The 60,005-nt window shown below is 43.3% G+C and overlaps 1 protein-coding gene across 3 annotated transcripts, besides 6 other annotated features; it reads left to right on the forward strand.

Moving 5' to 3' along the window:
* Positions 6,179-6,238: an enhancer, noted in NCBI's record as "active region_5401". NCBI's record gives its function as "activates an Ori minimal core promoter by ATAC-STARR-seq in GM12878 lymphoblastoid cells {active_cell/tissue: GM12878}" and the evidence as "EXISTENCE:reporter gene assay evidence [ECO:0000049][PMID:35858748]".
* On the forward strand, positions 6,246-59,373 carry PANX1 (pannexin 1). Of its 3 annotated transcripts, XM_011542734.3 has the most exons (6): positions 30,968-31,035; positions 51,719-51,822; positions 53,152-53,293; positions 55,774-55,997; positions 57,007-57,662; positions 58,195-59,373. In XM_011542734.3, exons 4-6 carry the CDS (start codon positions 55,879-55,881, stop codon positions 58,272-58,274), a joined length of 855 nt encoding a protein of 284 aa, XP_011541036.1. In that variant the 5' UTR covers positions 30,968-31,035; positions 51,719-51,822; positions 53,152-53,293; positions 55,774-55,878; the 3' UTR covers positions 58,275-59,373. The 3 variants fall into 3 exon arrangements, with proteins under 3 accessions (NP_056183.2, XP_047282658.1, XP_011541036.1); NM_015368.4 differs by lacking the exons at positions 51,719-51,822; positions 53,152-53,293 and adding an exon at positions 6,246-6,898 and having other exon boundaries at positions 30,896-31,035; XM_047426702.1 differs by lacking the exon at positions 51,719-51,822 and having other exon boundaries at positions 30,954-31,035.
* Positions 6,469-6,538: a silencer, noted in NCBI's record as "silent region_3841". NCBI's record gives its function as "represses an Ori minimal core promoter by ATAC-STARR-seq in GM12878 lymphoblastoid cells {active_cell/tissue: GM12878}" and the evidence as "EXISTENCE:reporter gene assay evidence [ECO:0000049][PMID:35858748]".
* Positions 6,559-6,818: an enhancer, noted in NCBI's record as "active region_5402". NCBI's record gives its function as "activates an Ori minimal core promoter by ATAC-STARR-seq in GM12878 lymphoblastoid cells {active_cell/tissue: GM12878}" and the evidence as "EXISTENCE:reporter gene assay evidence [ECO:0000049][PMID:35858748]".
* Positions 10,638-11,137: an enhancer, noted in NCBI's record as "H3K4me1 hESC enhancer chr11:93866399-93866898 (GRCh37/hg19 assembly coordinates)". NCBI's record gives its function as "activates a minimal SCP1, AML or CMV promoter by ChIP-STARR-seq in naive H9 embryonic stem cells {active_cell/tissue: H9 hESC(naive)}" and the evidence as "EXISTENCE:reporter gene assay evidence [ECO:0000049][PMID:30033119]".
* Positions 13,688-13,982: an enhancer, noted in NCBI's record as "tiled region #4215; K562 Activating DNase matched - State 5:Enh". NCBI's record gives its function as "activates a minimal TATA promoter and a strong SV40 promoter by Sharpr-MPRA in K562 cells {active_cell/tissue: K562}" and the evidence as "EXISTENCE:reporter gene assay evidence [ECO:0000049][PMID:27701403]".
* Positions 29,325-30,524: an enhancer, noted in NCBI's record as "MED14-independent group 3 enhancer chr11:93885086-93886285 (GRCh37/hg19 assembly coordinates)". NCBI's record gives its function as "activates an origin of replication core promoter dependent on BRD2, BRD4, P300/CBP and CDK7 cofactors, and independent of MED14, by STARR-seq in HCT116 cells {active_cell/tissue: HCT116}" and the evidence as "EXISTENCE:reporter gene assay evidence [ECO:0000049][PMID:35650434]".

A 60,005-nucleotide genomic window follows, 5' to 3' on the forward strand; every position in this document is an offset into this window, starting at 1 on the left:
TAGCCAGGCCCCTCTATACTCTAATCAAGGAGACCCAGAGGACAAATACTCATCTAGTAGAATGGGAAGCAGGGGCAGAAACAGGCTTCAAAACCTTAAGGCTGGCCCTAGTACAAGCTCCAGCTTTAAGCCTTGCCACAGGACAAAACTTCTCTTTATACGTCATGGAGAGAGCAGGGATAGCTCTTGGAGTCCTTACTCAGACTCGTGGGACAACCCCACAACCAGTGGCATACCTAAGTAAGGAAATTGATGTAGTAGCAAAAGGCTGGCCTCACCATTTACAGGTAGTTGTGGCAGTGGCCGTCTCAGTGTCAGAGGCTATCAAAATAATACAAGGAAAAGATCTCACTGTCTGGACTACTCATGATGTAAATGGCATACTAGGTGCCAAAGGAAGTTTATGGCTATCAGACAACCGTCTACTTAGATACCACCTGCTACTCCTTGAGGGACTGGTGCTTCAAATATGTACGTGCATGGCCCTCAACCCTGCCACTTTTCTCCCAGATGATGGGGAACCAATTGAGCATGATTGCCAACAAATTATAGTCCAGACTTATGCTGCCCGAGATGATCTCTTAGAAGTCCCCTTAGCTAATCCTGACCTTAACCTATATACTGATAGAAGTTCATTTGTAGAAAATGGGATATGAAGGGCACGTTATGCCATAGTTAGTGATGTAACCAGAGTTGAAAGTAAGCCTCTTCCCCCAAGGACCAGCGCCCAGTTAGCAGAACTAGTAGCACTTACCTGAGCCTTAGAACTGGGAAAGGGAAAAAGAATAAATGTGTATACAAATAGCAAGTATGCTTATCTAATCCTACATGCTCATGCTGCAATATGGAAAGAAAGGGAGTTCCTAACCTCTGGGGGAACCCCCATTAAATACCACCAGGAAATTATGGAGTTATTACACGCAGTGCAAAACCCCAAGGAAGTGGCAGTCTTACACTGCCAAAGCCATCAGAAAGATGAGGGAGAAGAGGCAGAAGGAAACCGTCGGGCAGATGCTAAGGCCAAAATTGCTGCCAGGCAGAACCTCCCATTCCTGCAAAAAACTGGGTCTTTACCAACTTAACATACCACCCTCGTTTTGAAGGAAAAGACCCTTTCCGACTTCTAAATATGCAATCATTAGCCAACTTCCCCATCTCTGATAGGACCAAGAATACCCTAACAGGACATGCGATACAACTTTTGCGTTCTTACATTTCCAACCTCACCTATTACACAAGCAATGAAAAGCCCATACACAGCCCTGTAACTACAAATACCATCTTAACTTTCCAAGCCCCTTTATGCATCCAATGCAACCTGTTATCAGGTCTGCTCCTGGGGCACCTACTACCACATCAGTGTAATTACACCATACAACTTCAAGCCCCAACTGATCATAGTAACTTCCAAGTCACTCAAACAGCTCCATTCAGACGGCTTGTCCACGTCTCAGGGGCCCCCAAAATCATCACCTCCTCCCTGCTTAACAAACAGTCCAGGTTTTGTAATGGCAAACATACTCTCTGCATGACCATTCACCCCTGGACCCCCTGCAGCAGTATCCCCACCACTAGTGAATGCCATCTCATCCCCTCTTTCAATCGCTCTCTCGAATGGTTCCTAGTAGATACAAAATGGTTTTTTCTCCAATGGGAAAATAGAACACAGGGAGCCACTCAGTTTGCTCCCAACACCCCTTTCCAGCCACTCATAGCAGCTATCTTGGCAAGTATTCTAGGAGTATAGGAAAATGAAAACAATAAACTCACACACCTTTATAACATACACAACCAGTTCTGTCTACCCAGCCAAGGTATATTCTTCTTATGTGGAATGTTGAACTATATCTGCCACCCCACTAACTGGAAGGCACCTGCACCTTAGTATTTCTAAGTCCCGACATTAACATTTCCCCAGGAAATCAGACCCTATCAGTACCCCTCAAAGCTCAAGTCTGTTAGTGCAGAGCCATACAACTAATACCCCTACTTATGGGGTTAGGAATGGCTACTGCTACAGGAACCGGAATAGTCAGTTTATCTACTTCATTATCCTACTACCACACACTCTCAAAGGATTTCTCAGACAGTTTGCAAGAGATAACGAAATCTATCCTTATTCTACAATCCCAAATAGACTCTTTGGCAGCAGCGACTCTCCAAAACGGCCGAGGCCTAGACCTCCTCACTGCTGAGAAAGGAGGACTGTGCACCTTCTTAGGGGAAGAGTGTTGTTTTCACACTAACCATTCAGGGATAGTATGATATGCCACCTGGCGTTTACAGGAAAAGGCTTCCAAAATCAGACAATGCCTTTCAAACTCTTATACCAACCTCTGGAGTTGGGCAACATGGCTTCTCCCCTTTCTAGGTCCCATGGCAGCCATCTTACTATTACTTGCCTTCGGGCCCTGTATTTTTAAACTCCTTGTTAAATTTGTTTCCTCTAGGATCGAGGCCATCAAGCTACAGATGGTCTTACCAATGGAACCCCAAATGAGCTCAACTAACAACTTCTACCGAGGACCCCTGGACCGACCCGCTGGTCCTTTCACTGGCCTAAAGAGTTCCCCTCTGGAGGATACTACAACTGCAGGGCCCCTTCTTTGCTCCTATCCAGCAGGAAGTAGCTAGAGCAGTCATCACCCAATTCCCAACAGCAGTTGGGGTGTCCTGTTTAGAGGGGGGATTGAGAGGTGAAGCCAGCTGGGCTTCTGGGTCAGATGGGGACTTGGAGAAATTTTCTGTCTAGCTAGAGGATTGTAAACACACCAATCAGTGCTCTGTGTCTAGCTAAAGGTTTGTAAACGCACCAATCAGTACTCTGTAAAAACACAGCAACCAGCGCTCTGTGTCTACCTAAAGGTTTGTAAATGCACCAATCAGCACTCTGTAAAAATGCACCAATCGGTGCTCTGTGTGTAGCTAAAGTTTTGTAAATGCACCAATTATCACTCTGTGAAATGGACCAATCAGCGCTCTGTAAAATGGACCAATCAGCAAGATGTGGGCGGGGCCAAATAAGTGAATACAAGCTGGCCACCAGAGCGGCAAGCTGCTCAGCTTCCCTTCCATGCTGTGGAAGCTTTGTTCTTTTGTTCTTCACAATAAATCTTGCTGCTGCTCACTCTTTGGGTCCACACTACCTTTAAGAACAGTAACACTCAACACGAGGGCCCGTGGCTTCATTCTTGAAGTCAGTGAGACCAAGAACCCACCAGAAGGAATCAATTCCGGACACACTATTTTCCAACAAGTTCTCCATCTGGCTTCTATTTTAAATTCATTAAAAGTAGGATAACATCATATGGAATGTAAAAAATTGCCAAAACTGAGGGCAATTTATGCAACTGCTGAGATTCACTCCAGATCCTCAGAGGAACTTGCTATGTAATGAAAAAAGAGATACACAATCCATCATCCCATCACAGGAGGCAAAATGAACTAACTTCTAGGCCAGAGGAGAGAGTAACAAGGGAGGGAAGGATTCATTACAACTGGAGGATCCTGGAAGGCTTCCTAAAAAGGGGGCATTTGAGCCTAAAAAGGGGCCATTTGAGCCTATCGGATGATTAGCTTTTGGCAAGGAAAGAAGGGAAATGGCACCCATGATTTCCTGACTCCCAGAAAGCCCCTGTCCCAGCTCTGAATGTCCCAACTGACACATTCTCCCAGGCCCTACTTATTCTCTGCACCTCCCTTGGTATACCCCACTTTTCACAATAATCACTCTTTCTACCTTGCATTATAGTTAATTGTGTGCATGCCTTATTTCTCTTGCTAAGCCATAAGGTCTTTGAGGAAATGGAATCCATTCACTTCATTTCTGCTTCCCCATCCACTGAGCCCAGAACTGGCCCATCACCAGCCTCTAATATATGCCTGGAATGTATGGATAAATGAGTGTGAACTGGGCCAGTTTTAAAAAGTGTTCAGATTCCTTCAGACATTTATTTAATAATATGAATTAAAACATCAACTCTGTGTGAGGCATTTGTGCTAAGTGTTGAGGATAAAAGTGGTACACATGGGCATGGGCCTACCCTCAAGAAGCCGATCACATAAAGTGGTGGCAAACACTAAATAAATGAATAAATATTTGTTGAGTTGCAATGGTGACTATTTTTAAGAAGGAAAAATAGAGAACAATGACAGATGAAATGTACCTAGATTCACAAGGTGCCAGGCACTGGGCACTACCCACGTGTTAACTCATTTGGTCCTTATCACAGTCCTAAGAGGTACAACCTTTTTACAGATGAGAAAACTGAGACACAGGAGAGTCAAAGAACTCCCCAAGACTAATAGCTAGTAACTAGTGTGGCTAGTATTATGGGAGAATTTCACAAAGGGACCTAATCTAGTCTGTCTACTTAGGGAAGGCTTTCCCAGGGAAGTGACATCAAGCTGAGGCCAGAAGGGTGAATAAAGGTGGGCCAGGCAAAGAGGCCACTGTGGGGAGTGTTTTGGGTGGGAAGGCCTGGAGGAGGCCAAGGGCTTAGCTAACTTGAAGAACTGAAAGGAAAGCAGTGAAGCTGGTGGTGAGGTAGGCAGAGGCCATGCTAAGAAATTTGTATTTTATGCTAAAAACAATGTACACTTTAAGTAGAAAAGATGATCCGACTGGAGTTTTGAAAAGCTCATCCTGGCAGCTGTAGAGGAGAATGGAGGGGGACCCTGTCTCACATATTTCCTATATGTGGTTAGGAGACAGGATGGTGAGTTGAATTGGGTATTGGCAGTGCAGGTGGAGGGGTGTCAGATTTGCTATATTTAGGAGAGAGAAGCAAGAGAATTTGAAAATTGGTTATGGCAGCTGTGAGAAATGGAGTGTTGAAGATGGTGCTCCAGGATTCCGACTTGGGTGCACAGGTGGCTGGTGGTACATTTAGTAAGATGGGGAAGATGGAGTTCAGGTTTAAGGGGAAGATGAAGACTGAAGTCCTGGCCGTTATGAGTTTGAAGCCCTATGAGCCATCTACGCGGAGAGAGCTGTATACGCTCTTGGATGTGTGTTTAGCGGCCAGGCTGGGGTGGAGAGGTACATGTGGGAGTTGAGGCTTGTATCTGTGGACCCACAGAGAAGGGAGCCAAGCCCTGCCCCAAGGAGCCCTCATGTTTGCAGGTCCTGCCTGCTTCAAATGTTACTGGTGATAACCTACATGTCACATTTGACAGGGCTTCCAAACTAAGCCATCTAAGAAAGGTCTTATGATTCATGGCTTAGATCCTGTCCCTGAGTAAAAAATCTTACTGTGAGTCCTTCAAATCCTTTTGTCAGTTCCTCAAACTGCTGATGTACTGATTAGTATGTAAAATACTGACATTGAAAAGAACACTGACTTGTTTCTGAATCATATAAACTTTGATTTTCTTGTGCACAAAACATTTTAGCCTGTATGTTGTCATCTGCAGCCAGTGACTGTAACCTGTGTACCATACCCTCCGATGAAAAAAATCCCACCTCTGATATAAGGGGTCCTCCTCCCTTTTCCTAAACTTTCTTCTAAAACCCTTCCAACGTGTAACAAATTTTGAAACATGCCCAACTTTGCTGGTAAGTCTTCTTGGGTGGATCCTCACATTTAGCTTCCAATAAATCAAATTATTTCTACTTCAACAGCCTTAATTTCCGTGGACACTGGTCAGAGTATTTCCTCCTGTCTTTCCATCATCCACTTCCTATGAGCTGTTCAGAAGCAGCTCTCTGCAGCCCCAACACCCACCTACCTGCAGGCCCCCCTCTCTCTGCTGGCTCCCGGAACAAGGCTCTGATTGGGATGGCAGAGGAAAGAGAAACGGGACCAGCAGCGCTACTCAGGCCTCGAAACTCCACACTCACTACCGTTTCCGCGCCACCCTCTCACGCGGAGCTCCTGGAAGGGTCCAGCGCTCCCTCTGCAAGGCACCGTCGGTCTACACCGCTCGATTGGCCTTTTATGGCACTGACTGTTCTTTGAAGCTTTTGCAGCTCCTTCTAACCCGATTTCACCGTGTTGGAAATGTTGGGGGTGGGGCGTAAAGGGGGCCATCCCATCCACAGAAAGAGTCGCTTGCAGAAATGATTTTAAAACTCCCGGGTGCCAGGACGTGAGGAGAATCCGGCAGGGAGGGACGGGAGAATTTCCAAAGGTGCCGCTCAGTGGGAAAATCCCTTTGTCAGAGAGTGGCCCGAGGGGCGCGGAATGCAGCCGCGCCCACCCCGCCCCGCGTCACCGCGTCTTCCGGAAGCTCCACGCCCCTGGGTACTTGGTTTCCCCGCATGGTTCCGGAAGAGCGCGGCGCAGCTGGCTGTGAGCGCAGGGCTATCCCGGCGGCCGCTTCGGCAGCCAGGGCGGCGCGGAGGGGCAGGGCCAGAGGGAAGCGCTTTGTTCCGCGCGTGGTTCCCGCGCCTGGGGGTGCGCGGGAGAGGCGCGAATCCGAGTGCCGCGCGCGGCCCGGGGACTTGCACGGGCGTGCGGGGTGGAACCGCAGGAAGCGGAGCTCTCGGGTTCCCGCCCCGCCCCGCCCCGCCGGCGGCGGAGGCAGCGAGCGCGAGAGCCCAGCGGAGTCGCTGGGAGCCTGAGGCACCGAGACACAAAGGCAGGCGGGATGCGGGAGCAGGCAAAGGGAAAGCGAAAGCCGCGCGCCCGGCCGGTGACTGGGTGAAGGCGCCGCGCAGCTTTCCCGACGCCGGCTGTACCCGGACCTCCTGGTCGAGCCTGGCGCGCCGCAGCCATGGCCATCGCTCAACTGGCCACGGAGTACGTGTTCTCGGATTTCTTGCTGAAGGAGCCCACGGAGCCCAAGTTCAAGGGGCTGCGACTGGAGCTGGCTGTGGACAAGATGGTCACGTGCATTGCGGTGGGGCTGCCCCTGCTGCTCATCTCGCTGGCCTTCGCGCAGGAGATCTCGATTGGTAAGCCTCGCCCAGGACGGAGGGGAGTGGCCGCCCCGGTCTGGCCCGGTGAGCTGCGATTTTACGGCTCACAGGCCCGAGTCTGGGTACGCCCAGCTGTGATGGTCGTGAGCGTCAGGAAGGGCAGTGGCCCCAGTTTTATGGTCCAAAGCGTTCTTTGCCCAGGTGTTTCATTGGTACCCTGGTCTACTCTGCTCGCATCCCTACTCCTCAGTTCTTTTGTTCCTCATGCCCCTCTGATCGGACTGTGGCTTATAGTTTATGTTCCACCCTTAGAACTGGCACCTTGCCACCAGATTTGCCAAGAATAGCTGTGTCCCCGTTTTTCACCCCTGTCTCCTACATATTTGTCCAGCCGCCTAAAATTTTACACCAGAGAAGTTCCTGAGTGGCTACATGGAGGATGTGAAGACCGGTGCTCCATGAGAAGTGTGTTCTTTCAGTGTCTTACATATAATTGGTATTTGCTGAGATCTTAGCTCTCTAGGGTTGTGAATGATAGGAAATATCTGCACTTGGCAGGCATTAGAGGGATCCTCAACTTGGACGGTCTTACAAATGTGAGATGAACAAGTCCCCTTCCTGTAAATTATCATTTGAGCTTCATAACAGTTGTGTGAGATTGGAAAGTCTGGTGGTTTGGGCAGGATCACGTGGCTACGTGCCTTACCTTCCTCATCAGCTGTTCTGACTCTCCACACAGGAGAGAGTGTTTATGAACCAACAGGAAGGTAGCGCAGGAGGGTTAAATACAGTTCTGTGGCAGGGGAAGAGAGAGGACCCAGTGCGGCTGGACTTTGGGAAAACTTTTGTCAGAGGGTGGGTGGGATTTGGACAAGAAGGAGTAAGACCTTTGTTAAGGTTTTGAGATGGCAGAGAATGTTATATGTTCCTGGAAAGAGAGACACAGTGACTCTCCTAGCCAAGGCAGGAGGATAAGTCAGAGTTCCTGGAGTCTGAGAGTGAATATGGGCCTGGGTCAGCCTGGAACAGAAGAGTGTAGGCTGATGGTTTCAGAACTGTGAAGTTATTGTTTGAGCAGAGGACAGACTGGTTGAATGATGGTGGCATTTAGGGTCTGGGAAGAAGGTGAGAGGATGGGGCCTGGAGGGCTGGGTGCCAGAGAGCAAGGCATCGGCTGAGGTCTTGTGCACAGAGGGTGTGAAGAGTGGAAGAAAATGGGTGGGTGATTGCTGTGCGATCAAGGAGTAAATAAGCAGCACTTGAGTACCTAGTATTTAATAGGCCATGAACGGCAGTACTGGTCAAACGTGCTGCGGAGGTTGTATGTCTGGGTGAGTGGAGTGTGGTGTTGGTGGTGATGGGAATTGTGAAGTTGAGGGAATAGTTGATTAGGAAAGAATGACTATGAGTGTGATTTTGCAATCTGCAGCACTAAGTTGTTCAGCTTGGCAGGAAGTTGCCAAATTCATTGTGGAAAATAGTTTTTAGTTTTCCTGCTCTTTGCGCAGGCATAGTCATCGGGATGTTCTTTAAGTTTCCATTTGACAGTGGATTGAGGCTTCCAGCTGAAAGCAAAACCACCAAGTAGCATGAGTCCTGGAGATAATCTCTCCCTTTGGTCAATTCCTCCTTCAGTACTGGCTGTGTGCTGAACTCGGTGCTGACCTCCAAGGACCCGGGAGTAAAAGAGGCATGATCCCTGTCTTGGAGGTGCAAGTCTTGGGTACCTGGTTGGGACAGAAAGGCAGGAGGAAGGAGTTAGTCACCCTCTGTGACCAATCTCCACCTCTAGCACATGTACTAGAGGGACTCCTAAGGCACCTGTACCTGTAATGCCTTAGATACGTCTAAATTGGTGGGCTGTCTGAGAGGTATTTTTGGGGTATTGGGAGTGGTTTTAACTAGCAAGAGTTTGAGCTCATGCTGTGTGCATAGCACTGTTGTGTGCTGAGGGAGATGGGAAAGGATTTTGAGACCTTGTTCTTGCCCTGCCCTCTCCCTGCCCTGTGGCAGTTTACTATGCAGTTGGGCACTAGAAGGTATCTGTTAGCAGGTAAGTCATTCAGCTGTGTGTAATTCAGCACCCAGCCAGGTGTTGAGCTATGAGCTCCAGGCTGGTGAAGGTTGGCAGGCACTTGGGTGAGGAGCTGTCAAGCAGACTCCCATGTTTTCTGAAGTGTTTTCAGGAGTTCCAGGGGAGGACAGACATGTGGGATGAAGCTAACAGGACCAGGGAAGACCTATTAGATTAGGTATACATTTAGATAAAACCAGAAGAAGGGCTTTTGAGAAGAGGGGAGAGGTACATAGATTAATACATGGAGTTGGTACAGTGGGAGGGATCATGTCATGCAGCATTTAATTTTGTGTAGTTAGTAGTATGCACTCAGCCAAAAACAAACCAAAAAAAAGAACAGCAATAAAGGGAGAATGAAGTAATTGAAATGGAGCTGGCACTTTGCCCACCATATTGGCCAGTGAACTCAGGCCCCGGGAAGACACTGAGATAAGGCCTGCAGACTTAAAACATGGCTTCATCCTTCCTCTGTTGATAATTACTGCTTCCCTCTCTGGTGCTTGGAATACTCTTTTGTTGAACTTAACACAGAGCTTTATAACCTGTCTATGCATGTTTTGCATGGAGATTGAAACTACTCTATAAACATTTGTTGTGAATTAAAGGTGATAGCTTTTGGCATCATCAGACCTTGCTAATTGATTGTTATGTGCATGATGCTGTACCTTGGCAATGGGGTGTCAGACACACGTAGGACATAAGAATCTTTCCTCTGGAAGCACGGTCTAGTAGAGAAGTTGAACGCATAACCCTCCTAATGCAGGATTCATGGAACCTGGGCAGTGTCAGAAGTGTGTACTAAAGCCTGATGCTGTGGAAAGGCAGAAGGAGGGGTTTCTTCTGACTCATGAACAGTGAGAGTTTCAGGGCAGAGTTGGCCCCTGAGGCAGGATTCCAAGTGTGTGGAGCAGTGTTGGCTGAAGCTGAGACGTGTGAGACAACATGTGGCTGCTGGAGCTTTAGTGGCACCGTCACATGGAGAGGTGGGAGCCAAAGTAAGGGTCCAGGGGCTCCACATGAAAGAAGGCATAGCAAATCCCATTGTTTTCCTGTTTGTGTTGGGGGGGTGGTGTGTGTGTGTATAAAATTAGAAACGAGAAAATCAGCTGTAATTACATGTTTTTCCTTTTTCCACCTGTATGATAAACTAGTATATATAAGAATTCATCTCTTTTGATATAAAATCCCCTCAAGCGTAAAATAAATTATATTTTCCAGTTACTTTCCAAAAATTAAATTTTCTGTCAACTGTTGTTTGATAAAATAGGGTTCAAGTTGAAACTTTGTGGCGATTTTTCCTTTAAATAAATGATTTTTTACTTTAAAGAAAATCTATTAAATCAAGAAATGTGCATGGATTGTGCTTTAGATTTAAGAGCAGGTTCTCTGTGGGGGTGGGAGTGTTGTAGGTTAGAGAGAGGGAATGTCCTCATATGATAAAATACTTGGCTTCATATTAAAGGCTTCCGTTTGGTCTTTGGCCTTTTCTCTTAGTAGTTCAGCCCACTGGGCTCCTCTCAGAAAAGAGGGACTGAGCCTGCCTGGGCCACAGAGACCCATGGGCATAGCAGCAGGCTGATCTTTATCAAGCCCTGCTGGGTGCCAGCATGGTGGCTGCAGGTGAAGCGTCCACTCCTCAGAGGTTCTGGCCCCTTCCCTCCCACAGCAGTTCACGCAGGTCCTGCATGGTAGGCACTGGTGTGGGGCTACCTGGGCTGGTGGGGACTGTGTTGGGGACAGAGAGCAGAAGGGACTCTGCCTTGCTCATTCACCAGATCTTGGTCTGGCTGCCCACAATCACAGGTTGAGGGTCACTGCAGAAGTGATGTGGTCTGGAGGGGCATGGCAAGGCTGGTGCCATGGTCAAGGTGGAGGCAACTTTGGTAGTCTTTGCGGCAGCCACTCATTGGTCCAGATGTGCCCTGTGATAGTGAGAATTACAAGCAGAAACCCTCCTGAGGGAGTGGCAAGGAGACTCTTCTGAGTTGTGCCTGGGAGCATTTTGAAGGCTTTTGGACAGTGAGATACTAAGGATTGAATGTAAGAACTAAAATGTGCACCTGTCTGGTTAGGCCTGATACTTCTAGTCAGCCTTTCTAAAATACTGCAGGTGTGCCTCCTCTGAGATTCAGCTGGGTAGGGGGAAAATAAGTGACACACAGCAAAAGACAGTTTAATTGTGAGTTTGGGCTAGAAAGGCTGTGTGGTGGGAGCCAGAGAAGGGAGAATCAGTGGTTTCACCAGCCCTCATTTTTCCTTCCTCTTGTCTTCTACCATGTCTTGCCCTCAACAAGTGCTCCATAGGAATTTAGTGAAGGAAGTGCCAGAGCACACTAGGGAACTCTCCCAGAGTGGCTGTGCTGAGGGAATGGACGGAGTGTTCTGGATAAGGGTCCCAGTTGCTTGGAAGTGCGCCCTCTGAGTGCCATTTAATGATACAAGTGCTGTCCTGGGTCAGGCCTGTCCTGGCCACCTCCCAGACACCTGCCTCTGATGATAGCAGTAAAGGATGCACATCGTCATGATAGGTAAGTTGTCCCACTTGATTTATAAGCTCAGGTTATATTGCGTGTGCCTCAGATTCTTTTTTATGTTATTTTTGTGATGAGGAAGAATCTGTGTTCAGAGTGCAGAATGGTGTACTGTGGAAGAAGGATGAGTGTGATCTGTGTGGCTTGGGTACCCTATGGGTGTCACCTTGTGCAAGCTGCTGGGAGACAGTGCCTTGAGGCCCTTCATTTCTAACACATCTACTCTCAGATGCCTCTAGAAGTGCTGCACATTTCATTGATGGGGGGAGAGGTTTAGGAAATGGCTGGGCGACAGCTTTGTGTAGAATATAAGCATGATTGCATGACGTGACCTTCAAGCTCTGAAATTCTAGAAGTATTTCTCTAAAGTTATGAATTCCCTTAGTGTGCTGCAGTTATGGACTGAATGTTTGTGTCTCCCAACCGCAAAATTCATATGTCGAAGTCCTGATCCCCAATGTGATGCTAATTGGAGATCCCTTTGGGAGGTAATTAGGTTTGGATGAGATTATGAGAGTGGGACCTTCATGATGGGATGCCCTTAGAAAAAGAAGAAATCCCTCTTTCTCTCCCCCCTCCCTCTTCCTCTCCCCCCTCCCTCTTCCTCCTTCTCTCCCTCTTTCCCTCTCTCTCCCACTACCCCCCTTCCTCTCTTCTTCCCTCTTCCTCTCTCCACAAGTGCGGCCACAAGGAAAGGTGTGTGAGCACGCTGGGAGAAGGGGGCCATCTGCAAACTAGGAAAAGAGCTCTCACCAGACACCGAATCTGCTGGTACCTTGATCTTGAACTTCCCAGGCTGTGAGAAAATAACTGTTGTTTAAGCCACCCAGTCTGTGGGATTTTCTTACAGCAGCCTGGTTGAAGACAAAACTATCAACAGACCAGACTCTGAATGGGATTCATGTTTAAGGGGTCTTTTGACAGGGCCTCCTGTGCCCTGCGCTTAGGGCTGTACAAGGCCTGAGGCGTCAGGGGCTGCTTTGATTCCCTGGTGCCTCATGTGGCACATATCCCCTGGGAAGGAGAGCCCGTGTCTCCTGCCAGGATGTTTCTGGCTGGCTGGACCAGGTGGGGAGCTGGGGCAGCCAGTAGTCTACTAGGGAAAGGGTGTCTGGTCAGCCGGGGACCCTGCCTCCCTCACCCACTGACCTCTTAGTGGGCAGCCACCGTTCTGGGTAGAGAAGGACTTAGTCTTTCTGAGTTAGCACTGCTCTTTTGCTATCATTACAGGGCAGGCATTGGGCCAGCCCCAGTGAGTCAAAGGATAGATATAACTGCAGCTGCTTCCAATATAGTTTGCTTGGAGTTCCCCTTTCATTTCCTGCAACTGAGTCAGCGGCTGGGTGGCTTAAGTTATCTGCTCTGTTGTGGCTGAATTTAGACCTGTCTTTGGGAATATCTTCAGGCTGCTTTTTAGCATGTACCAGCTGGCAAAGCAGATCGATTCTTTTCAGGGTTGTCTATCAGAGTGGGCCAATATTTAGGGTCTCATGGCATAGGTCCTATAATAGAACATCTTCAACTCACACTAAACCAAAGAGCCAAGAGAGACTCCTAACCCCTCCAGAAGGATGCATGCTGTCCAGAGAGTCTACTGTTGGATACATGTTTTACTTTGTTAATATTTTTCTTGTACAAGTAGTAGCTAAATACATCATCATGGTAAAGGATTCATAAATCTCTTTCACTATGTGCTGAAGGTAGGTGGACACTTTGTGCAGCCTTATTGCTGTACTTTGTCTGCATTAGCATAACGTGTACACCTTATTTTATTTTTTAAAACAAATCGAGTCATACCATAGTGGCTTGCTTTTTCTCACTTAGTATGTTTGGAGAGCTTTCCGTGCCAGTACATAGGTGTCACCTCACTGTTTTATAATAGAACAGTATTCCATAGCTTAGAATATACTTACAATTCATCTAAGCAGTCCCCTAATGATGGACATTTACTTTCTTTCAAAATTTCTACTCACACATAAAGCTTGTTTGCATGAAAATCTTCGTAAATATTTCTCTCCTCCCAGCATTAAAAGGAAAGGAGACTAGTCGCAGCAGTATCAGTTTCCAGAAGGATGACATCATTTTCCGAATAGTTTTGCATTCCTGCGTTCCTATTTGAAATAAGTGGAAGAAAAAAAAAAACCACTGCCCTGTACACTATCCAGCTCTGACTCCCTCAAAATGTGACTGCATTAGAAGTTTGGAAGAAGCATTTTGATGTGCTCTTGGTTTTAAGAAAGAAAGGGCCTCCTTCAGGGGGTAGAATTGCAACTTTAAGTAGAACTTCATGATACATGTTCTCCTAACACTGTAAGTTTCCTTCCTAACATTTACCATAACTTGAAGTTAGGTAATTACTTGCATACTTATCTGTTGAATACTGTAAGTTCATTTAGGGCAGGGACCATGTGTCCTTAAAACTTGATACATATCGGCCGGGCGCGGTGACTCATGCTTGTAATCCCAGCACTTTGGGAGGCCGACGTGGGCGGATCACGAGGTCAGGAGATCGAGACCACGGTGAAACCCTGTCTCTACTAAAAATACAAAAAATTAGCCAGGTGTGGTGGCGGGCGCCTGTAGTCCCAGCTACTCAGGAGGCTGAGGCAGGAGAATGGCGTGAACCCGGGAGGCGGAGCTTGCAGTGAGCCGAGATCGCGCCACTGCACTCCAGCCTGGGCGACAGAGCGAGACTCCGTCTCAAAAAAAAAGAAAAAAACTTGATACATAGAAGTATTAGGCAGCTCTCACATTGCTATGAAGAAATACCAGAGACTGGGTTATTTTTAAAGAAAAGTTTATGTGGCTCATGGTTTTGTGGGCTGTACAGGAAACCTAGTGGCTTCTGCTTGGCTTCTGGGGAGGCCTCGGGAAACACAGTCATGGCGGAAGGCAAACAGGGAGCAGGCACGTCTTATATGGCAGGAGCAGGAGCAAGAGAGAATGGGGGGAGGTGCTACACATTTCTAGTGGCTCACACCTGTAATCCCAGCACTTTGGGAGGCCAAGGCGAGCGGATCATGAGGTCAAGAGATCGAGACCATCCTGGCCAACGTGATGAAACTCCGTCTCTACTTAAAATACAAAAATTAGCTGGGTGTGGTGGCGCATGCCTGTAGTCCCAGCTACTTGGGAGGCTGAGACAGGAGAATCGCTTGAACGCGGGAGGCAGAGGTTGCAGTGAGCTGAGATCATGCCACTGTACTCCAGCCTGGCGACAGAGCGAGACTCCTTCTCAAAATATATAGACAGATAGATAAAACCTGAAAATAGGCCTTAGGACCTTCATGGACTCTAGGTTTGGATTAGCAACATCCCTTTAAAAAACCATGCAAACACCTTTTTTCTGCAGCTGGTTGCTTTCTTGGATTGCTTCCTTGTCAAACCCCTAACTGAGGCAGCGAGAGCTTGGTCCAAAGTGGAGAAAGGGAGGCAATTTGGGGGCATTTGCCCTGGCTAAGCTAGGAACTCTGGGCGAGGCAGGCCCCGCTGCATGCTGTGGGGTTTCTGGGGGCAGCAGGGAGACATTAGTTACTTGGGGAGAAGGGGGCCTAAAGAGAATCTACCATCTGCTTGGTACCAGGCACACCTAGTTCTGTGGGGGGTGAAAGGGGTGGTGGGGAGGGGACGCTGTTGTTTTTTAATAAATTCTCTATAAAGCTCACACTCCTTTTTAAAATATAAATATTTATATATGTATATTATATCATTATAAAGATAAAACTTACTGTAGAAAATATGGAAAATACAGAAGAGAAAATAGCAGTACATCTATAATACTACCAGGGATAACTACTATTCTTGAAAAACCAAACACTAAGTCAAGGCCATGTTACCATGTTCCTAAATTGTTGTACATGATTTTTTTTGTTGGCAGTGACATGGAATGTTGTGCACGTGTCAAAATTTAACTGTTTCACAAGTTTTGTAATATAAATAGCATTGTGAAGAACACTCCTGTACATAATAAACCACCTCTCTAAAGATCTCAGTATTTCAAGTGATTGTATAATTCTAATTACAAGGTCAAAGTATACATAGACATTTTTAAGATTTGACTGGTGTGGTTGGGTTGCCCTCTGGATAGACCCCCAATGGATACTTCTCCCCGCAGCTGAAGGAGTGGCTTTCCCCACAGCTGGCAAAAGTTAGTGGATTATCGTCCACAGCTTAATAGGTGAACAAAGGTGTGCCATTGTTTTAAGTCGCATTTATTCAGTTACGGCATTGAATGTTTTTTCGTATGTATTTTTTCCATTTATATAATTCTGTGAATTGTCTGTTCTTATCTTTTGCTTATTTTTCCAAGGGGATGTTGGTTTCTCAATGGGTTTTATTAACTATTTCTATGTTTCAAATATTTTCTAGCTAGCCTTTATTGTATTTTCTTTTCCGGTTGTCCGTTTCCTTTGAATTCTGTTTATGTTAAGCATTTTTGTTTTTTAATTTTTAATTTTTGTTGGTATGTAAAGGTATATATTCATGGGGTATGTGAGATATTTTGACACAGGCATACAATGTGTAATAATCACATCAGGAGAAATTGGGTATCCATCTCCTCAAGTATTTATCCTTCGTTACAAACAATCCAGTTGTACTCTTTCAGTTATCTTAAAATGTAAAATTAAATTATTATTGACTACAGTCACTCTATTGTGCCATCAAATACTGGATCTTATTCATTCTATTTTTATGCCCATTAACCATCCCCATTTCCCCTGACAGCCATCCCTCAGTAACCTTTACAGTATAAGTTTTGATAAGCAGAAGTTATTTTAAGTCATCAAAACTACCCATCTTTTAATTATTTCTTCAGTTGCATTATGATTAGACTGTCATAGCCCATCCTTAGGTCTATCAGTTTTTTAAAATGATCTTTAATGATTTTATTTGAACATTTACCTCTACAGTCTGTTTTGTTCTTTTGGTGCTATAAGTCAAGACTCTAGCTGATAATCCCCCCATTGTCATTTATTGAGGAACCCGTTCGTTATTCATTGATCCTTGATGATTTCCCAATCATATAGTCAACTCAAGTAAGTGAGCCTATTTTTGGGCTGTTTATATTGTTCCACTGGTCTATTAATTTTCATGAAAATACCAGACCATCCATTTTGTCACTGCTTTCATACTGGCTTGTTTTTAGATGTGAGTAGATACCTAGGTAAATTAAAGTTATAAAATATTAGAATCATGACAGGGAAACTGAAGCTCAGCAATCTAAGTGAGTGACTTGCTTGGCACCAATTGTCACATCGCCTTAGCAGATTAATTTCTCATAATATATCAGATATTTAAAAGGCTCTTGAATTATAGGAAGAGCATCATTATCAGCAGGATCCTTACTGGAAACTTGTCAGGCTATCTCACTATTGGACCTTTTAAAATATTGTAGTTATGAGGAACACTATTTTGATATATAATAAATATTTATTTGGTCTTTGGTTTCCCAGCACTCTGCTGATGAGGTCACTGATGGCAGTGGTCTCCTGGATAGCCTTGTGAGCCAGGCTTGTTGCCAAGGGAACCAACTATGTGATTAGAGGGTTGAGACTCTCAGCCCCAACCCCTGACCTCACGGGAGGGGAGAGGGCCTGAAGCCTGAGTTGATCACTAGTGGCTCATGATCTAATCAACCATGCCTGCATAGAAACCCAGGGAGAGGGTTCCGAGGGCATCCACGTTACATCCACGCTGGGAGGGTTGTGCATCCCAACTCCATGGGGACAGAAGCTCCTTCACTCAGGACCCTTCTGAACCTCGCTCTGTGTATCTCTTTACCTGTCTGTTCATTTGTATCCTTTAAAAGATCCTTTTTCGTAAATTGCCAATAGTAAGTAAAGGGTTTGCCTTAGTTTGTAAGTCACTCTAGCAAATGAATGAACCATAGGAAGGGGTTGTAGGAATCCTCAATTTATAGCTGGTTGGTCAGAAGTTCTATTACTGCTGTTCTTGTAATTGTGGGAAGCTGTAATAAATAATGGATGGGCTAAATAGAGTAGAAATGCTTTGAAAAAGATTACAACTTCCAGATCGGTTCAGAAAGTGGTGAATATTTCAGTATGAAGGATAAATAGGCTATACATGGACTTGGTGCTTCAGCTAATGAGACAGGCCCATTCATGGGTACCCCATGGCTGTCCTGGGGTGCTCACTGCATCAGCCCCAGGAGGTCCCCTCACCTTACTGCTGGTGTGGCAGTGGAGGGAGTTTTCCAGGTTAATTTTAATTTGCCAAATGTCTATATATGTCGAAGTTCAGACAGTAAGAGGAAACATTAAAGCCCTGCCCTTTTTTATGGACACACCTCAATCTCAGTTTCTTCCCCAGAGGTAACTACTGTTCCTGTTTAGTGCATATTCTTTTACAGTGCTCATTTTTTTGCAGTTTGCTCATTTATCTTTAATATGTCCCAGAGATATCTTCATGTTAGTGCATGCAGATCTGCCTCATCTTTTTAAATGTGCCACAATTTTCCATCATGTGACTATACCTCAATTCATTTAACCGTCTGTTTATGGGCTAGTATGTTCATTCCACTTTTTCCTACTACAAACAGTGGTTTAATGAACATCCTTGCATGTGCTTCTTTGTGCAGAATGTGTTTCTCTAGAGCCGTGGTTCTCAAACATTTTGGTCTTAGGACCCCTTTACACCCTTAAAATTTCTTGAGAATTCCAAAGAGATTTTGTTGTCTATTGGTATTTATCATATTAGAAATTAAAACTGACAGACTTAAAAATATTTATTAATTGATTTAAAGTAAACCCATTACATGTTCAGGTATAACATATTTTTATGAAAAATAATTATAAAACAAAAACTTAGTAATAAGAATAGCATTATTTTCTATTTTTGAAAATCTACTTAATATTTCATTTCATAGTAGATGACTGGATTCTGGATTCTCATTCATTATGTTGTAATATCCCACATCAGTAGCCCCCAAAACTGCACTGCATACACTCATGAGAGAACGAGAGTAGAAAGGTAAGTAACAACGTAGTATCGTGAACATAGTTTTAATGTCGTGAACCTCCTGAAAAGGTCTCAGGTTTCAGGGTTTCCAGACCACATTTTGAGAACCGTTGTTCTAGTGGGGTTTGAAATCAGAGGGACAAAAGTTGTGCACATTTTAAATTTAAAAGACACTTTCAACTGCCTTCCAGAATACCAGTTTACACTCCCATCACCAATATAGGCCAACCCCGCCCTACTTCTTTACCAATGTTTAATACTTTCAGAGTTTTAAATTTGCCAATCTTAATGGTTAAAATGCCATCTCATTGTTTTAGCTTGTAGTTCCCTATTTACACTGGGATTTCATGAGACACACATTTCTGGGCTCACTGTGACACTTGGCGGTGTCTGGTGACTGCCCCCTCCCTCCCCAGTGCCCACCTTTTTCTTTGGCCTGGGATGTTTGATCCTAGAGAGACTGACAGGTCTCCGCTTGTTTTCCTTGGCTTATGAAATACCCCTTCCTTCTGAAATCCATCTTAACTATTTTTTAATTAATTTTTTTAAGCTAAAATGTTTTTTTCAAAAAACCCTAGTTGTTTCACTTCTGAGCCCTCTGTTTCCTGTTTACATTTAGTCAACTAGCAAATATTATTTATTAGGAAATGTGAATAATGATTAAGGCATGAGTTATAAAGCCAGACTTCCTGGGTTCCAATTCTGGCATGGCACACATTGACTGTGAGACCTTGGACAAGTTACAGAATTTCTCAGTGCCTAGCCTCCTTGTCAGTAAATGGGGCAGTAATAGAATTCTCACCTGTGTCACAGGGTGAGAATTAAATAAATTAGCGCTCGAAGCACTGGAACGGTGTCTGGTACGTAGGAAGCACTCAGCGCAGGTTAGCTGCTAAACATCCCCTAATCCTGTTTTGGCCCTTTGACAGGTGACGACCTGGGGCTGCTGGGGTTGGGGAATGTGTCTGGGGCACACAGAGTGGGGCTAGAGTGCATTGCTCTTTCCAGAGCCTGGGTTCTCAGGCACTGCTGTGTGCTCTCTGCCCCTTCCTGTCGTGTGTCTGCGGGACACAGGACTGCGTGGGGCAAGCTCACAGCCCAGCTCAGAAGCTGCTGGTTTGTGCTGGGTCTCCGGCTCTGCTGCCCTAGGATTATCTTCCCTACCCCTTGGATTCCTGCTGGGGAGGGTGCCTAGTCTGTTAAGCGCCACCACCAACCTCACCCTCAGTTCAGCACTGCAGCCTCAGCTGGTCATTAGGAACATGGGTGTATGGATTATAGTACCACTGGGGACTTGAAAACACAAAACACAGCTCCTCACCCTCACCTACCAAGCCCTCCTTGCCTTTACTCATAAATTTAAGTCTGGACTTCCCAGTCTGTCACCCCAGGATGTCCTTTATCTGACCCCAGCTTGACTGTGTGCTCCAGACACAGTGGTCTGCTTCCTGTCTTAAATGGGCTGTCAGCTTTAAGGACTCAGTGTTTTCTTGCGCTGTTTTCCAAGCCTAGGTTCCCTTCTCTCCTCCTTTGAGTACGAACATTTGTCATGGTTCAGTCATTACCCTTATGTGATTTGTTTTCATCTACAATAATTGGTGGTTTATATCCTTGGCTGCCTCCACTGGACTGTAAGCCCTTGGAGGGCTGAGACCAAGTCTTCTTTATCTTTGAATCCCTTGCATTGCATATGGTACCATGTACATAATAGCCCAGTGAATGCTTTTTGGGTTAAGCGCCACACAGTTGAGCTGAGTGCCTTAGGGAGAATACCTGTGCTCTGTTGCCCCGTGTAGAAACGGGAAGAATGGAGCCCTGGGGAGGGCGTGCTCCTGGTATAAAGGCCATGTGGCATTAAATACCCAGCTCTGATGAAAAAGTGTGGATGTCCCTTTTCTTTTTTGAGGTTCCTTGAAAAAGTGTTTGCCACTCTAGCATCTGCATCTGTCATGAGTTTTTGTCTATTTAGAATGCCCTTGTTTGCAAAGAGATCTCATGACCAGTTGTCTACATAATAGTAACAGTCATTGTAAGTCCTTTTCATGTTGCCAGAGTCACTAATCTTTGTTTCAGTACTGAATTTAAACACTCAAGGCCTTGTCCTACACAAAAGGGTTTCTTTGTCGCAAGAACTACAAAATCCAGCTTTTAAAAGGCATCTTTGAGGGAGAGATGATGCAGAAGGACTTAATGAAGTTGGATCTAGTTTCAGGCTGTGGCCCCTTTAAATCTAAGATCCCAGTTATCCAAGGAGGCCTGCTTTCATGATGTGTTTGCTCTAGTATTGTAGAGGATAAGACAGATGGGTAAACAAATAAATATGAAATTCATGATAAGTGCATGGAAGAAAGTAATAGAGGATGCGACAAGGGAGCCCTCCATTCTTCTATCTCCAGTGCTTACCATGTTGCCTGACAAAGAAATAAAAATACTAGTTCCCATTTACTGAATTCTTAACTGTGTGCTGGTACTATAGCAGACATTTTATTTAATCCTCCTGGGAATTCTGTGAGGTTTTACTAATAAGAAAACCTCAGAGAGGTTAAGTAAGTTGCTGGGAAGTAAAAGAGAAAACCGAATGTCTATTGAATCTAATAGAATCTTTTTTAAAGCAACATTCAGGAATAAAGACTCCAGAGAACCTCTATTTATAGAACACTTACCTAACTTTTCCCCTTTAAGCTAAAAGTCCCTCCTCCATATCTTTTTTTTTTTTTCTTTTTGAGACAGTGTCTCTCTATATTGCCCAGACTGGAGTGTAGTGATGGGAACACGGCTCACTGCAGCCTTGACCTCTGGGGCTCAAGTGATCCTCCTGCCTCAGACTCCCATGTAGGTGGGACCACAGGCGCACGCCACCGTGCCTAGCTAATTTTTAAATTTTTTGTAGAGACGGGGTCTCACTTTATTGCCCAGACTGTTCTCAAACTCATGGCCTCAAGCAGTCCTCCCAAAGCGCTGGGATTATAGGGGTGACCCATGGTGCCCAGTCCCCCTCACCCATATCTAACTGGATTTCTGCTTGTTTCATGCACATTAGGCCTTTGTGTCAGTGAAGACCAGCTGAAGAGTAATTTTGTTCTAACCCTTCTTCTACTTGAAGAAGTCTATTAAAGCTGCCCCTTGGCCTTAAATAGTCTGTTCCTTTAACATTTTTCTGAAGTCAATCCCTCTTCTTCTCCCTCCCCCATTTTTTTTCCATCATTCATTTCTTACAATGCAAAAACCAAGACCAAGCACATTTCCTCTAGTGAATGTGTGACCAGTCTGGGGTTGCTGCAAGGATTCACTTCCCAGCTCTCACATGTCACATTCCTGTTGTGACATTTTTGATGATGTCGTTTTTTTGATCTGGCCCTTTCCTTCCATGGGTCCAGCTTCTGTCTCCACCAGGTGAACTCCACCTGGTGCCCAGTCCCCTCCACCCTGTCAGCAGTCTTTCTGACTCCACACAGAGTAGCCTTAGGCGCTCTGGGTGGGGTTCTCACACTCCAGCCATTGACTGCAGGTGGCTAGTCTTGTCAGCTCTGTGGTTTTTAATGAACTTGGGCCTAGAGCTCGGGACCAGGTTTCTGGGGAGATTGGTGCTGGCCCTTTCTTGCTGCTGCTTGTGTTACGGGCTGGCCTGGCATTCCACAGTGCCCATCCTTCTCCACTCCACCCAGCCTCCATGGCCTGTCTGCACCTTCTCTCCTCCCTGGCCATTCATCCTCAGGGTGTCATAGGTGTTGGGGAAAGAGTATGACCACACACTCAGGGCTGAATTGCAACTTGACCAAGTATTAGCTGTCTTACTTTACTTAACCTCTCTGAGCCTTTATTTCTCCTCTGTAAAATGGGTATAATGATAGCTAGCTCACAGGTTTCTTTTACTAGGTTGAATGAGAGAATCTAATTCCTGTCTTATAGTAGTATTCAGTAAATACCGTCTCCCCCTGATTCTGTGATGGAAAGGAGCTCATATGTCTGATCAGTACATAGGGGAAATGATATCAACATAATATCATATCAGTGTAACTAATCACATTGGTTATATGTGATTTTTTCCAACATGTGAATGATTTGTGCCATCAAGTAACAACATGTGGATGAAGCAAGCCAAAGAGGACTATAGCGTGTACGTGATGCCCCGCTTTCCCCTTGGCTTTGTTTGACCATGTGTTCCATCTTAGAAATGCTGTTATACAGTACTCTCTGCTCTTTGTGCATTTAGTCCTTATATGTGTAACTTGGCAGCCTCAACCTTTCTTTATACACCCCTTAATTGTGCAAGCATGTTTTTATCAGGATTCTAGTGCTGTTGGTTTAAAAAAAAATTGCATAGATTTTTGAGTGATCTGCCCCAAACCTATATGCTCCAGAAGCACTGTTATTTTCGTGGCTTTGCAGAACACGTTTGTGAACATATCAATAGTTGTATAGCAGAGATATTTGGTTTTCTTTTCTTCCTTCCATCTAGCTTTTTGCATTCATGGTCATTTCATGGAACCACAATCTTTGGCCTGTACCAGGCTGGGACCTAGAAGTGATAGAAGAGATTCCTTGCAGACATGTGCTGTGACTGTATCTTCATACCATCTCCTGAGTTATTGCAATAGATTCCTGTCTGGTCTCTGCTTCTGTTCTTGACCCCAGATAGTTGTTGACATAGTGTCCAGACTAAACCGTTTAAAACAAAAATCAGAAACTACCTTTGCTTTAAGAATTCTGAAATTATTTTGTGTACAGTTTGGGATTGAGTAAATGAATAACTATAGATACTGTTGGGAGCCAGGATTCTCACTGTGAAAGAAGAAAGAACAAACATGGGATGGGGGAAGATGAAGAAGAACCCAGTGGTAGTGGATTAGAAGTAAAAGTTTCCATCTCAGTTTACAATTTTTTATAAAAGATTTCTTTTCTAGTTTCTGCTGAAGGGCCTAGGAACAATGGCATCTTAGTAACAAGGAGCACATCGAGCACCCAAATAATGGTTTTAAAATTTCTTTACCCACCAAAAGGAACCCAGAGCTCTTTGCAGAAATGGCCAGTTGCAGAGTGGAAACAGAAAGTAGACGACAAGCCCAGAACATTTTGTACCAGGATCCATGGGACTGCTCAGGAACTGAGGGGAACATGTCGAAGGACACAGGAGCTAGTTTGATAGGAACCATTTGAACATCAGAGTGAATAACAGTAATGGATTATAAAATATTGAATAACAAAGGATTACGTGAGTCCATATTGATACTAAAAAATCAAGAGAAAGCTCTTCTTAATCCATTGCAACTAATACATGTAGAAGGAGCAAATCAAGTTGGAAAAAAAATACTTATTTTGCAACCACATTTAAAGTATTTGATTCACCACTGGGTGAAAGTGTGTTCTGGGACACAATATTGACCCTGTCTGCGAGGATCCCTCCACAGACCACTTATCATTGCACAGGGGGAAAGGCACTTTTACGGCAGAAGAGACCTAGCAGGCAGCACCTTGACTAAGTGCCCACCATAGCTGATGTCACCCAGTTATGGGGGAAAGGTCATCCAATGCTCCCAGGGTGCTGTCCTGAGGACCCACAGCCCTTCCTCGGGATTCCTGCCAGCAATGCAGAATCTGGATTGGAGTTTGGAGAAACAATCAGACAGACCCAAAATGAAGAGCATTGCATTAAACAGGTGGTGCTCGCCACACACATTAGGGTCGCAAATGACAGAGAAAGACAGAGAAAGTTCCAGGATAAGGTGACTACAGAGATAGGACAACTAATGCAATGTGTAGGGCAGGACTGGATCCTGCTTGGATGAAAACAGTTGCTATAAAGGCTCGTTTGGGAGATCTGACTATAGATAATTGCTTGTATCTGGTATTTTAAGAACTTTAGTAATTGCACTAGATTATTTAAAGAGAATGTCCTTGTTTTAGAAGACACACACTTTTGAGAGTAAAGGGTCATGATCTCTGCAACTAACTCCCAAGCGGTTCAGAAAAGTAAAGGATATATTATATATGCATAGAGAGAGAGGGTGTATGGCAGAGTGTTAACACTGGTTGAATCTAAGTGCTGGGTATATCAGATTTCATTGTAATAGTCTTGTAATCTTTTGGTAGGTCTGAAAAAATTTTCAAAATAAAATATTTAATTTTAAATAGATGAGGTAAATAGAGCAAAATGTCAGTATTGCTTTAAACTCTTAGGTGTCTGTTACATTATTTTCTGTATGTTTGAAAATCTGTATTTATCATCTGTAATCTGATGACAAAAGTAAAATATATATATTTAAATACATCCAGTACTTTCATCTTAATATAACATTGAGTTCTTCTGATGCCTTTTTTCCCTGGTACCCAGGTCATGAACTTTTTTTCCACCCAACAGTGGTGACATTTACATTGGAATTATATGGGTTTTTTCTGTGGTTTAGACCTTGTGGGTGTGTGAGGGACTGGACTTGGTAACACAGGGAGGAAACCCCTCAAACTGCTACTTAGTTTTCTTGTCTGTCTATTCTTGTGGGTGTCATCCTGTCTTCGTGGTTGCTTGTGGCTGTCATCTCCAGCCCAGCCTCCTTCTCGTTTCTGTTGCTGCACTTAGCGGGCTGCGTTGTTCATACCGTCATTCCCAATTAAATGAGATAAGCCTCGCAGGTTCCCTTCTGAGGCCCAGCAATGTGGTCATTTGCTCTCTTTGGCTGTGGGGTTGAGTGGTCACATCATGGACCACGCGTTTGGCAGGTACAGACTATTAATTCTTCCCTCCATCTGGTGAGGGCAGTGCTGTCTTGACAGTGCCGTGTCTGATCTGTTGGACTCACAGGGGCAAACCATTCATTCTAAAATGCCCCAGAGTTATTTGTTGATCTATTCAACAGGGTTGGGGAGGGAAGCATCTGGGGCTTCTTGTAATTCATTTAAAAGGAAACATTTGATGATGCTCAGCTTTAGTTAAGGGGCAGGTGTTAGCCCTGATGTGTTCTCTTTAAAAGCCAGGCTTAGCTGTGGGAAAGAAAGACCTGGTGAACCAATGTGGTTTAAAGGAAAAAAAAAAGAAGTATTTCAATTCCATTTTTTAGTTTGGGCTGCGGAGGGTACTTATATTTTCTCACTGGTTTAAAACATGCATGTGCCTCAGAGTCAGTTCCCACAGAAGAAAAGTGAAGGCAGTAATGGACAATTTGGGACATCCAGAATATATTTAATTTCATGTGTTTGAAGCTAAAGATGGGTTTGGATTGAAGTCTGCTGGAAAGGTGAAAGGAGAGGAATTTGGCTTGTTTTTAGTAAGAGAAGTTATTCTGAGATTCTTGTAACATTATTGTATTTTATGATAGTTGAGAACTATAAGTATTGGGCAAGAATACCCTTCGGGGCAAACGTCATTTGGTCTTAGTATGTTGGGGTCAGAGGTACTTTAAACAAATTCAGACCTGTTTCATCCTTCTGAGTGCTTGTTGGTGTTCTGGGTTTGTTTTCAGAGCTGACCACTGTCCATCTCTTCTCTATACCACACATTCAGGGTCCTCTTTGTATGATTGTTCTCACTGAGAATTTATAATAGTTTTCAGATCTTTTGGCAACCTTAAAATATAGCCAGACCTTTCAAGTCTGGTGCTTTATGGGTTGTAATATAATCTACTTGGATCCCATATATATGGGGTATGTGTGTCTATAATTTACATTAAGGTGAATTAAACCAATTTTTTGTTGTGTAACTTAAAATCATTTCGCAGACTTTTAAAATCATGTGTATATGCTAATGATTGTACTTGATATAATCATCATCATATTCTCTGTTTTCCCTTTGAGCCTCCAGAACAACCCCAGGATTTTCTCTCCTGGCTCCTTCCTTCTCATCCCTCCATTGCTGACCTGATTTTCTTTAATAATTTATGCCTTTCACCTCCTCTTTCTTGTGTTTAAAAGGTAGAGAGAGCTGAGTTGATATCCCAGCTTCACAACCCACTAGCCACAAGATCACTGTGCCTCACACCTCACTTTCCTCACCTTTAAAATAGGGGTGAAAGTACACAGCAAGGGTTAGTTCCCTTCTCCTGCCTAGGAGCAGGATCTAACCCTGTGTTATTAATGCATGAGAATGAAAGAAAGCATGTTAAAGGAGAGGAACAAAAAAATGGGGGGCGTAGATCATAGCAAAAGTAAGCCAAAGCCCTCCTGCTGAAGTGGAACAAGAATGGAGAGCCATCCCACTGTGGTGTCTTTGAGAAACCTCTGGCTTGCTCACCCCAGCCCCAGTCCTATTTTTCTTTAGGCTATGTTACTTTCTAATCATTTATAGGTACAGGTCAAGGCTACACCAAGGGCCACCTGTGCTGCTGCTCAGGCAGAAGGTGTGACCAGCACCCTATGCTCCAGGTCAAGGCACCTGGAGGAGGGTGGATGGGGAGATGTCTGTGGCATGGATTGCCACAGACATTATTTAATGGATGTTGTGGCTACTTCCTCTGGGCCTTGTGAGCACACGTTTTCTCCTGGTGATCTGTTATTATATTTGGCCAGACGTACATAAATGTAAAGCCCACAGCTGCCTCTGCACTCTCAGCCAAGTGGAAGTAGTATTCTTTGTTGTTCTTGGCATAAACCTGAAACTCCTTTCTTTCTTTCCTGTACAGTAATAAAAGGCAGTGCATGTCTTGCAAAATCTGTTCCCTAGAAATTATAGCACACACTTGTTAAGCTGACACACAGTGGAGCAGAGCATGGGGCTGTGGCTGGGGATCTCATGGGACTCTGTTTTCTCACCTATCAAGTTGGACAGTGATATCTTTGGGGGATACTTTAACATTAATTGAGATAGTATTTATGATAGTACTTTGAAACTTTCAAAGCACCAGACAGATGTTACTTGGTACACAATCGTGCATGAAGTTCAGAGACAGAATATGTCTTGCCTGTAAAACCTTGATGTAGTACTAGAGGAGATAAGACATATATGTCTATGTGACATGGTTCAAAGTGGTTTTCTGCACATCTCTGATTTAAAGATGTGCAGAAAAGCACTGTGGGAAGTCAGTGGGGGAGGAAGCTTTGTGAAGAGGGTGATGCCTAAGCAGAGCTTTGAAAGATGAGCCATTGAGGAAGATGGTGTGTATGGGGCATTGACTTAACAAGCAGGTTCTGGCAAGAGGGCCTCCGGGCAGAGGGGATCATGTAAGGCATAGATCTGAGTGCATATCAGGCCTATACAAGCCACAGCCTTCATTGAGTTGGATTGGAGCATTGATTTGGATTTGTAACCCAGGCAGTAGGGAACCACTGAAAAATGTTGAGCCCCAGGAGTGGCAAGATAGAACTGAGCTCTAGGATGAATAACTTGGCAACAGTTTAAACAGGTGGAGAAGGGAGAGACTGGAAGACTTCCTGACTCAGACTACTTGGAAAACTCACGAAGATCTAACGTGTTTACCTCCCAATATTATCTTGAAGAGTAAATGAGATAGAGGATGTGGAAATACATTTGAAAAAATGAATCCGGATGGTCCCTGTCCCAAGCTTCCTGGCCCCCGGCCCCCTGGCAGCAGCTGATCACCCTGACCCCTTGCCTTTAGGTGCCTTCAGGCAGCCTGGGTGAAGGTGTGGGCTCAGAGCCCAGCTGTGCCGGTCCCCTGTACCCTCCTGCTTTGCCCCCCTCTTCACTCCTGCTCTTCACTCCCTATTTGTTGCCTGCCCCTCCCTGCCTGGCTCTTGACATCCTTGACTTGGTTTCCCATTTCTGGCCTGGGAATACCCAATACCTGGGGATTGATGTGTTTCTTTTTCTAGAAATGCCCTTGACCCTTCCCAGGAAGCTGTCCCCTTCCTGGCCACTTGGAGGAACCACCTACTTAGACCACACCCATTCCAACAAAGCCCTGGTCCCCAGGAGCTCCTCCAGGGTGGCCTTGCAGGGGTGACTGGCTTAGAGAGGAGTGCTGAGAGAAACTGGGAGTTGGATACAGATTTAAATGAATGCTGCTACCATTCACTAGCTTGGGTAGGGGATTACTGAACTACTTGGAGCTTTGGTTTACTCCAGGGGAAAAGGAAAATAATGATGTGTCTCTCCATTTGGTTGTGAGGCTTAAATGAGGTAATGATTTAAAGGGCTGGTTGGTGTCTAGTGAATATGAGTTGGCCACTGCCTTTTCTTCTGACTTTCCATTCCAGATGAAGACCATTTCTTAAGAGCTTCACATGTTTCTGCCCTCCTCTCTCTATTTTCCTTCTTCCTCTTTTGCAAAAGCTTTAGTATAAAAAGTGTAGTTATTTCTGCTCCAGGAGTTTCTACTGCTGCCTTGAGGGGGAGGTCCTCGAGATCCCAAGATAGAGCTTGAAGCACTCTTTCCTATAGAAAGAATGTTAATAAATGTTGGATACTTGCACAATGAGGACTTTGCCTAAGGAACATTCTGGGCCAGGCAGGCTTTCATGAAATCATAACAGCATTATTCATTTTCATGAGTGAGTACTTGGACAGATATTCCCAAGCAAGCAGCTTATCAGCATCCTTGCCAGAAACCATCTGATTGTAACCTGAGGACTATCTGTCCCCTTAGGTATTTACTGTTGCCCTCATAAGCCTTGGTAGGTGGTTGGCTTAGGAAGCATTTCACACTGATGCGGGAACCGTGTGAGCTTAGTGCCAAGTCCTGTGCTGTCCCGACTACTCATCTTTTTATAAAATCTAAGAACTTAAGTTTAATGGGATAAGACAGTCAGAAGGGACCTTGAAATATCTTACCTGTCCCCCACTCATATTTAAGCCATTCTTGAATGGCAAGAACTACCCCATTATAGAACACTTGCTGATGTTTGTGACTTTTCATGATGATTTCCTGTAAAGCCTCTTGCTGACAAGTCCTTTCTTGATGGCTGTGGGTGCACAGGCCCCTGATGGGGAAGAAATGCTCAGGGCTTTGCCGCATACCACTCCTACCACAAGAATATACTCTCCTGAAAACATCTCCATCACTTCTCTCTTGTACCATAAGCATAAAGGCCACTCCCTCCCCAGGCAAAGATGAGTGTCGAGGCCTTTTATGTGCCAGGGATTAGGGAAATCCAGCTCCGTAACTTCCCACTGTCCCTATCATTGCTCCATAGGGTGGGAAGGGAGAATGGTAGGCACATCCCAGTCTTTAAGGCAATATGAGAATCTACTTGTTGCTTCATCTAGAAAAATGTAACACTAATTCAGCAACTTCTGGGAACCAGACACCCTCGCAAGTGCTGCAGCAAGTTTTGTTTTTTGTTTTTTGTGTGTTTTTTTAATTTTTGTATTCACCACAACAAATCTGTAATGTGGATACACTATTAATGTCATTCCTATTTTAGAGATCCCAGGCTTTGGGAAATTAATGACTTATCAGCTGTGACTCACCCTGCTGAGAGTGGCAGAGTCAAATTTAAATATGACTCATGTCAGAGCCCAGTCACTGAGCACACTCCCAGGCTGTGATGGATGTGGAAGAGAGTGTGCCTGTCATGGAGCCTTAGCTCTGACCCCTATGCCTGTGACACACACACCTTTGAATGTGCCAGGTGGGGACAGGGGATCAGGGCTGGGCCAGGCAAGGCCTAGCGCCAGCCCCTGTGCTACTGGTGGGAAGGGGAGGACACAGCCCTGCCTGAGCCTTACGATCCTATTGGTCAGTTTCCCTCCATGGCCTGTGTGTGTCAGGAGCACAAAGAGTCTTCCAGATGGTAGGTTTTACAGATGTGACGGTAGCATCTGCAGAGAGATGTAATCTTCAGTTTGCAGAGGAGAAAACCAAGTCCCAGAGTCCCTTCCCAGAAGAGCGAGTGAACGGTAGAGCCCCACCAGGACCCAGGTCTTCCCATTCCCCATCTACCGCCCATCTGCTGTTGGGAGGTTTGCAGTCGTGAGCGTTTCCCTTCCAAATGTAAACCAGTTGGGCTGCAGTTTCAGCCTGTTTCTTCTTTAGTGTTACAGGAGGTAGGAAACCACTGATTTCCCATCCAGTGTTCTATTACCAATGTTCCCTTCAGCTTTCTCTTCCTCAGGCTAATAGTTCTTTGCTTCTTTGTTCTAAAAGAACTTGTTTTTTTAGTCCAATTTTCCGCATTCAGGTGCCTCACTGACCCTCCCACATAACCTTTCCTTTTTCTCAATCCTTACTCCAAACTAAACCAGGTCTCTCCACGCTTGCCTCTTGAATTCTGGGCTCTGGTTCTTTTCCTGCTTCCTTTTTCTTTGTATGGTAGTTCTACTTCTTTTAAGAATTTTTCCCCAACTGAGGCCAAGCTGCTATCATGACCAGTGTTGGCCAAAACCACTCTGTGATCTTTTGTTTTAATATGAACTTGGGTGTTTGTTTTTAGTTCTGTCCTAATGTCTCCACCTCCTGTCCTGGTGCTCCCTAACTTAGACAAAACTAAAAACATGTGAGATGGGGACAAGAGTCCAGGTAAGCTGTGTTTTCATTGGAAACTATCTGTTTTGCTTCTTAGGTACACAGATAAGCTGTTTCTCTCCAAGTTCTTTCTCCTGGCGTCAGGCTGCCTTTGTGGATTCATATTGCTGGGCGGCTGTTCAGCAGAAGAACTCACTGCAGAGCGAGTCTGGAAACCTCCCACTGTGGCTGCATAAGGTAAAGGGAGACATTTCCAAATAGAACCTGTTTGCTTTATAGATAAGGAAACTAAAGCCCAGGGAGGCTATGCCAAAGACCACACAGATATTGTAGCCAACCAGTGCTGTATCTCAGATTGTAAAACTGTAGCACCTTATAGTCAAAAAGAACCTCAGAGATGACTTGGTGTAGGCACCATCATTTAGCACAATGGGGCAATGGGAAGTGTTCTTTGAGTTTTAGCTCTATAACAGCAGGCACCTTTTGTGTCTTGACACCTTTATATCATAATGCCCAGCAGGATGTCTGGCCCGTAGTAGGTTCTTAGTACATTTTGAGTGTCTGAATGAGCATAGCTAGACAGTGGCAGAGCTAGGATTCATGCATAGCTTCTCAGCTAGCACCTTTTCTACCACACACAGGGTCTCTTGCAGAAAGTAAGGACTGACCTAGAGTTCAGTTGCTTCTAGCTGATACGTTACTGGAACATCAAAAAGCCTAGTGATGAGGCCCTCTGGGGGTGTTGGCTGTAGCACTGTTTTTGGAATGGATCCCTTTGCTTTTTGATAGATCCAGATACTGCAGGGAAGGGGAGATACTACACAAGAGACACCAATGTCTGGGTTCCACTCCACTTCCCATAGAGAAGAGGTACATTCTGTAGTCAGGGAAGTGGTGGTTTGTGCATGCAGGTGGCAGGGGATGCAGTGAGGAACTTAGGCAGCAGTTGATAAGTTTGTGCAGAAGAATGTTCTCTGAGTTATGAAGTGACTGCATTAGGTCTTCTCTGTGCTTCTGAAAGTAGGACTTTGTTTCAGCCTGTCATTAATTTCAACCACTGTTTCTTTTGTCCATTGTGAAAACAATTAGAATGTGTATCTTCTGGTATTCTTTTCTGCTGAAGAAAATATAGAATTTTAGCTTTCGAAAACCCAAAAGCCAAAGTTTGACTCTCTTCTGCTTTGACCTGCTTCCAGACACACCATCAGCATCCTTCTTCGTAAAAGGAATGATTTAAGGGAGCTATGACTCAGGCATGTTTGTTTATAGTTGACCCTTGAACAATGTGGGGGTCGGGGCACTGGTCCCCTGCACAGTCAAAAATTTGTGTGTAACATTTGACTTCCCCAAAACTTAACTACTGATAGCCTACTGTTGACTGGAAGCCTTACCAATAACATAAACAGTCAATTAACACATATTTTATATGCTATATGTATTATATACTGTATTCTTACAATAAGCTAGAGAACAGAAAATGTTATTAAGAATATTATAAGGAAAAGAAAATATATTTACTATTCAGTTTGTGCAAACGTAATTGTGGGTTTTGCCATTAAAAGTAATTGCAAGGTGGGTGAGGTGGGCGGATCACCTGAAGTCAGGAGTTTGAGACCAGCCTGGCCAACATGGTAAAACCCCGTCTCTACTAAAAATACAAAAATTAACCAGGCGTGGCTGGGTGCGGTGGCTCATGCCTGTAATCCCAGCACTTTGGGAGGCCGAGGCAAGCGGATCACTTGAGGTCAGGAGTTCGAGACCAGCCTGGCCAACATGGTGAAACCCCATCTCCACTAAAAATACAAAAATTAGCTGGGTGTGGTACGGGTGCCTGTAATCCCAGCTACTCGGGAGGCTAAGGCAGGAGAATCGCTTGAGCCCAGGAGGTGGAAGTTGCAGTGAGCTGACATCGTGCCATTGCACTCCAGCCTGGGGAACAAGAGTGGAACTCCATCTCAAAAAAAAAAAAAAAAAGCCAGGCATGCTGGTGCATGCCTGTAGTCTCAGTTACTCGGGAGGCTGAGGCAGGAGAATCACTTGAATGCGGGAGGTAGAGGTTGAAGAGAGCAGAGATCACACCACTGCACTCCAGCATGGGCAACAGAGTGAGACTCCAAAAAATAATAATAATAAAATAAATATATAAAAGTAATGGCAAAACGCGCAATTACTTTTGCTCCAACCTAATATTTATTAAGTGGAAGTGGAACATCATAAAGGTCTTCATCCTCGTTGTCTTTATGTTGAGTAGCTCAGGAGGAGGAGGAAGAGGAGAGGTTGTTCATGCTGTATCAGGAGCGGTAGAGGCAGAAGAAAAGCCCCATAAAAGTGGGCCCATGTAGTTCAAATTCATGTTGTTCAAGCGTCAACTGTACTGCTTGCCATTTTGCATAGTGGTGCCCTATAGTGACTCTTTTCTCCTTTTAGGTTGGGCTTTTCTCTTTATTTTCAGCCATAGGTGGGTTCTCGTCAGCTTTGCATGGTTTAGTAGCCAAGGCAACAAATAATAGGACTTGCAGTGTGAATGACCACAGTTCTAAAGTTTAACAGCTTGCTTTGTAAATCCAAATTTTTACTGTTGTAGTTTAAGTTCGTTTGTTATAGTGTTCTCATGAAAATAGAGAGTTTTAATGAGTCACTGGGCTGCCTTTGATGGATCCGCAGGAGAATTGTCTAAGAGTTGGCAGGGGTGTTAGTAATTATTTTAGAGCAAGAATAAACTGAAAGATTTTTTATCCAGATGTATTTTACATTTAAGGGTAAGGGAACTTTGAGGGATCTAGCCTAAAGGTTATAGGACCAGTTACTGACCAACACATCAGAGCTCAGATCTTCAGACTTCTAGCCCATTGCTCTTCTAGTCAAGGAAGGGGAAATCTGGAAACAGTATAGGTAGCCAAACCTTAAGTTACCTGGTATTAATGAGAGATTAAGAAACCCTCTTTCTGGCAGTGGAAGACTGCTTGTTTGAATGGAGGTTTATCTAAGTTTCTCAGCAGAGCTCTTGCCAGATTCACAAGGCTGGGGACAGAAATTGAAGTCAGGACCTGCCACGTTGGAAGGACCCTTATTAACACTCCTTGGCATTTGGTTGGGACTCTGAAAGGCTGTTCCTTGAGAATAAGGGGCGATCCAGAATTAATCTAGCTCCCATAGGGACAAGAGTCCTGATTTAAATCATTGCAATAGCAGTTGAATGACAGAGATCGGGGATTACGAGTGTCTGGTCTACTTGCCTGCCAGAAGTAAAAATAAATCCTTTCTGGAGGATTTTCTGGGTGTGATTATCATTCATCTTTTTTTAAAAAAAATTATTTTTCTCGTTTTTTTTTTTCCTTTTTTTTAATTATACTTTAAGTTTTAGGGTACATGTGCACAACATGCAGGTTTGTTACATATGTATACTTGTGCCATGTTGGTGTGCTGCACCCATTAACTCGTCATTTAACATTAGGTATACCTCCTAATGCTATCCCTCCCCACTCCCCCCACCCAAAAACAAGCCCCAGTGTGTGATGTTCCCCTTCCTGTGTCCATGTGTTGTCGTTGTTCAATTCCCAACTATGAGCAAGAACATGCGGTGTTTGGTTTTTTTGTCCTTGCGATACTTTGCTGAGAATGATGGTTTCCAGCTTCATCCATGTCCCTACAAAGGACATGAACTCATCCTTTTTTATGGCTGCATAGTATTCCATGGTGTATATGTGCCACATTTTCTTAATCCAGTCTATCATTGTTGGACATTTGGGTTGGTTCCAAGTCTTTGCTATTGTGAATAGTGCCACAATAAACATACATGTACATGTGTCTTTATAGCAGCATGATTTATAATCCTTTGGGTATATACCTAGTAATGGGATGGCTGGGATGGCTGGGTCAAATGGTATTTCTAGTTCTAGATCCCTGAGGAATCGCCACACTGACTTCCACAATGGTTGAACTAGTTTACAGTCCCACCAACAGTGTAAAAGTGTTCCTATTCCTCCACCTCCTCTCCCGCACCTGTTGTTTCCTGACTTTTTAATGATCGCCATTCTAACTGGTGTGAGATGGTATCTCATTGTGGTTTTGATTTGCATTTCTCTGATGGCCATTGATGATGAGCATTTTTTCATGTGTCTGTTGGCTGCATAAATGTCTTCTTTTGAGAAGTGTCTGTTCATGTCCTTCGCCCACTTTTTGATGGGGTTGTTTGTTTTTTTCTTGTAAATTTGTTTGAGTTCATTTTAGATTCTGGATATTAGCCCTTTGTCAGATGAGTAGGTTGTGAAAATTTTCTCCCATTCTGTAGGTTGCCTGTTCACTCTGATGGTAGTTTCTTTTGCTGTGCAGAAAGAAGCTCTTTAGTTTACTTAGATCCCATTTGTCAATTTTGGCTTTTGTTGCCATTGCTTTTGGTGTTTTAGACATGAAGTCCTTGCCCATGCCTATGTCCTGAATGGTATTGCCTAGGTTTTCTTCTAGGGTTTTTATGGTTTTAGGTCTAAGATTTAAGTCTTTAATCCATCTTGAATTAATTTTTGTATAAGGTGTAAGGAAGGGGGATCCAGCTTCAGCTTTCTATGTATAGCTAGCCAGTTTTCCCAGTACCATTTATTAAATAGGGAATCCTTTCCCCATTTCTTGTTTTTGTCAGGTTTGTCAAATATCAGATGGTTGTAGATATGTGGCATTATTTCTGAGGGCTCTGTTCTGTTCCATTGATCTATATCTCTGTTTTGGTAGCAGTACCATGCTGTTTTGGTTACTGCTAGTAGCCTTGTAGTATAGTTTGAAGTCAGGTAGCATGATGCCTCCAGCTTAGTTCTTTTGGCTTAGGATTGACTTGGCGATGCAGGCTCTTTTTTGGTTCCATATGAACTTTAAAGTAGTTTTTTCCAATTCTGTGAAGAAAGTCATTGGTAGCTTGATGGGGATGGCATTGAATCTATAAATTACCTTGGGCAGTATGGCCATTTTCATGATATTGATTCTTCTTATCCAGGAGCATGGAACGTTCTTCCATTTGTTTGTGTCCTCTTTAATTTCATTGAGCAGTGGTTTGTAGTTCTCCTTGAAGAGGTCCTTCACATCCCTTGTAAGTTGGATTCCTAGGTATTTTATTCTCTTTGAAGCAATTGTGAATGGGAGTTCACTCATGATTTGGCTCTCTGTTTGTCTGTTATTGGTGTATAAGAATGCTTGTGATTTTTGCACATTGATTTTGTATCCTGAGACTTTGCTGAAGTTGCTTATAAGCTTAAGGAGATTTTGGGCTGAGACAATGGGGTTTTCTAAATATACAATCATGTCATCTGCAAACAGGGACAATTTGACTTCCTCTTTTCCTGATTGAATGCCCTTTATTTCCCTCTCCTGCCTGATTGCCCTGGCCAGAACTTCCAACACTATGTTGAATAGGAGTGGTGAGAGAGGGCATCCCTGTCTTGTGCCAGTTTTCAAAGGGAATGCTTCCAGTTTTTGCCCATTCAGTATGATATCAGCTGTGGGTTTGTCATAGATAGCTCTTATTATTTTGAGATACGTGCCATCAATACGTAATTTATTGAGAGTTTCTAGCATGAAGGGTTGTTGAATTTTGTCAAAGGCCTTTTCTGCATCTGTTGAGATAATCATACGGTTTTTGTCATTGGTTCTGTTTATATGCTGGATTACATTTATTGATTTGCGTATGTTGAACCAGCCTTGCATCCCAGGGTTGAAGCCCACTTGATCATGGTGGATAAGCTTTTTGATGTGCTGCTGGATTCGGTTTGCCAGTATTTTATTGAGGATTTTTGCGTCGATGTTCATCAGGGATATTGGTCTAAAGTTCTTTTTTTTTGTTGTTGTGTCTCTGCCAGGCTTTGGTATCAGGATGATGCTGGCCTCATAAAATGAGTTAGGGAGGATTCCCTCTTTTTCTATTGATTGGAATAGTTTCAGAAGGAATGGTAACAGCTCCTCCTTGTACCTCTGGTAGAATTCGGCTGTGAATCCATCTGGTCCTGGACTTTTTTTGGTTGGTAAGCTATTAATTTTTGCCTCAATTTCAGAGCCTGTTATTGGTCTATTCAGAGATTCAACTTCTTCCTGGTTTTAGTCTTGGGAGGGTGTATGTGTCGAGGAATTTATCCATTTCTTCGAGGTGTTTATAGTATTCTCAGATGGTAGTTTGTATTTCTGTGGGATCAGTGGTGATATCCCCTTTATCATTTTTTATTGCGTCTATTTGATTCTTCTCTCTTTTCTTTATTAGTCTTGCTAGCGGTCTATCAATTTTGTTGATCTTTTCAGAAAACCAGCTCCTGGATTTATTGGTTGTTTGAAGGGTTTTTTTGTGTCTCTATTTCCTTCAGTTCTGCCCTGATGTTAGTTATTTCTTGCCTTCTGCTTGCTTTTGAATGTGTTTGCTCTTGCTTCTCTAGTTCTTTTAATTGTGATGTTAGCGTGTCAATTTTAGATCTTTCCTGCTTTCTCTTGTGGGCATTTAGTGCTCTAAATTTCCCTCTATACACTGCTTTGAATGTGTCCCAGAGATTCTGGTATGTTGTGTCTTTGTTCTCGTTGGTTTCAAAGAACATCTTTATTTCTGTCTTCATTTCGTTATGTACCCAGTAGTCATTCAGGAGCAGGTTGTTCAGTTTCCATGTAGTTGAGCAGTTTTGAGTCAGTTTCTTAATCCTGAATTCTAGTTTGATTGCAGTGTGGTCTGAGAGACAGTTTGTTATAATTTCTGTTCTTTTATATTTGCTGAGGAGTGCTTTACTTCAACTATGTGGTCAATTTTGGAATAAGTGCAGTGTGGTGCTGAGAAGAATGTATATTCTGTTGATTTGGGGTGGACAGTTCTGTAGATGTCTATTAAGTCTGCTTGATGCAGAGCTGAGTTCAATTCCTGGATATCCTTGTTAACTTTCTGTCTCGTTGCTCTGTCTAATGTTGACAGTGAGGTGTTAAAGTCTCCCATTATTATTGTGGGAGTCTAAGTCTCTTTGTAGGTCTCTAAGGACTGGCTTTATGAATCTGGGGGCTCCTGTATTGGGTGCATATATATTTAGGATAGTTAGCTCTTCTTGTTGAATTGATCCCTTTCACATTATGTAATGGCCTTCTTTGTCTCTTTTGATCTTTGTTGGTTTAAAGTCTCTTTTATCAGAGACTAGGATTGCAACCCCTGCCTTTTTTTGTTTTCCATTTGCTTGCTAGATCTTCCTCCACCCCTTTATTTTGAGCCTATGTTTGTCTCTGCATGTGAGATGGTTTTCCTGAATACAGCACACTGATGGGTCTTGAGTCTTTATCCAATTTGCCAGTCTGTGTCTTTTAATTGGAGCATTTAGCCCATTTACATTTAAAATTAATATTGTTATGTGTGAATGTGATCCTGTCATTATGATGTTAGCTGGTTATTTTGCCGTTAGTTGATGCAATTTCTTCCTAGCCTCGATGGTCTTTAGAATTTGGCATTTTTTTGCATTGGCTGGTACCATTTGTTCCTTTCCATGTTTAGTGCTTCCTTCAGGAGCTCTTTTAGGGCAGGCCTGGTGGTGACAAAATCTCTCAGCATTTGCTTTGCTGTAAAGGATTTTATTTCTCCTTCGCTTATGAAGCTTAGTTTGGCTGGATATGAAATTCTGGGTTGAAAATTCTTTTCTTTAAGAATGTTGAATATTGGCCCCCACTCTCTTCTGGCTTGTAGAGTTTCTGCCGAGAAATCAGCTGTTAGTCTGATGGGCTTCCCTTGGTGGGTAACCCCACCTTTCTCTCTGGCTGCCCTTAACATTTTTTCCTTCATTTCAACTTTGGTGAATCTGACAATTATGTGTCTTGGAGTTGCTCTTCTCGAGGAGTATCTTTGTGGCGTTCTCTGTATTTCCTGAATCTGAATGTTGGCCTGACTTGCTAGATTGGGGAAGTTCTCCTGGATAATATCCTGCAGAGTGTTTTCCTACTTGGTTCCATTCTCCCTGTCACTTTCAGGTACACCAATCAGACGCAGATTTGGTCTTCTCACATAGTCCCATATTTCTTGGAGGCTTTGTTTCTTTTTACTCTTTTTTCTCTAAACTTCTCTTCTCACTTCATTTCATTCATTTGATCTTCCATCACTGATACCTTTTCTTCCAGTTGATCAAATCGGCTACTGAGGCTTGTGCATTTGTCAGGTAGTTCTCGTGCCGTGGTTTTCAGCTCCATCAGGTCCTTTAAGGACTTCTCTGCATTGGTTATTCTAGTTAGCCATTTGTCTAATTTTTTTTCAAGGTTTTTAACTTCTTTGCCATTGGTTCGAACTTCCTCCTTTAGCTCGGAGTAGTTTGATCGTCTGATGCCTTCTTCTCTCAATTCGTCAAAGTCATTCTCCGTCCAGATTTCTTCTGTTGCTGGTGAGGAGCTGCATTCCTTTGGAGGAGGAGAGGTGCTCTGATTTTTAGTTTCCAGTATTTCTGCTCTGTTTTTTCCCCATCTTTGTGGTTTTATCTACCTTTGGTCTTTGATGATGGTGATGTACAGATGGAATTTTGGTGTGGATGTCCTTTCTCTTTGTTAGTTTTCCTTCTAACAGTCAGCACCCTCAGCTGCAGGTGTGTTGGAGTTTGCCAGAGGTCCACTCCAGACCCTGTTTGCCTGGGTATCAGCATCGGAGGCTGCAGAACAGCAGATACTGGTGAGCAGCAAATGTTGCTGCCTGATCGTTCCTCTGGAAGTTTTGTCTCAGAGGAGTACCTGGTTGTGTGAGGTGTCAGTCTGCCCCTACTGGGGGGTGCCTCCCAGTTAGGCTGCTCGGGGGTCAGGGACCCACTTGAGGAGGCAGTCTGTCCATTCTCAGACCTCCAGCTGCGTACTGGGAGAACCACTACTCTCTTCAAAGCTGTCAGACAGGGACATTTAAGTCTGCAGAGGTTTCTGCTGCCTTTTGTTTTGCTATTCCCTGTCCCCAGAGGTGGAGTCTACAGAGGCAGGCAGGCCTCCTTGAGCTGTGGTGGGCTCCACCCATTTCGAGTTTCCTGGCCACTTTGTTTACCTACTCAAGCCTCAGCAATGGTGGACGCCCCTCCCCCAGCCTCGCTGCCACCTTGCAGTTTGATCTCGACTGCTGTGCTAGCAATGAGCGAGGCTCCGTGGGCGTAGGACCCTCCGAGCCAGGCGCTGGATATAATCTTCTGGTGTGCCATTTGCTAATACCGTTGGATAAGCGCAGTATTAGGGTGGGAGTGACCTGATTTTCCAGGTGCCATCTTTCACCCCTTTCTTTGACTAGGAAAGGGAATTTCCTGACCCCTTGCGCTTCCCGGGTGAGGTGATGCCTCGCCCTGCTTCGGCTCACGCTGGGTGCGCGGCACCCACTGTCCTGCCCCCACTTTCTGACACTCCCCAGTGAGATGAATCCGGTTCCTCAGTTGGAAATGCAGAAATTACCTGTCTTCTGCGTCGCTCACACTGGGAGCTCTAGACTGGAGCTGTTCCTATTCGGCCATCTTGGCTCCACCAACCTCTCTTTTTTTTTTTTTTTTTTGAGACAGGGTCTCACTTTGTCACCCAGGCCTGAGTGTAGTGGCACAAACATGGCTCACTGCAGCCTCAATCTCCTGGGTGTAAGGCAGTCCTCCTGCCACAGCCCACCAAGTAGCTGGGACTACAGGCATGCACCACTGCATGTGGCTAATTTTTGTTATTTTTTGTAGAAATGGTCTCAAACTCCCGAGTTCAAGAGATCCACTTATCTTGGCCTTCCAGAGTGTTGGGATTACAGGCGTGAGCCACCACACCTGGCTTATTTTTCTTACTTTTTATTTTAATTTTTAAGTTTTATGGTTACATAATATTTGTACATATTTGTGGACTACATGTGATATTTTGATATAAGCATAGAATGTATAATGAGCAAATCAGGGAATGAAAGTGTTAGAAGTGGGCATCCTTGTTCCATATCTTAGAGGAAAGGCTTTCAGTTTTTCCCCATTCTTTGTGACACTAGCTGTGGGTTTGTTGTAAGTCTTCTTTATTATATTGAGGTATGTTCCTTCTGTACTCAGTTTGTTCAGGGTTTTTATCATGAAGGGATGTTGACTGTTACTGAATGCTTTTTTGGCATCTATGGAAATGATCATATGCTTTTTGTCCTTCATTCTGTTGATGTGATGTATCAAATTTATTGATTTGCATATGTTGAACTATCCTTGCATCCCTAAGATAAATCCCACTTGGTTGTGATGAATGATCTTTTTAATGTGTTATTGAATCAGTTTGCTAGGATTTTATTGAGGATTTTTATATCTGTGTTCATCGGAGGTATTGGCTTATAATTTTACTTGTCTTTGTCTGATTTTGGTGTCATGGTTAAGACTGGCTTTATAAAATTATTCCCTCCTCTAAGGATGGTTTGGAATTATTCCCTCCTCAGTTTTTTTGAATACTTTAAGTAGGGTTGGTGTTAGTTCTTTTTTAAAAGTTTGGTAGAATTTAGCAGTGAAGCCATCAGGTCCTGGGCTTTTCTTTGATGGGAGACTTATTATTACTGCCTCTCCCTTGTTACTTGCTATTGGTCTATTCAGGTTTTGTATTTCTTCATGGTCCAATCTTGGTAGGTTGTATGTGTCTAGAAATTTATCAATTTTTTTTAGGTTTTGCAATTTATTGGCATATCGTTGCTCATAATAGTCTTTAGTGATCCTTTGAATTTCTGTGGTATGAATGATAATGTCTCCTTTTTTGTCTCTAATTTTATTTATTTGGTCTTTCTTTTTTTTTTAGTCTGGCTAAAGGTTTGTTGATTTTGTCTTTTCAAAAAACCAACTTTTAAATTTTATTGATGTTTTGTATTTTTTTGGTTTCAATTTTATTTCTGCTCTTTAATAGTCTACTGAATTTGTGTTTGATTTGCTCTTGCTTTTCTAGTTCTTTAAGATCTGTCATTAAGCTGTTTATTTGAAGTCTTTCTACTTTTTTGATGTAGGTATTTATTGCTTTAAACATCCCTGTTAGTACTGCTTTTGCTATATCCAGTAGGTTTTGGTATGTTGTGTTCTCATTTTCATTTGTTTCAAGAAATTTTTAAACTTTATTCTTAATCTCTTCATTGACCCAGTGGTCATTCAGGAGCATATTAATTTCCATGTGTTTAGTTTCCAAAGTTTCTCTTGTCATTGATTTCTGACCTTGTGGTCAGAAAAGATACTTTTATGATTTCAATTATTTTGAATTTTTCGAGACTTGTTTTGTGGCCTAACATGTGGTCTATCTGTGAGAATGTTCCATTTGCTAAAGAGCAGAATGTTCTGCAGCTATTGCATGAAATGTTCTGTAAATGTCTGTTAGGTATATTTGGCCTACAGTGTAGCTTGAGCCTGATATTTCTTTATTTTTTGTCTAGATGATCTGCTCAATACTGAAAGTCGGGCGTGAAGTTCCCGACTATTATTATATTGGGCTTTATCCCTCTTTAGCTCTAATAATATTTTCTTTATATATCTGAGTGCTCCAGCATTGGGTGCTTATATATTTACAATTGTTACACCCTCTTAGTGAATTGATCCCGTTATCATTATATAATGACTTACTTTTTATCTTTTTACAGTTTCTGTATTGAGATTTATTTTATCTGATACATGTATAGCTATTCCCGCTCTTTTTTGGTTTCTGTTTGCATGGAATATATTTTTCAGCCCTTCATTTTCAGCCTATATGTGTCTTATAGGTGAAGTGAGTTTCTGGTCAGCAGCGTTTGGTTGGGTCTTGGTTTTTTATCCAGTGAGCCATTCTTTCTCTTGATTGAAGAATTTAGTTCATTTACATTCAATGTGATTATTGATAGGTAAGGACTTACTACTGCAATTTTGTTATTTGTTTTCTGGTTGTTTTGTTAGTTTCTCTTTTTTTCCTTTTTCTCTGTCTTCCTTTGTGTATAAATGATTTTTTTGGTAGTATGTTTTAATTTCTTGCTTTTTATTTTTATTTATTTTTTTTAATTTTTTAATTTTATTATTATTATACTTTAAGTTTTAGGGTACATGTGCACAACGTGCAGGTTTGTTACTAATGAGCAAAATAACCAGCTAACATCATAATGACAGGATCAAATTCACACATAACAATATTAACTTTAAATGTAAATGGGCTAAATGCTCCAATTAAAAATTCTCAGCTTTTTATTTTTTGTGTATCTATTATAGGCTTTTACTTTGTTTGCCATGAGGCTGCACATGAGGCTGTGATTGGAATTAAGTTATCTTCCGTTTAAAATAATTGGTTATGTGGCCGGGCACAGTGGCTCATGCCTGTAATCCCAGCATTTTGGGAGGCCAAGGCAGGCAGATCACATGAGGTCAGGAATTCAAGACCAGCCTGCCCAACATGGAGAAACCCTGTCCCTTCTACACATACAAAATTAGCCAGGCATGGTGGTGCATGCCTGTAATCCCAGCTACTCGGGAGGCTGAGGCAGAAGAATCACTTGAACTTACCAAGAGGCAGAGGTTGCAGTGAGCTGAGATCGCACCATTGCACTCCAGCCTGGGCAACAAGAGTGAAACTCTGTTTCAAGTAATATAATAGTAATAACTATTATTATTATTATTGGTTATGTTATTAACCAATTATTTTAAACTGAAGATAACTTAATTCCAATTACAATGAAAATAAAAAAACAAGCCAAAAGAAAACTAAAAAGTTCTGGACTTTAACTTCATCCCCCCCTCGCTTTCGACTTCTTGTCACTTTATATCTTTTTATATTGTGTATCTCCTAACAACTTGTAATTATGATTATTTTTGATACGTTTACCTTAGGGTCTTCATTTTAAGGTATGAGTGGTTTACATACCACAATTACAGTGTTAGAGTATTCTGTATTTGTCTGTGTACTTACTTTTACCAGTGAGTCTGTATTTTTAGATGATTTCTTGTTGCTCCTTACCATCCTTTTCTTTCAGACTGAAGAACTCCTTTTACCATGTCTCGTAAGACAGTTCTAGTGTTGATGAAATACCTCAGCTTTTGTTTGTCTGGGAAAGTCTTTATTTCACCTTTATGTTTGAAGGATAACTTTGCTGGTGATGATATTCTAGGTTGGAAGCTTTTTTCCTTTAGTGCTTTGAATATGTCATCCCACTCCCTCCTGGACTGTAAGGTTTCCACTGAAAAGTCTGCTGCCAGATATCTTGGAACTCTTTTATATGTAATTTGCATCTTTTCACCTGGTGTTTTTGGGATCCTTTCTTTGTCCTTCACCTTTGAAAGTTGGATTATTGTATTCCTTGAGGTAGTCTTGCTTGGGTTGAGTCTTCTTTGTGTCCTTTAACCTTCTCATACCTGCATATTATATCAGGCATCTATCTGGTGCTTTATTTTATTGTGACTGAGCCTGATATCTAAGTTGCAAGACAGTATCCTCTGTACTCTTTCCTCTCCTTTGCCCAAGTTGAAAGATCTCTCCCCAAGCTGCACTGCTTGGAGTTGGGAGAGAGGTGATGCAGGTGTTCCCATGGCTGGTACAGTTAATGTCGTACTGGGTCACATCCCAAGCCCACTGCTTCTAAGACCAGTGCAGCACCAGGGCTTGTCCAAGGCCTACAGTTACTATGTCCTGATTGGCACTCAGATTTATTTGGGGCCCTAAGTCACTTTAGTCAGTTGGTGGTGAAGCCAGCAGGAGTCACTTTTCTCCCACTGGGGCAGAAGATTCCCCTCTGGCCCAGGGCTGGTCTAAATGCTTCTTTTGTGGGACCTGGCAGAAGTCTGCCTGGTGTTGTGTGAGGCTTTGACAAGGCAGCACTGAGTTCCAGTGCAAAGTCGCATACTCATTTTGCTCTCCCTCCTTCAAGCACACGGATTCTTCTCCAGACTGCACTGCCTGGGTTTAGGGGAGGGGTGGTGTAAGCAGTGCAAGACCGTACTTCCTACTCTCTTCAATGCCACTTTCGTTGTTATGTTAAAACCAGGTACAGTGATTGCTCCTCTGATTTTTTAGTTCTTAGGAGGGTGCTTTCTTGCATGGATACTTTATATCTTTTTATATTGTCTATCTCCTAATGGGGGTCAATCATTGGAGGGTTCAATTCAGCCATTTTGCTCTGCCTCCTCTTATGTACTGTCAAATTCTTGCTCAGGTTTTTCACATATGATATTCAGCACTCACTAGGAAATAACTAGATGTACAAGAAAACCAAGAGAAAAATCAGAAATAGAAACAAACCTGTTGGAGATCCAGATAGTGGATTGATCAACCATGCATTTTAACTAATCATTAATCATATATTCAAAGAATTATGATTATATGGAGATTTTTTACGTAGAACTGACTGAAAACTGCACCAAAATAATCAAATAGAAATTCTTGAGCTGAAAACATTTAGTCACAGTTGATTTCAGCTAACGTTGATTGAGGGCCTACCATATGCTGGAATGTATGTGCAGTGGCAGAAAGCCACAGATGACATGGTCCCTTCATCAAGGAGCTTGTTGTTTAGTGGAAAAAATAAACATGGAAGAAGGCAGTGAGAGGGAATAATCAGCTAAATGGTAAAAGGAGAGTGTTTCAGACAGTAGTGAACTCTGTTAAATGCTGCTGCAGAGAAGCCAGTGCAGTCTGGGAGAAATACAACTTACTGGATTTAATGAAAATATTGGGGATCCAGCAGGAATGATTTTAGTGGAGAAGTGGGAGGCAGATGGCTGTGGTGAAGAGTGAATGGGAGGTAAGGAAATGAAGATGATTAGACAATTTCTTCACAATTTTTTTTCCCTTTTCATAAACTCTCTCTTCCTGATAACCAGAAGAGAGAGGAACAAGCTGGGTGACAACTGGAAGGAAAATACAGGCCCAAAAGCACAAAAAAAGCACTGTCTGGGAGGGTGGGAAGCACTTTCTGGGGGAGGCGTGGCCTGTTGGGGGCATTGGGGCCTTGATTAACTATGATGCAGGGTAGGCTAGGTTACAGGGGACTTTGAAAACTAACCAGATGGATGGGCTAAATGCTGGGGACAGCGGGAGCCATTGCAGGTACCTGAGCAGGGTGAACTTGGCGGTTCCAAGAGTTAAGCCTCAGTAATGGTGTACAGGAGAGAATAGAGGCAGGGAGAGCCACTTGGTAAGCACAGAGTGAGGGTTCTAATTAGGGAACAGAAAGGAAAAGAAGCAGTTTTGTCCAAGAAGGCAAAGAGCAAACAAAAAGCAATACTCTTATGTCTTATTGCTGATTAGAAGATCACGCAAAAGGATAGTCGAAAGTGACATCAAGGGCCTAGACCAGGGTCAGCAAACTTCTGCAGAGGGCCAGATCATAAAGTTTTTTTGTCATTGCAGATCACATGGTCACTGTCGCAGCTACTTAGTTCTGCAGAGTAGACATGATTGCTTGTGGCCAGATTTGGCTCAGGGGCAGCAGTTTGCTGATCCTTGGTCTAGAGTGACAGCAGTTGAGATCTAGGGTGACAGCAGTGGAGGTGGGAAGTGCATCTTTTCTAAGACTCAGGGCATCTTTTCTAAGATACGGAAGTAACAAGATGTGCTGATTGGACATGGGAAGATGAGAGAAAGATCAGGATTAAGGACATGACCAAGGTTTCAGGCACCGGATGGAATGACACCTTCATGACACTTGAAGAAGCCTGGTGAAGAAGCAGATTTTGGAGGAAAATCAAAGAGTTCTGCTTGAACATGTTGAATCAGGTGCTGTGGTCCAGATGATGTGTCAGGTGGGCAGTGAGATATGGTATCTGGAGATTGCAGGCTAGAATAGAGCTATAGATATGGCAGATTGTCAGAAAATAGATAGTGTTTAAAGCTATAGGAGTGGATGGTGTTTCTTAGGGGGTGATTATATGTAGACAGGGGCAAGGTCTGAGGGCTGCTCCAACATGGAGAGAGGGTGGGGTAGGACCAGTCAACAGAGGAGACACAGAGAGGTGGGGTGATGAGGAAAGTTAAACAGTGTGCTGTATGCTTGAAAGGCAGGGTATCTTGTAAAGAAAGATGGTGTCAATGTGATAACCTGTGTCAGATGCTGCCAAGAGTGCGAGTAAGGTGAGGACTGAGACTTAGGCTAACTCTACATTTGGGTGGTATCATGGGCTGAATTGTGTCCCCCAAAAGATATGTCGAAGTTTTAACCCAGTGTGCCCTAAACTGTGACACCTTATTTGGAAATATAATTATAGCAGATGTAATTAGTTAAGATGGGGTCTTACTGCAGTAGGGTGGGCCTTTAACTCAGTATGACTGCTATCCTCATAAGAAGAGGGGAATTTGGACACAGACATGCTCAGAGGGAAGACAACATGAAGACACTCAGGGAGAAAACAGCCGCATGCCCACAGGGGGCTGGATTGGAGTTATGCAGCCAAGCCAAGGAATGCTGGGGCGACTGGAAGCTGGAAGACGCTGGGAGGATCCTGCCATGGAGACTCGGGAGGGAGCATGGCCCTGCTAGCACCTTGATTTTGAACTCCTCACCTCTAAAACCATGAAAGAAAAAATTTCTGTGGTTTTAAGCCATCAAATTTGTGGGATTTGGTTGGTAATGCCAGGAGTTAGAGAGAAATGAAGATTCAGCCTAATTGGAGAAATAAAACCTATACCAGATAGGAATATTAGTGCATGGCTTTCTTAGGCCAGATTCAGTAATCGCAGCTGCTTTATTTCTACGTTGATCTCTTTTTCAAGTTTTTCTTTTTCTTTTTTGATAAAATATACATAACATAAAATTTACCTTTCTCTTTGTAGGTATATAGCCCAGTGGCATTAAGTACATTTACATTGTTGCGAAACCATCGCCATTACCCATCTCCTGAATTTTTCATCTTCCCAAACTGAGACCTGCATCCATTAAGCAGTAATTTTCCATTTCCCCATCCCCCCAGCCCCTGGCAACCTCCATTCTGTTTTCTGTCTCTCTGCATTTGTCTATTCTAGATACCTCATATAAGTGAAACCATACAATATTTGTCCTTTTGTGTCTGGCTTATCTCACTGAAGAAAATGTTTTCACAGTTCATTAATGTGGTGACATACATCAGAATCTCCTTCCTTTTTAAGACTGAATAACATCCCATTGTAAATTTGTACGAGATTTTGTTTATCCGTTCATCAGCGCATACTTGGGTTGCTTGCCCTTATTGGCTATTGTGAATATTGCTGCTGTGAACATCTGTTCGAGTCCTCACTTTGTTTCTTTTGGATACATACCCCAAAGTGGAATTGCTGGATTCTCTTTCAAAGATGAAAAGGTTTTCTTGTGGCTTCTCCACACTGAGCAGACTCGGGACTGTTAAGCTGTTAGGGTCCTCTCATTCAGGCTCCGAGGGCCAGAGTGATCAGTGCCTTTTCTGAGGTCGCACAGCCAGATGGCAGGTGAGCCCACATCCTTCTTCAGATTTCAGACATGTTTCCCATGTGAGAAGGTCCAGTTCTAACTTCTGTGGCTTGAGAATTCTGGACTGTAGCCTGTAGGTGATGGTCACCTGCTGATGAGCTGCAGTTCAACACAAGGAGAGTCTTTCTGGCACAATTGCTGTCCAGCAGGGGAGCCCACTGTTGACCCAGGAGTTCCTTAGTTCAGCGTGCTCATGGACTTGCGTAATTTCTTCCCATGCCTGTATTTCTTACCTTGCTACTGTTTCTTCATAGAAAACTCAGTTCCTTAGCTGTTCTGGATACTGGCTATGCCTTCCCCATGCCCTCCTCATTGCTGTCATTCTCCCAGTCACCCCTCATTCATTCAGGACTCAGTCATGCTCATCCTCCTTCACCACCCCAAGGTGACTTCTGTGTCCTCCTGGATGGCACATCTAGCCTCAGTCTCTGTCTCATCTGCAAGAACTTTTACCTCCTTTCCATTTCCATCTCCATCATGAGTTCCTGTGGCCACCTCATTCTGAACTTGCTGTCACTTGAAACTAACTTCAGGCATCCCACTCCCTGTCTCTGCCTCCTGCCCTCCAAGGCCTTCCCCAAGCACTTTCAAATAAAATGGAAGCTTGACATGAAAATATCTTGCCATAATTCTGCTTTATTAATTCTTTATCTCTTAAGACTGTAAGCTTTATGCAGGCAGAGACCATGACCATGTCTTGTTTATCCATGTACCCCTGAGACAATGCGTAGTCCATAGTGGGTGCTTGAAGACTATATGCGGAAGGGAAGAGGGCAGTGAGGTAGTTGTGTGTCCTGTTCAGAACCAGACTTGGTTCTCCAGGAGCATCCTGACAAAGGATGGGGGATTAGAGGCACAGGGTTTATTCAGCACTTCTCAATTTAATTCTGATGCTGAAGTTAGGAGAGCTCAGTTACCCCAAAGAAGTTATTCAGTGTAATATTTAAGTCAGCACTGGTATGACACTGGTATGATCAATGGTGTCATTTTTCTCCAACCGACTTTGATTTCTCCCTGTCTTCCTCCTCCCTTTCTCTCCCACTCCATGCACTACTGATGACCTCTAAGGACACACTGTGAGGCCTTTGCTGGAGATGTGGGTACAGTCTCGGGGGGTGGGGGGCACCCAGTAGGTGGCGCTCTAACACTGCTTGAGAACTGGCTTTTTTTTTTCCTTTGAGTGTTCTGTTCCCTTTGTTCAAGTTTAGAATGCGGGAGGCAACTATTAGTAAGATTTCTCTCTGAAACAGGAAAGTCCGTTTTTGACTGAAAAAAACAATAAGAAAAACAAGAACAAAATTAGGAGAGTGGGCAAATCTTTATTTCTCTTAAGTAGACTCATAGAAACTTGGTTGGAGGAATCCTCTGAGGCTTTCAGACCAGAGGCTTCCAAACCTTAGCATTGCCAGAGTGGCCTTGTGAAAATTCAGGCTCCCGAGGCCATCTAGGCCATTAGGTTGGAGCTTCTGTGGTTAAGGTCAGGAATGTGGTTTTTATCGGCTTCCCAGGAGATTCTGATGTGAGCCCATCTTGCCGTACAATGTGGGCACCACCCATCTACACCATTTCTCAAATTCTCTGTGCATGCAGATCACCTGGGGATTTTGTTGAACTTTAGGCTCTGATTCAGCAGGTCTGATAGGGACCTGCAATTCTGCATTTATAACAGACTGCCAGGTGATAACTGAGGTTTGTGGTCTATGGACCACACCACTCTTTGAGAAGCAAGAATCCAGAGCCAGGGTTGGCAGACTAGGACACACATGCTTGAGCCAAATCAGTCCATACCTGTTTTTGTAAATAAAATTTTATTGGAACACAACTGTGCCCCATTTGTTCACACATTATCTGTGGCTGCTTTTGCACTATAATGGCAGAGTTGAGCAGCTGCAACAGAGACCATGTAGCTCTCAAACCTGTAATATTTACTCTCTGGCCCTTTACAAGAAAACCCTATGGACCCTTAATCTGGAATACTCAAGCTCTCCCAGATGATCACAAACTGTATTGAAAGGGAGCTCCTTGCCTCATAGGACAATTCATTGCATTTCATAGATCCGTGGGAAGGCTGCTCCTTGTCACTTGGTTCTACTTATCTTGGTAGGCATCTTTTCCTCCTTCTGTGAACAGATACTTTGCTCGCTGTCTTCTCCAGGGCTCTCCCCATGATGGGTTCCCTCCAGCTGCACTCCAGAATGTCACCCAGTGCAAACCACAGCACCTTTGGTGCTGAATAGAAGCCATGCCATCTGTATTTTCTGCCTTCTGTAAGCTTCTCAGGGAGTGCACATTAGCTTTCTGGGGTAGCTGTTCACTCTTGACTCCCGCTGTCTAGGATTGTCTGTAAGTGCGGTATTACCTGAACAGCATATAGCCAGAACAGACATCCTTCATGCATCTTTTTACTCCACTTCCCCAGTGCAGGATGTTCTTGGTTTACCTACTTCCTACTTTCTGACTGCTTTTCTCCATTTCTTCCAAGATTCTCTTTTTGCCTGACCCTTAAATGTTATAGGGTCTCAGGCCTGTTCGTGGTCTTCTGGTCTTCTCCTTCTGCCCATTCTCCTTGGATGATCTTAACCATACAGTTGGCTTTGACCACATATGTGCTGCCAAATCCTGAATTGTACAGCTAGATTCTTTTCCTTTATTTTCAGTTATCTACTACAGACCAGGGCGTTTTGACTGCAGGTATCTCATGTTCAAAATTTCTCATCTTCTCAGGTCTGCCTCCCACCTCACTCCCGTCTGCTCTGAATCTGGGACTCTTCATTTATTTCACCTGAAGGTTCCACCCCGTCATGCCCTTGCATGAGCTACACACCCGGCGTGATCCTCAGTTCTTCTCCTTTTCCGTCCCCCTCTTCTGTGTGGACACTGAAGTGTATGTCTCCCCCATCTGTTGCTCTCAGATCTGTCTTCTCTTCCTGCCTCTCTGCCACAGTGACCTCCTGCCTGGTCTCTCTCCTTCCCATGTGTTTCTTCTTTGCCTCTGTAGTGGTTTTCTGGAATATATTTGATTTTGCCCTCTACCAGTGGTACCCCATTGTGTATGGTGTGGGAATTTGTGGCCCTCTTAATTCAGTCTCTGCTTACACTTTTTGTGAGTTTCCTAGATCTGCTATAACAAATTACAACAGAAATGTATTTCCTCCTAGTTTTGGAGGCCAGAAGTCCACAATCAAGGTGTTGCCAGAATTGGCTCCTTTTGGTGCTTTCAGGGAGAGTCTGTGATGTGCTTTCTTCTAGTTCCTGGTGGCTGCTGGCAGTCCTCTGTGTTCCTAGGGTGGTAGATGCATCACTCCAGTCTCTACCTCTGTCATCACAGGCTTCTTCCTGTGTGTCTCTGTGTCTTCATTTGGCCTTCTGATAAGGACACAAGTCATTGGATTAGGACCCACCCTAATTTATCATGACCTTATCTTAATTTAACTAATTATATTTGCAAAGACCTATTTCCAAACAGTATCACACTCTGAGGTTCCAGGTGGTCATTAGTTAGGGTTGGGGGGCAGTATTCAAGCCAGCACACCCTTCCAGCCTCTGCTCTGTCTACTTCCTCACTCACAGGCTTGTTCATTTACCTTGGTGCTCTGGATGAGTGAGAATTCAACAGACAAACACGGAGGAAAGGATTCCAAGCAGAGGAAAGAGGATTCCAAAGGGCCACAGAGGTGACATTTGTGCTGAGTCTTAACATAAGGCTTTGTTTTATTTTATTGCCGCACTGTACTTTAAGACATAGTTCAGGTGTTACCTCTTTTATGAAGCTTCCCTGACCACCTCCCCAGGGACTTTTCTGTTCCCTCAGTGCTTAGTACCTACATGTTTTGATGATTTAATTATCAGCTTGTGTTCCCATCTGTCCTGTGTAATCTTGGGGCAGACTCTGTGCCTAGTCTGTGGGGGCCGTGCATCCAGCCCACTGCCTAGCACATAGCAGGTCCCCAGGAGATGTTTTTGAGTGAATTTACCCATCTGCACTTAATCCCCTAAGATGAGGTCACATGCATTTTAGGGGAGGAGTTGTTCAGTCCGAATTGGATGGTTCTTTGCCTTCGATGAGGTAGAGAGGATTTGAATATGGAGGGAAGTTGTACTGCTCACCCTCTAGGTTCCTTCCATCTGGAGGTTTCTGTTGTTTTAACTATAACCCATTCCAGAAACAGCACACATTTTTAAGGCAGATAGACTGAAAATTGTAGTTGGACAGCTGCTTGGTCCCACAATGATTTGAGAAGTTTCCCTATTCTTGGAAGAGCTCAATACTCACTCGAACATCATGCAGAATAGTGCCATCATGGCTTCAAGAGATGCTGAGCATCCCAGGCCTAATGTGGAGTTGACACAGCTTATGAACAAAGCTGTTTCCATCTGCAGATGCACCCTCAAAGCCCTGCAGCTTTTCCATATTTCTTATTTGAAATTAAAGACTGTAATTTTGTGTTATTTTGGATTCTTATTTCCTGTTTTACTACATTTTTATAGAATCACTGAAAGTTGCCTTTTTATTTTGGTGGGAAAAAAATAAAAAGAGGTTTTAGTGTGGAGAAAACCAAGAGATGTGGCATTAAATGATGTTATTATAGTGGTGATCAAGGTACAAGGCTATTTTAGGGAAATTTACACCCTATATGTAATTTGTTTTTCTAATTACAATGAGCTGTGCTGAACTATTCATTGTACCACTTATTGTACCAAATTATTGTACCACTTGGGCATGTTTAAAAATACCACAGACTGTAAATAGTCACTTTTTAATTCAAGGGAACAGTTCGAAGTGAAATGCCATTATTCAAATAGCTTTGAAACAAAAGTGACTTATACAGATGTTTCACAAGCCCATGTTAGAAAAAGTTTTCTCCCTGTGGTTCCCAGATAGAATGCCTGGCTTTCGTGGTTATGGAAGCAGCAGAAACTCTGTGTCATGCACTTATGTTTTTAAACTAATGGGCACCCTTCTGATTGGGCAAGAATTAAATGAACATTCCTTCTCCCCACAGCCAGCTATGAATTATGCAGCCAAAATTCAGCTAATCACAGCCTGCTTTGTGTGTCATTGTGTAGCAGCCCTTTGCAAATTGGGTTAATACTTTTGAAACACCTCATCCCGTGCCAGAATGCCAAAGTAAAGCAGCTGTCTTGGTAAGAGGGCTTTGCAAAGTTTTGGGGTCATTTGTGCTTATTTCTGTCTTGCGTCTGGGGCAGAGATTCCTTATGTGGGTCTGTGATAGTGACAGGAGGCCTGCAAACTAGGATAGGAAAATATATGACAGCTTTATTTTTTATTCACTTCCAAATAAAATTTAGCATTAAGAAAGTTTTTATGTAGGCAACAATCCATAGTGATATTAGCAGTACCTGTGAGTTTGTCACCCACAGAAAATCACAGATATCCTGGAATATCGTTTACTCTTCACTACTTCAAAGTTTCAATAGCTGTTAGATCATCTGCTAGATCCTAATTTAAGTATGAATAAAGAATTGGATGCAAAATATTAATATTTTGGTAACTGTATATCAGTGCTCTATTTCCTTTGTGAACCTATATATATATTATTTTATGCATTTAAAAACAAGGAAAGATTGAAGAACTGTCACAAAACCAAGGAGTCTAGGGAGACATGGCAACTAAATGCAGTGAGTACCCTGGATTGGATCTTGGAACAGGAAGAGGACAGTAGGGGAAAAACTACTACTGTACTTTACAAATAAAAGTCTGAAGTTTAGTTTCTGATAATGTGCCGATGTTGGCTTCTTAGTCTTAACAAATATATCACAGAAATATGAGTCATTAGCAATGGGGGAAACTGAGTGAGGGGCTTATGGGAATGCTCTGTACATCTGAAATTACAGTGAGGGCCATGTTGTGGGGGCTGCCGTCCACTCCCAGAAATGTTTTGAGGGGAGGGTTTCATGTCAACTTACGGCCATCATGGCCTCGTCCATTACAACTCTGAGAAATGGTGGAGATAGACCCATCCAAAAGTAAGGAGAAGTTTTCCAGAGGAGTAAAGTAATTGAGAGTGTGTTAGATTGGAAAAAGATGTCTCTGGGGTCAGAGAGGTTGGCAACATAGTCTGACTCTCACTTACCAGCTTTGTGATCTGGGGCCAGAAACTGCTCCCGGCTTTCTCTTCCCATTTGCAGAATGGAGCCATCTATAGAGTCCCTGCCAGGGTTGCTGTGAGGACTGAACATAACGTGTCCACCTAGCTAATCTTTTTGTGGTTACCTGGAGTGTTTGAGTGCCTGTTCTATGCCAGGCCCTTTGCTAAGCATTTTCCATCAATTATCTCCTTTAATCTTCATGACACCTCTATTCCATGACCATTTCATACATAAGGAAACTGAGGGTCAGAGACTTTGAAAACTAACCAGATGGATGGGCTAAATGCTGGGGACAGCGGGAGCCATTGCAGGTACCTGAGCAGGGTGAACTTGGCGGTTCCAAGAGTTAAGCCTCAGTAATGGTGTACAGGAGAGAATAGAGGCAGGGAGAGCCACTTGGTAAGCACAGAGTGAGGGTTCTAATTAGGGAACAGAAAGGAAAAGAAGCAGTTTTGTCCAAGAAGGCAAAGAGCAAACAAAAAGCAATACTCTTATGTCTTATTGCTGATTAGAAGATCACGCAAAAGGATAGTCGAAAGTGACATCAAGGGCCTAGACCAGGGTCAGCAAACTTCTGCAGAGGGCCAGATCATAAAGTTTTTTTGTCATTGCAGATCACATGGTCACTGTCGCAGCTACTTAGTTCTGCAGAGTAGACATGATTGCCCAAGGCCGCAATGCTGAGCTTCAATTCAGATCTGCACTGACTGCAATTTACGGTCTTCCTAAGTCTTCTGCTGAGGCTAAGCCACCTCTGACCAACTGGTGGTCCTGGTTACTGGGGTGCTCCTCACCCTCTCTGACGTGTGAATCCCCTCTTGTTTGGTGTGTGTCTGCACCCTGATGTGGATGCTCTCCTCTTGATTCCCTTGCCCGTTGTGGATGGCCTCTCTGAGCCCAAGTTTATCCAACTATACGATGAGGGTGTTGGACTGCCTTCAAAGTCTGTTCCACATTCATTCTGCATTCTGTGAATTCAACTGCTTATTTCAGCTGTCTTATTGGGATGATTACTGAATCACTGAAGTCGAAGCTTTTCTAATTTGTTTTGGGGGAAGTTACATGTTTCTTTGGCATTTTCCCAGATTCCAGAGTAGGGCAAAAATGGAGCCGTATGCCTTAGTTGCTTCTTAAAACCATAAAAGTTAACAAAAACCCAGCAGAAGCCTTCGTGATAGCTGCAGGTTTCTTAACTGGGATTTTGTTCAGGGAACGGGAGTAATTTTATTTTTTTATTTTCCTTCTGTGATTAGAACGTACACACCATGTGTCACCATGCAGTTGCTGATTACTTCAAATTAATACCTATGGAAGAAAAAAAAATAGGTAGTTACCTGTGACAGGTATTACCTGGACAGGGGAATTTAGCCATAAGAAGTAGTTATTAGGTAATGAGCCCAATTTCCACAATACACATTTGTCTCAAGATGTGAGAAAATGAGAGCATCACTTGGCGCCATAGGTTACTGCATGGGGGGTTTGTTAAGCCCATGATTTGTTCTCTTGTTTTTCAGTTTTTCCCCTACATCCTGCTGCTCTTTGCGATCCTCCTGTACCTGCCCCCGCTGTTCTGGCGTTTCGCAGCTGCTCCTCATATTTGCTCAGACTTGAAGTTTATCATGGAAGAACTTGACAAAGTTTACAACCGTGCAATTAAGGCTGCAAAGAGTGCGCGTGACCTTGACATGAGAGATGGAGCCTGCTCAGTTCCAGGTGTTACCGAGAACTTAGGGCAAAGGTAACTTAGCCCCAGCAGGCAGCTCATCGGGTTTTGTAGGACAAATTCTCTGCCCTTCTACTGCCAGTCTGGGCCCAGAGTTCTCATTGCTAGGAGGCGGGGCAGGAGTGGAAGCAGGGGGACGTCATGCACCTAGTGACAGCCTGTAGTATCCCGGGATGTCCACTCTCCCCAAATCTCACCGCGACCCATCCTACCCATTTGTTTATCCTTCTGTCAAGACTCATTCCCTTGATGAGTGAAACATTACATCTCATTTTAAAAATGCAGTTCTTGTAGGGGTAACAGATTGAGGTGCTATATGAAGCTTGCTTGCTTTGATCTATTTAACTCCTTAATGGAGACGCACAGAGGATTTCAAGGCAGCTGAGCAAGGGATGAGAGAGAAATGGGGAATGAGTAGGTCGTGGCTTGCCTTTTCACAACCTTCTTTTGGTTCTTGTTATTGAATAATTGGAATAATAATAAGAGCCATCATTTTTTGAATATTTAATATATCTCACACACCGTATTGAGTTATTTAAGTACATTATCTCCTTTAACCCTCAGAGCAACATTACTAGTGCATTTGTTAACCTCCTCCTCCACTTTTATTCTGGATAAAAATACTCTTCTGTAGCTGTAAGTGAGAGTCTGGGAACTGAACCATGCCCTTTAGACCCCATAGTTTTTGCCCATACCCCCTGAGTTGTCCCACCCCTTGCCTGTAAGAGGCGTATGCTTACACATATTTAGGATTTACCAGATGCCAGGCATCACTCTAAAAATTTCCAAATATTAACTCATTTAATTAACTAGGCCTTCTGTTAAATATTAAGGGGAAAAGCATTTTATTATTCCTTTTCTTCCTCCTCTTTTAAACGGATTTTATTTTTGACTACTGACGTTGTAGGTAAAGAAGTATGGGTGTTTGAAATTTTTAGTGTGACATTGTTGAATGTGTATCTGCCTTTAATATTTGATGGTCTTGATGAGTGCCTAAGTTATTTTTGTTTCCTTTATTTTTTAGTTTGTGGGAGGTATCTGAAAGCCACTTCAAGTACCCAATTGTGGAGCAGTACTTGAAGACAAAGAAAAATTCTAATAATTTAATCATCAAGTACATTAGCTGCCGCCTGCTGACACTCATCATTATACTGTTAGCGTGTATCTACCTGGGCTATTACTTCAGCCTCTCCTCACTCTCAGACGAGTTTGTGTGCAGCATCAAATCAGGGATCCTGAGAAACGACAGCACCGTGCCCGATCAGTTTCAGTGCAAACTCATTGCCGTGGGCATCTTCCAGTTGCTCAGTGTCATTAACCTTGTGGTTTATGTCCTGCTGGCTCCCGTGGTTGTCTACACGCTGTTTGTTCCATTCCGACAGAAGACAGATGTTCTCAAAGTGTACGAAATCCTCCCCACTTTTGATGTTCTGCATTTCAAATCTGAAGGGTACAACGATTTGAGCCTCTACAATCTCTTCTTGGAGGAAAATATAAGTGAGGTCAAGTCATACAAGTGTCTTAAGGTACTGGAGAATATTAAGAGCAGTGGTCAGGGGATCGACCCAATGCTACTCCTGACAAACCTTGGCATGATCAAGATGGATGTTGTTGATGGCAAAACTCCCATGTCTGCAGAGATGAGAGAGGAGCAGGGGAACCAGACGGCAGAGCTCCAAGGTAGGGTTTGCTTTTGGCAGAGGCTACGGGAGTCTACCGAGAGCCTTTGCAGCAGCCTTGTGGGAATATTGACAGTCTTTACCCTGCCCATCATTTAAACCATTTCCAAGCATTAAAAACCTTAATACCAAGGTGCGGGGTAGGGGGAGTGGGAACCCCTCAGTATAAGGAGAGAGAGGAAAAGAATTGGTGCTGCTCTACATTTCCAAAGAAGAATAACTTCTGTGCTTTTTCTGGTTTTTCCCTCTTCTCTGTCTGTCTCACACTCTCTCTTGCTCAGCAATCTTCCTTGTCTTTCTTGCTTATTTTTGTCTTATCTTACTGGCTTTCCTTTCTACCTCTGATCTCCTTCTCTGTTACTCTCTGACTTTCTCTTTCAAAGGGGACTAAAAGTTTATTGATTCTTTTAGTTAGGCCAAGAAGCAAAACATGGTATAGACTGTGAGAGGAATTTTTGGCAGAAGAAAAATTGATTAGTATTGGTAATTCCTGCTATGTTTCTGTCATAAATATTTGTTTTCAATTTTGACAGGTATGAACATAGACAGTGAAACTAAAGCAAATAATGGAGAGAAGAATGCCCGACAGAGACTTCTGGATTCTTCTTGCTGATGATTTTTTTCCTTGAGCTGTAAATCTGTGACTTCTGCGACATGGGATTTAATTTGGCTAAAGCACCCCTGTTGGTTTCACAGCTGGTTTGCAATAAATGGTTCTTGGTGGAGATACTGAGCATGTCTTATTGAGTCCCTAATGGAAATGGTGATCAACAAAAGGTTATGGAAGAATGGTTTATGAACTTCCCATAGGAAGCACCTGAGAGATAGTAAACTGCAGCAAGTAACTATGTGTAAGTCCTCATCAAATGAAAAGCAGAAAGACAAGAACAATTAGTCAAGAGCAGTAGCCCTGTCAGAGCCTCGGAGCAATACCTTTCTGTACCCGTGGTGAGACAAGACCCAGAGCTACTGGAAAACAAGCACTTTGGAAGATTTGTTTTGTTTTCATGGAATAATAATATGTCAGGGTATAATTTAACGTGAGTTTCTTATGTGCCCTTAAAGACTGTTAGACAAGAAAAGCATTCACTGGCTAATAATCCATAGGTCGACCTATGTCCTAAGTTAGGTGTAAGGTCCGATGCCTTGGCCCACACTCGAGCTCTCTTTACATTGTTAGTTGTCAACCTTGGCTGATGGAAATCCCGTAACCACTATTTGTTGCACTGTGCCTTGAAGGGCAGCAGGCCCAAGTGCTGCTCTGACTGAAAACTGAGTTAACAAGATGAAATCTAAAGGATATTCACAGTGACTTCAATTCAGGAAGAATGCTTCCAAAAGAGCCCAGTGGGGAAATCTGACATCACAGAAGACATTAATTCAGTCACTTTCAAAGAGTTTGTCTACAGGCGGTTTCTCTGTTATCAAAGGCATTTGAAATAGGATTTTACTTAAACAATAATGGAACACAGGAGTATTTAAAGTGAAGAACACTTTGCCTGAATGTGATCAGGGCACATAAGTGACATTGGCATGCTTCATATGGCGTGCTTGGAGCCAGAAAAACTTAGCGGTTTATTTTGTTTATATTTAAGCACAGCTTTAAAAAATTCATTATCGTTTATTCAGTGTCCGAATTGAGGCCATTTGGGAAGAAAATTCTAGCACTGGTGGAGAATTATAGAATAAAGATTATAAATGGTTGGATAAGACAAATGTAAGCTTATTTCATAAACATTTAAAGCTGATTCAGAACATGTTAAAAACTGTTCCCAATTCCAACTATGTAAATAGATCCTATGTTCACATTTTACACACACACACAAAAATCTTTAACATCTGTGGAACTTCCCAGTTTTAGTCTTAGAAAGTTAGCATGTTGCATAAGTTCAGTAATCCTCAGGAACCTCCAAGTTTACTTTTAGCTCTTACGGACAGTTGTTTACATAATCTAATTACTGTTTTCTGAAGAACGGAAATTATATAAGCTGCTGTCTGCCTTTTGGAATATTCAGAAAAGCAGATTTTATTTGTACTTCTGTGATGTTTTCTGAAATGGAAAGCTGATGATAAATATCAAAGTAGCAATCAGTGCGTTAAATTATTCTGTTACATGATATTTATTACTGTTGAATTATTCTGTGACTTAGAAATGGCAGTAACCTAAATAATGGAATTTGCAAAATTATTATATTGCCGTATCTGAGATGTTCCATCACAAGTTTCTACACTGGTTTCTTTTGAAAATTTAAAAAGATTTACGAGATACATTTTCTAGGATATGATTTTTTTTTTACAAAAAGCTTCATCTTCTGTAGACTATCCTTAATTTCTATTTTGAAAC

The sequence above is a fragment of the Homo sapiens genome, chromosome 11, assembly GCF_000001405.40.
Source record: "Homo sapiens chromosome 11, GRCh38.p14 Primary Assembly".
Classification (NCBI taxonomy): domain Eukaryota; kingdom Metazoa; phylum Chordata; class Mammalia; order Primates; family Hominidae; genus Homo; species Homo sapiens.

Bases quoted from the DNA above. Each gene is read 5' to 3' on its own strand.
- PANX1 (NM_015368.4), top strand. From the start codon at position 6,718: ATGGCCATCGCTCAACTGGCCACGGAGTACGTGTTCTCGGATTTCTTG. The intron at 55,998-57,006 runs GTAACTTAGCCC...TTTATTTTTTAG, and splicing joins ACCGAGAACTTAGGGCAAAG to TTTGTGGGAGGTATCTGAAA. The intron at 57,663-58,194 runs GTAGGGTTTGCT...CAATTTTGACAG, and splicing joins CCAGACGGCAGAGCTCCAAG to GTATGAACATAGACAGTGAA.